Source organism: Meles meles, chromosome 15 (genome assembly GCF_922984935.1).
Source record: "Meles meles chromosome 15, mMelMel3.1 paternal haplotype, whole genome shotgun sequence".
NCBI lineage: Eukaryota > Metazoa > Chordata > Mammalia > Carnivora > Mustelidae > Meles > Meles meles.
The window spans coordinates 31,131,612-31,203,700 of record NC_060080.1 but is presented as its reverse complement, the minus strand read 5'-3'; the positions used below and the strand labels follow the sequence as shown (position 1 = coordinate 31,203,700).

The window sequence follows — 72,089 nt, the reverse complement described above, 5'->3', positions numbered from 1 at the left end:
TAAAACAGATGCCGACTTCCCCGTTGTACTTCACTGGGTGAGTTTTTTCTTCTATCATCCATTTAGCGGGTTATCTTAGAGCATTCTAGTGCCGAGGGTTTCTGTTCTGATCTCCCATCTTGTGAAAGACTCCAGCTTTTCTCTTGCAGCCCTTACACTCAATCTTAAAAAACAAAACAAAAATCTCAAGTATTAGGTCACCAGGGATCAGCAGACTCCTCAGGGTGAAAACTCACCACTTAACTTCTCTGGTTGTCTCTGGCTCCCATGGATTTCTTTTATATTCCAGCCAGCTCAACTATACTTGTAAAAAACTATATTTATTTATAAAGCTTTTATTTATTTATTTGACAGAGACAGAGACACAGCAAGAGAGGGAACACAAGCAGGGGAAGTGGGAGAGGGAGAAGCAGGCTTCCCATGGGGCAGGGAGCCCGGTGTGGGGCTTGATGCCAGGACCCTGAGATCATGACCTAAGCCCAAGGCAGAGGCTTTAACCCACTGAACCACCCAGGCGCCCCTACCCCTCTGTTCTTAAATCTCCTTTTTGTGTAGGAGGATGGAGCTGAATTTAGCTCAAGTAGGTTTCTATTGCTCACCAGGCAAGGAAACCTGATTCTAACCATTATTTACTAGCTGTGTAACTTTATGTGAGTTCCTTAACCTCTTAGCCTCACTTTTCTTGTTGATAAAATGGGATAGTAAGAGTCTTTATTTGCCAGGATTGCTGTAAGGATTATGTGAGTTAACAAACGTAAACAGAGTGCTTGGCATGGGGTACGTGCTGCATACATTAGATGCTATTTTTATTACTGATTGTTTTTCCATTCAGGCTGCAGCCTATACTGCAGCCTATACTGAGTACAGGACACTTTGTGAAGCCATGAAGGATTATACGACACCACTATAACATGACTTGCCACCAAGATTCAAATACGCTCCTGGGCTTGTCACCCACTAACACAGAGATCTCTACCTTCTAAGTCAGCACTTCCCTGAAAGCCTCAGGTCACCGAGAGACCCGAGTGGGGGCTGAGAACTGTTGGGGAGGATGTCAATGAGAGGAGGTGGTGTAAGTGTTTCTTGAGAGAGGCCCTCAGGCTACAGCAGAGAAAAAGCTACTGCCGGCCCTTTGCCTTTTAGGGGGGCTGGGGATCTGTGAAGGTTGTAAGGGAAGTTGTTAATAGGGGTGGCTTGATGGCAGCCAAAGGCTCAGATGCATGTTTCCTAGGCTTAGCAGTCTCAGTTCCCATTTGAGGACCCTTGGTTTGGACTACTAATTGTTAAATACAGGTAATCAAGATAATGATCATTGGTGAATTAGCAGATGGTGTTGCTGCTGACACTGTTTCCCTAAGGAAACTTTCTGTCTAGTTAACTGGCTGTTCGTGTGTCCGTGTGGGGCTGTTCATGAGCAGCATCAAAAAAATGTAAAATGGGGGGCGCCTGGGTGGCTCAGTGGGTTAAGCCTCTGCCTTCGGCTCAGGTCATGATCTCAGGGTCCTGGGATCGAGCCCCGCATCGGGCTCCCTGCATAGCAGGGAGCCTGCATTCTCCTCTCTCTCTGCCTGCCTCTCTGCCTACTTGTGATCTCTCTGTCAAATAAATAAATAAAATCTTTAAAAAAAAAAAATTAGGGGCGCCTGGGTGGCTCAGTGGGTTAAAGCCTCAGGTCATGATCCCAGCTTCCTGCGATCGAGCCCCGCATCGGGCTCTCTGCTTGGCAGGGAGCCTGCTTCCTCCTCTCTCTTTCTCTGCCTGCCTCTCTCCCTACTTGTGATCTCTATCTGTCAAATACATAAATAAAATCTTAAAAAAAAAAAAATTAAAAAAAAAATAAATAAATAAATAAATAAATGTAAAATGGGGGGCGCCTGGGTGGCTCAGTGGTTTAAGCTTCTGCCTTCGGCTCGGGTCATGATTTCAGGGTCCTGGGATCGAGCCCCGCATCGGGCTCTCTGCTCAGTGGGGAGCCTGTTTCTCCCTCTCTCTCTGCCTGCCTCTCTGCCTACTTGTGACCTCTCTCTCTGTCAAATAAATAAATTAAATATTTTTTTAAAAAAAAGTAAAATGGGTCTTGAGAAAGGAGTTCTGCAAGCACATCCTGTTTCTCCCCCACCCCCCAACTTTATTGAGATGTTACTGAAATATAACATTGTATAAGTTTAGAGCATACAGAGTGAGGGTGTGATACATGTATATATTGTAAAATCATGACTACAATAAAGTTAGTCAACAGATCCGTTATCATCTTACAAAGTTACCTTGTGTGTGTGTGTGGTGAGGACACTTAAGATCTCCTCTTTCAGCAACTTTCAAGTATACAATACTGTGTCATTAACTATAGTCATCATACTGTACATTAGGTCCTCAGAATTTATTCATCTTATCACTGGACGTGTGTACCTTCTGAGCCACAGCTCCCTATTTCCCCCATATCCCCCAGCAATCACCACTCTTTCTAGGAGTCAGGCTTCTTTAGATTCCATGTATCAGAGAAATCATACAGGATCTATCTGTCTGATTTACTTCACTTAGCAAAATGCCCCCAAGGTCCTTCCATGTTGTGGCAAATGGCAGGATTTCCTTTCTCATGGCTGAATAATTGTGTGTGTGTGTGTGTTTTCTTTATCCACTCATGTGTGCACAGATACTTAGGTCGTTTCCATGTCTTGGATATTATTAATACTTCAGGGGCACCTGGGTGCCTCAGTGGGTTAAGCCTCTGCCTTCAGCTCAGGTCATGATCTCAGGGCCCTGGGATCAAGCCCCACATCCAGCTCTCTGCTCAGCGGGGAGCCTGCTTCCTCCTCTCTCTCTGCCTGCTGCTCTGCCTACTTGTGATCTCTCTCTGAGAAATAAATAAATAAAATCTTTTAAAAAATAATACTTCAGTGAACATGGAAGTACAGATGACTCTTAAGACAAGTGATTTTATTTCCTTCGGATGCATACCCAGAAGTGGGTTACTAGATCATATGGTTAGATCTAATTTTTTGATCCAACTGCTTTTCCATATCGGCTGTACCAATTTGCATTCCAGCCAACAGTGTATAAGGGTTCCCTCCTTTTCTCCAAACTCTCCCTAGAACTTGACTCTTGTCTTTTTGAAAATAGCCTTTCTAACAAATGTGAAGTGAGAGCTCATTGTGGTTTTGATTTGATTCCCTTGATTAGTGATGTTGAGCGTCTTTTCATGTACCTGTTGGTCATTTGTATGTGTTCTTTGGAACATGTCTCTTCAGGTCCAGTACCCATTTTGCAAATGATTATTACTATTTTTGCTATTGCATTATAGGAGTTCTTTATACATTTTGGATTTTAACCCCTTATTAGATAGATGGTTTGCAAATATTTGCTCTCATTTCCATAGATTGCTTTTTCATTTTGTCGATTGTTTCTTTTGCTGTGCAGAAGCTTTTTGGTTTGTTGTAGTCCCACTTAGTTTTACTTTTGTGGCTTGTGCTCTTGGTATCATATCCAAAAAGTCATTGCCAAGACCAATGTCCAGGAACTTTCCCCCTATGTTTTATTCTAAGAGTTTTATAGTTCCAGGCCATTTCAAGTTAATTTTTGTGAGTGGTGTAAGGGATCTAATTTCATTCTTTTTCATGATTGGTTATCCAGTTTCCCAGCACCATTTATTAAAGAGACCGTCTATTCCCCCGTGAATATTCTTGGCTCCTTTGTCAAATATTAGTGGGCCATAGATACATGTTTTGTTTTGTTTTCCTGGGCTCTTGATTCTATTCCATTGGTTTATGTGTTTATTTTTATGTCTATACTATATTGTTGTGATTACTAGAGCTTTGTAATATAATTTGAAATAAGGCAGGATGATACCTAAAGCTTTGTTCTTCTTTCCCAGGATTGCTTTGGCTATTTGATGTCTTTTGTGGTTCCACACAAATATTGGGATTTAAAAAAAATTTCTGTGACAAATGTCAAATGCCATTGGAATTTTGATAGGGATTGTACTGAATCTATAGGTGGTTTGGGATAGTATGAACTTTTTTTTTTCATTTTTAATTTTAAAAAAGATTTTATTTATTTATATGACAGACAGAGATCACAAGGAAGCAAAGAGGCAGGCAGAGGGTCGGGGGTGGGAAGCAGGCTCCCTGCTGAGCAGAGAGCCCATACAGGGCTCAATCCCAGGACCCTGGGATCATGACCTGAGCCAAAGGCATAGGCTTTAACACACAGAGCCACCCAGGCACCCCAGTATGACCATTTTAATAATATTAATTCTTCCAATCCATTAACCCAGGACGTCTTTCTACTTATTTGTGTTTTCTCAGTTTCTTTCGTCAAAGTCTACAGTTTTCAGTGTACAGATCTTTTACCTCCTTGGTTATATTTATTTCTAAGTATTTTATTATTTTTGATGCTATTATAAATGGGACTGTTTTCTGTATTTCTTTTTCAGATATTTCATTGTTGGTGCATAGAGACACAACTGAGTTCTGATGATTTTGTTTCTGAGCACATCACTTTTTAAAGGTCTAACACTTGTCATTTTAAAACTGTAGTTCATGTTATGATACATAAGACATCCTCAAATGGTTTAAAACTATGTTGCTATGACCATGTAAAGCTGGCAGTGTTCTGTCCTACAGAGTTCTCAGATCCTCAGGAGATTAATTCAGAGATGAACTAGGCTAACTTGGGAATCAGTCTCTGGAGCTAGGTTGTGGGTGACAACAAGTTTTAGCCTTTTTTCTTAAAGCATAAGAAATTCGTAAACATCATTATGTAAGAGTGATATAAATCAAAACTATTGAGGGAAAATCCCCCCTAATTCCATCACTGTCACAAATTAACCATTTTTACTTTTCCATGTTTAGTCTATATATCTTTTTTTTTAAGATTTTATTTATTTATGATAGAGAGAGAGATCACAAGTAAGCAGAGAGGCAGACAGAAGCAGGGGTGGGGGGAAGCAGGCTCCCCGCTGAGCAGAGAGCCCAACGTGGGGCTCAATCCTAGGACCCTGGGATCATGACCTGAATAGAAGGCAGAGGCTTAACCCACTGAGCCACCCAGGCACCCCATCTATATATCTTTTCATGCTGACTGACATATCTCTTTGAATTATAAATTATTAATCCAAATGCAAGCTGCATGAGCTATGGAAGATGCTTACAAAGCACTTGAAGGATAGGACCACACGAGAAGTTTGAGTTATCTGTTTTTAAAAACTCTTCTGATGGGGTGCCTGGGTGGTACAGTTGGCTAAGCATCTGACTCTTGGTTTTGGCTCAGGTCATGACCTCAGGGCCTGAGATGGAGCCCTGCATTGGGCTCTGCTCTCAGTGTGGAATCTGCTTGGGATTCTCTCTCCCTCTTCCTCTACCCATCCCACTGGTGCTCTCTCTCTCAAATATATAATAAAATAACTCTTTAAAAGATACTTCTGACACTTACAAGGTAGCAATAGTAAAAAAATCATAATTTGTATACATATCTCCTGTTCTAGATCATAATCTCAGAGAACAAATGAGGATCATGGTTTGTTCACTCTTGCGTTCCCTGAAATACATAGTGTGCATTTTGTACATGAGGGACAATAGTAAACATTTGTTGAAAAGTGAATGGGGCCTATCAAGATAGATGGGCAGCTACTGGAGACTCAGACCAAGACAGGGAAGCAAAGTTTCCTGTTCTCTCAGCTTCTCTCCTCCTTGGCCTATGACAATCTGTGTAAGAAGAGGGCCCAAGGGGTGGGTGTGGAACATCACCAGGAATCTACTCAGTGTAACTCTCCGAGTCCCTGTCCACCCATGGCTACCCCTGGCTCCTATCTTCATTTAGTTAGAGACCAGAGAAAAACACAGTGAGATCTTTGAGAAGCTCTCCTCTTCTGTAGTAGCCAGAGACTCAAGAGGATTCATGAGGGCATCTCCAGAGGAACATGGCGTCCCGGAAGTGGCTCCCTAGGGAGTGTCCTGTGCCGTTAGCGGCCCGAGGGCATGTTGTGAGCTGGACATAGACATTGTTCAACATGTAGCAGCACACCACTGAATAGATGCCTGTGCTGGGACAAAGAGCCACATGCGCAGAAATTTGATGACTCAAAAGAAATGGACAAACCCAGCCACTCCATCAGTGATGGCAGCACAACACCCCAGTGGCTAGAGAGGAAGGAACATTTGCACTCAGGATCCATCATGCAGGGAGAAGAGTTATCCCAGAGACGGCTCAAAGGCTGGCTTTTGATTGCCTAGCTAAAGAAATTTCATATTGTAGCTAAAGAAAGTCAAGTTTTGACAAAGTCTCCATGGGCGACAGGAAATGAATTTCTGTAGGAGCTGAGATTCTTGTATTTACTGAAAGAAGGGAAGGATTTTTTTTTTTTTTAATGGTGAGAAATACTGTTCTAGACTAGAGGATAGATACTTCTACTTCCTGTAGATCTTGTGATTATGTTGTCTTTGATCTTAATCTGGTATACTTTAGACTGGTTATCTATCTATCTATCTATCTATCTATCTGTATTTATCTATCTCAAACAGGACCCAATTATTGCCAGTTCCCAAAATCATCAAGTTTGAAAATAACATCTTAATAATAGTGCTACGGTCAAGAATGTCTGCTCCATCCATTACTCAGTGCATTTTTAAAATAGTAATTTTACATTTATACAGACAATTTGGACCTGGCTACATCAAAACCGCTGTTTAAATATGTCCTGCTTCGGACCTGTGTCCTATGTGTTCTTCTAACCACAGTCTATCGTAACCACTCTACTTCCTTCTCCTTGAAACTTCAGCCTAAAGAACACAGGAGCATTTGCTGGTGGGAGAGGTGATTAAGGATCTATTTCTATACAATGAGCAACAGTGGCAGAAGTAAAGGCTGTCCACACTCTCTTCATCACATTTTTGGGCATAATTCTTCAAAGTCTGGTCATTCAGATAGTTGTGTAGGATTAATAATACCTTTTGCTGGCTGGACAATAGTATAACATAGACTGGAAACTAGGGGACGATTCTATCTTTTGCAAAAACGTCCCTCACATGACTGAAATGTTGTGGTTTTCTTCTGCAAGAGGTGAGAGATGGAGTAGGAGAGCAAGGAGAAAAGAGGAAGAGATTCATTCATTCAATTAACTATATTTAAGTCCTACTCTATTCTCGGTTCTGGTCTAGGCACTCTTGATAGAAACAAAGATCCCTGAACTTGGAGCTTGAGTTCTAGCAGGATATTGCTGAACACCTTCAATTTCCTGTTATGTGAGAATAAAACTGCTATTTAATCAACTGTGGTCTGGTTTTCTGTTATTTGCAACTGAATGTAATCCAGGCAACTTTGTAGGCCTGGTAATGTTAACTCTTCTGGTCAAACATCCTCAGAAAGCAGTGATTGTAACTAGACTTTACTCTTTCCAGGGTCAAGGACTCTCTGGCTTCCATTTTTCTGTTTGCTTTGGGATACTTCTTTCATGCTTTTTTCTCAAATGTTTGGCTTCATTGCCTGGCCACTAATTCTTAAGATTGACTCATGAAAAAGCTGTTTGGAGACTCTGGGTGCATTGACAAGGTCTATGGCTTTGAAGGGCCTTGCTGTAGGATCACTGGGTTCTGAACCAGCCTTATTATTTGAGGACTGTCTAATGTCAGTGTCTGTAGGTCTTTCCTCTGGGATTGTCTAGTTTCTTCAGAGGAGAAGCTCTAATTGATTGGGTGTGAGCAGGGGAGAGGGACATGCCTGAGGCTCCCCATTGGTCAGTATTAGCTTCTTACATGATACTCCCATTTTCAACTTGATGACTTGTCCTTACCCTGCATGTGGCTTAGTTTTCAAGTCCAGAGCCTCTTGGGTTAATTTCTCCAGAATATGAACCTCCATTCTCCTGTAAAGTGGTACTTTTCAGGTGCCTTAGAATTGAGAAGGGGGTTGGGCACTAGAGGCCCAACCATTTTCCACATACAGTCCACCAGTCATATTACTTTTGGAGTCACACCTTCACTTCTATCTTGTGTGGTCCAAGCACTTAGACTCTCAGTTTCTAGCTCATTATTCATTGGAAATCCCCCTCTGAGATGCTTGAATTTCAACTTCCTCTGTTCTGTTAGGTTGGTTATGACTTCTCCATTTACTTTTCAATCTTCCATAAGTTTGTGGAATAGTCTTTGTTTCTGTTTCCTCTCCAATTTTTTTTTGGGGGGGGAGTTAATACCTTTTTACTGTATTCTTTCACTGTTATATTTCTAGTGCTTGGGAGGAGGCACAAGTGTGTGCTCACGCTACCATGCTTTCCTTCATCTCCAGAATTGTAATAGGGAACATCATGATAACTGGCTATAGCTATGAAAACCCCTGAGAAGGGTTGAATGGTTCAGCACATTGTGGCAGGAGGTAGAATCACTTTTTAGTGAAAGAAACCCTCCCTTAAATGGGCTTATGGAAAAGAAGACTTTATTGGCTCGTGGAAGCTGGGAAGTTCACGGGGTTAAATGAACAATTTTGGTCTAAAAGAGAACTTCAGATGGAATGTGTTACGCAGGAGGAAGAAAAGCTAGCCATATTAGTTAGTAAAGATAAAATAAGTTAAATAGCAAATTCAGGGCAAAATGAATGCGTCAGCCAGAAGTTTTGGAAGAGACAAAACAAGGAAGAGAGATGGGCAGGGACTGCAGAAAGTTTGTTTTTGTGACTACAAAGGCAAGAGGAGACAAGAATCCTGGGTTCACCCCAGGATTAAACATGGGGTGGTTCAAGCTTCATTAAAATTGTGATGTGGTCTTTCCCCACGGGTATTCTTTTTTTTGTTGTTGTTTTTGTTTTTTAGATTTTATTTTTGAGTAATCTCTACTCCCAATGTGGGGCTCAAACTCACAACCCCAAGATTAAAAGTTGTATGCTCTACCCACTGAGCTAGCCAGGTGCCCCTCCCTACAGGTGTTCTGATGACAGAACACCTTCTTTCTTCAGAAAGGGATTCTCTAATATCTTCCATGCTTTTTTCAAGTCCAGGTAGCACCTTGATAATCATCATTCTGAACTCTAGTTCTTAGATATTACTAATGTCCATACTGATTAGGTCCCTAGCCATTGGTACTGCCTCTTGTTCTTTTTTTTTGTGGTGAGTTTTTCTGCCTTGTCATTTTATCCAGATAAGAATAGATGAGAGGGGGCGCCTGGGTGGCTCAGTGGGTTAAAGCTTCTGCCTTCGGCTTGGGTCATGGTCTCAGGGTCCTGGGATTGAGCCCCGAGTCGGGCTCTCCGCTCAGTGGGGAGCCTGCTTCCTCCTCTCTGCCTACTTGCGATCTCTCTCTGTGCCAAATAAATAAATAAAAACTTTAAAAAATTTAAAAAAAAGAATAGATGAGAGAACAAAATACTAAAAGGGTAGCAACGACCCCAGAAAAATATACACTAACCAAATTAGAAGAGACCTGAAACCAGGGGGAGAAAAAAGGGGGGAAAAAGAAAAATATATATATATTAACTGGTGAATAGAGCAGAGCCACACCCTTGATTTTGGGTGTATTTTGGTCTGTTAGAAGAAACTACCTCCCAAAATTTTAAAGAAAGAAAAACTTATATATATACAAAAATAAGGGTAAACATGATGAAGGGAGGGAATATAACTGTAAAGATGAAAATTAAAAAAAGATTCTAAAAAAGGAATAGATAAGGTATGAAGTTGGTTGAAAAAAGAAAAAAAAAGAGGAAAGAATGTGATCAGGCTGGAGATTAAAACAAAGCCATGTGCTAGATTTAGGGTATATTTTGATCTGTTAGAAGAGATTGTATCCAAAATTTTAAAGAACAAAAAAAACCCTAATTGTATCCAAAAAATAAGGTTAAATACAATGAAGGGATAAAAAATGACTATAACAGGGGCACCTGGGTGGCTCAGTGGGTTAAAACCTCTGTCTTCAGCTTAGGTCATGATCCCAGGGTTCTGGGATGGAGCCCTGTATCTTGGGCTCCCTGCTCAGCAGGGAGCCTGCTTCCTCTTCTCTCTCTCTCTCTCTGCCTGCCTCTCCACCTACTTGTGATCTCTGTCTGTCAAATAAATAAAAACAATCTTTAAAAAAGAATGTGGGGGTGCCTGGGTGGCTCAGTGGGTTAAATCCTCTGCCTTCGGGCTCAGGTCACGATCCCAGGGTCCTGGGATCGAGCCCTGCATCAGGCTTTCTGCTCAGCAGGGAGCCTGCTTCCTCCTCTCTGCCTGCCTCTCTGCCTACTTGACATCTCTGTCTATCTGATTAGACATCTCTGTCTATCTCTGTCAAATAAATAAATAAAATCTTAGAAAAAAAAGAATGCGACTGTAACAATGAAAAATTTAAAAAGAGTTTTTAAAGGTATTGATAAGATAAAATAGTTAAAAATGATAAAATAGGAAAGAGGAAAAATTTAAAAATAGAATAAGAAAAACATAAAATTAAAAAAATTTAACTTCGAAAGACTAAATGATTATGGGGAAAAAGCCATTCTATGTTGCTTTCTCCTAGCTGTGGAAGAACACCTTCTTTATGATAATGGCAAAGACCACATGCAAAAAAGTAAACAAATTAAACCTTGGAGGACGATCTGGAGAGGCATTTTGGAAGTGATCTGACCACAGGTAAGACTTGTGTCATAAGGAAAACGATCCCTGTTTATAAAAAGGATTATCTAGATCCTGTGGCCTTGAAAGAACTTCTGGGTGCTTCTAAACTGTTGTCTTACTCCCTGACTTTGACCTAAGTTAATGAAGATGAAGAATCATGTGCTTGTATGTTGCTATTGTCTCGCCAGTTTCATTTGACACCACTGCCTGGAAGCAAACCCCCGGAACCCAGGACTGGGAAATGGTGGGAGTTTTCCTCCTGGTGAGCCAAGTATATTGATTTGGGATTGGAATAGTTGAGCCTACTGCTCCAGAGTAGATGGTAGGAGGTGAAAGGGGAATCAACATGAAGTTGGCTTCAGACATAACTGAATCCAGGGGTTCAAATGAGGTCATTAGGTCTGTTTCCCTATCTCCTGGCTCTCCTTATCTCCTGTAGCTTCATTTGGGCTTCTCCAGTCCCAGATGCCTAAACTTCCCACTTAGCAAATCCAACACAAAGGACAATCTATCCCAATAGTTCCGACCAAAAACTCCTGGAAGCAATTCTGATGTGTTCTGCTTGGGTCACACATACATCTCTGAAAGAAGCAAAGACACTGAGGCAACAGGGAACTCTGGTTGGCCTGCCCTGGTCACTTGCATACTTGTCATGTTGGCCGTGTGAGAGCTCAGCCCCACCTGAGACACTGGGACTGGGTTCCTTACAGGAGAGAAGAGGGGAGAAACTGGACTGTTAAAAACAAGAGAGGTCCATTATAGGTTCATTTCCCACTGATGGATTTGAATCTTGTCCTTGCATGCTAATCAGCATGGTCCGTAAGAGGGATTCCAACATGCGATATAAAACATTCTAAACTTTTGGAATGAACATGGAACTGATTTGTTCTGCATAATTTTTTAAAAGATTCTTTTAAGTAATCTCTACACCCATATGGGGCTTGAACTCGCAACTCCCAAGATCAAGAGCTGCGTGCTCCATGGACTGAGCCAGCCAGGTGCTCCTGTTCTATGTAACTTTAAGTAAAGTTTAACTTGGTGTGATAGTACCAAAGGAAATGTTGCTATTACAGTCTCATTCTTTAGGCCCCACAAATACGAGCTTAAAAATCTGGTCTTTGTGAACACGGCGACTATGGCAGAGACTAATAGTGGAGGGATAATTTCAGAGTAGGGCATGTGGCTCCATTGGCTTTTCAGTGCCCAGCCTGCTCTAACCTAGTATTCATCTCAACTCCCCCATTATCAAAAGTTCTAAACCCAATTTATTGGATTTTTTCCTCCATTAGAAAATAATTTAATTTTATTTGTAGTCAACTGTTCTGAAATACTCATTTTATAAAATGAGGAATACCTATGGAATATAAAATTGGGAATGAATGGAGTATTTTTGGGTAAACCAGATGTAGTTGGAATACATGCCTACCTAAAAGACTTTGGTAACTTTCCTTCATATAAGCTTCACAGGGCAGGGGGGTTGGGGTGTGCTCCTGGGTGGCTCAGTGGGCTAAAGCCTCTGCCTTTAGTTCGGGTCATGATCCCAGGGTCTTGGGATTGAGCCCCACATTGAGCTCTTTTACTCTCTGGGGAGCCTGTTTCCTCCTTGCTCTCTGCCTGCCTCTCTGCCTACTTGTGATCTCTGTCAAATGGATAGATAAAATCTTAAAAAAAAAAAAAATCTTCACCGGGGCATCTGAGTGGCTCAGTTGTTAAGTGTCTGCCTTTGGCCCAGGTCATGATCCCAGGGTCCTGGGATCAAGTCCTGCATCGGGCTCCCTGCTCAGTGGGAAGCCTCCTTCTCCCTCTGCTTGTGTTCCCTCTCTGTCTCTCTCTCTCTGTGTCAAATAAATAAAATCTTAAAAAAAAAAAACACCTTAAAAAAAAACAACAACACCTTGATCAATTCATTTGGAGGTTGTGAATAAAATTTCTTACATTGAGCTGAGGCTCAAATGTGCTCATGTTCTTGGGATGCTGGGAGTCCCTTATTCAAAATCTGTTTGAAGGAGGCTCCCACCCTGTTGCTAGGGCCTGCTGCTACATCCCACGAGGCACATGGAGGCGTGATTAGCTCCACCAACCCAGCAATTAAGACAACGACCGATCTCACTCTGTCCTTTTTTTTTTTTTTTAAGATTTTATTTATTTATCTGACAGACAGAGGCCCATCTCACTCTGTTCTTTTTTAAAGATTTTATTTATTTATTTGAGAGGCAGAGACCACCAGTAGGCAGAGAGGCAGGCAGAGAGAGGGGAAGCAGGCTCCCTCCTGAGCAGAGAGCCCAATGCGGGGCTCGATCCCAGGACCCTGGGATCATGACCTGAGCTGAAGGCAGAAGCTTTAACCCAATGAGCCACCCAGGTGTCCCACTCTGTCCTTTCTTACCTGGGTCTCAAGACAGCACCATATGTGTGCCTAGTCCAACAAAATATCATGTGAAAGTTTCAGCTTCTGGTTCTAACACTTCTTTTTGCAAGGATCTAATGAGTTCAGAGGCCGGAATGTCGGGGTGGAGTAGAAGTGGAGTGGTGAGAAGCCATGCCTTCCATTCTGCTTTCCCAGATTCTTGCTCCCAATCTTCTCTTCCTTTCTTTCTCAGCCTCCAAATTCATCAAGATTCTGAATATAGCTCACTAAGTCAAGAGCCGAACACCCCTGTATTTGTTTACAGATTCAAATATATGCCCCAGAACAGGAGAAGGTGTGTGTCAATCATTCACATTCCCCTCTCTGCCAAGGCTTAGGCCCACCAATCATCTGCCTCTCAGGTGATTGCTTTTCGGAACAATTTCATTGAGCGGTTCAAAAACCATTTTTAATCATTTGTACTAAAGGAGCAAGGAACAGAATGGCTATATAAATGTTGACAATGATTTTATTCTTTTCCTACACTTTGTCCTATATTATATACTTGCCATATTACTCAGCACATGTTCCTAAGTGAGGTTCTATTTCTTGTGCTCACATCCATTATGTAAGAGAAGGAGGGCTGTAAAAGTATTCCGCAAATGTTAGATGTTGTAATCCGTAATATATATTTTTTTATAACATTGGGCATTGCCAAAATATTTTCAGTAACTTTCCCATTGAAGCCAAACATAACATTAAGTTCTAACTCAAATCACAGGGATCACTGATGAAATAATTCTGAATTCATTTTTTTTTCTTGTATGAAGTTTCCTGCGAAATCAGTGGCAATTCTGAATGTGGTCTAGCTCCAGGAAGCGTTCTGCAGAATGAGAGTCACGTCCACTGTTAATGGGGTCATTATGTCCTTCTTCCCCATCTGAATCATATATCAATTTTGGCTTCCTTAAAAATGATTTTGCAATCATCTAAATAAAGTTTCCTTTGATGATATGATGATAGGGGGAAGGTAAAAATTATCTCTTGCTTTTTGTAATGGCGTAGATGGAGCTCGGGAATATAATGCTAAGTGAAATCAGTCAGAGCAAGACAAATACTGTTATGACTTCACTGTTATGTAATTAAGAAGCAAATGAGCAGAGGGGGAATAAAAGGAGAAGACAGCACAGAAAGTACTGTGTCTCATTAGCACTCATGAGCATTTGGTTCTTAGTTATCATATTTGGTGATGTAGATTGCTGCTCCTGCTACCACATTCTTCTAGGAATATCTGCTAAATTGGTGGTAGAAGCCAAGATATTGAAGATCTAGGGACAAAAAATATGCCTCTTTCTGCCAGGACAAAAAAACACTCTCTAGTAAGAGAAATTAGTTTTTGTTTGATTTAACCAGGATACAAAGGCACTAACAAAGTAACGAATTGATTGACGAATTTTTAATAACTAGGGAATATGCATATATAGCACAAAATTGAAAAGTATAAGAGAATATGTATTCTTTCAAGCTGTGGTTTCCAGCAACCTTGTTTCCCTCCCTGGAGGGTCTGATGTAGATATGCTAGGTATAGGGTAGAAACTACCATTCCAAGAGATCCCAAAATAAGGCATTCAAGCAAAGTGGAAGTTTGCCTTTCTCATGGAACAGTCTGGAAGTCTGTGGTTCAGGCTGTGGAGTTGTTCTGCTCCATAAAAATTACCCAGGGACCTCGTGCCTTTGACCTTGGTGCTCTGCCATCTTTTACTGTGCTCTGCACGGCGGAAGCTGATTCAGTTCCACATGTGTACTCCAGCACGTGGGAAGGGAAAGAGAGAACACTGAGGGCAAACGATTTCTTTTTAAGTAATGATGTAGCAATTCCACCATCCTTTCTGCTCCTATTCCATTGACAAGAACTTTGTCACATGGCCACACCTCGCAGCAAGGGGTGGGAGTGGGGGTGGGTGGGTGGTGGTGGTTGGCAATGTAGTTTTTAGTCAGGGGACTGTTAGACCCACTGAAAATGCAGAAGAGAGTTGATGTTCTAGCTAGGGGTGTCTAGAAGTAAGGATTGAACACCAGGGTAGCTCAGTCAGTTAAGTGTCCAACTCTTGGTTTCGGCTCAGGTCGTGATCTCAGGATTGTGGGATCCAACCCTGCATTGGGCTCCACGCTTAGTGCAGAGTCTGCTTGGGATTCTCTCCCTCCGCCCCTCCCCCTGTTTACGTGTTCTCTCTCTCAAATAAAATCTTTAAAAAACAGTAAGAATCAATTCTTTCACAATGTGGCAATGATGTCAACTGGATTGTGAATTGCTGAATCTATCTTAGTATTGAATTGTAATGTCTGGCATGTTACAACTAGATCCCTTCAAAGTACCAGGAATAAAGTAAACAGCAGTCAATACTGATGCTCCAACCCATGTCATTTCTAGATCATGTCTTTTTTTTTTTTTTTTTTTAAAGTAGGCTTTGTGCCCAGTGCAGGGCTTGAACTCATGACCCTGAGATCAAGAGTCATGTGCTCTACTGGCTGAGCCAGCCAGGTACTCCCAAGTTCTTTTGTCTTCTTTAACCCATTCTTCTCCTTCTCTTATTTGAATCTCTAAGGCTGGAGTTTGGTAATCTGGAGGTGATTGGCAATCGAACTTCCCCACAACAACACTGGGCAGACTTAATCTTTTAAAGTTGTGAAGAGGGTGAAATCTTTGCTGATCTCAGTTCTTTACCCTCCTTCCCTAAGCATACAACAGCCATGGTGCCATTGACCATTCAAAACACCACACCATAGGGGCCGCAGGGTTGCTCTCCACGTGAGGCCATGGCTGCAAAATTCACAAATAACATCCTTAGTGTTCCAGCTGGTTGATAAGGAAGGGGAAGCTGGGGGCAGAGCAGGGATTTAAGGAGTGGTTGAAATGTTGCTGCTTGTGATAAGAACTCAGTTTGACTAGGTAGAGCTATTGCCTCACCTAGATTGAAAGGACTAGAGTTCATCTTACTGTCCGCAGGACACCCCCCCAATCTGTTCAACTGCAGATGTACACATCGGTATTCACGAGACATAATTCCAAATATCATTTTTGTAAATTTCCACTTCTTTTCTGCAAAAAAGTACTGCACCCTATAGAAACAATCAAGCAGGGGTGCCTGGGTGGCTCAGTGAGTTAAAGCCTCTGCCTTCGGCTCAGGTCATGATCCCAGGGTCCTGGGGTCGAGCTCCGCATCGGGCTCTTTGCTCAGCTGGGAGCCTGCTTCCTTCCTCCCTCCCTCTGCCTGCCTCTCTGCCTACTTGTGATCTCTGCCTGTCAAATAAATAAAATCTTTAAAGAGAAAAAAAGAAACAATCAAGCAGATGAACTTTCTCTCTTCTCCCTTCCTATGGTCATTTTGATGTCATTGACAGAAGAGCTGAAGCCATCTTAAAAAAAAATTTTTTTTTTTGAGACAGTGAGTATGTACATGTGCACTGGTGGAGTTGGGGGGGGGCAGGATGGAGGCAGGGCAGGGTGAGAGGAAGAGAGCATCTTAAGCAAGCTCTGCCCAGCTCAGAGCCTGATGTAGGGCTCCATCTCATGACCCTGAGATCATGACCTGAGCTGAAATCAACAGTCGGACTGCTAACCAACTGAGCCACCCAGGTGCCCCACTACTATCTTTTCTCACTGTAAATCTTTTTAAGAGTTGACTTGATGATACACAGGTCGATTATAGCTATCTTACTACTTGCTTTTTTTTTTTTTTTTAAAGATTTATTTACTTGTTTTTAGAGGGAGAGTGAACAGGGAGAGGGGCCAAAGGAGAAAGAGAGGGAATCTCGAGTAGATTCCATGCTGAGTGCAGACCCTGATGTGGGGCTTTATCCCACCACCCTGAGATCATGACCTGAGCCAAAATCAAGAGTTGGATGCTCAACCAATTCAGCCACCCAGGCGCCCAGAGCTATCTTGAGTTCTCTACATTTGTTGTCAGAATAGCTCACATTTTTAAAAAAAATTCTGCTACCAATAAAAGAGTCCAAAAAAGTGCATATATTGGCCAATACTTGACAAAGACTTAATAACAGACAGATATATTCAAAGAGGGCAATGCTTCCCACATCACAGCACAGGTGGAAAATATTAGTGCTTCTATGGCACACCGATGGAAGCTGGGGCCAACTGGCCTGGAGGCTCTGCCTGCCCCTTGCCTCACCTAACTGTCCCAAGGGTTGAAGGGAATCATTGCCTTGGCACACTCCATTCATTCGGCAGCCTGATTGAAGAAGACTTATCTAAAATGCTGGTATTCAAAATGTAGTTCTCACATCAGCAGCACTAACATCACTTAGGGCTTGTTAGAAATGCAAAATTGGGGGTCTCTGGGTGGCTCAGTCAGTTAAGCATTCAACTCTTGATTTCAGCTCAGGTCATGATCTCAGGGTCATGAGATCAAGCTTTGCATTGGGCTCCACACTGGACATGGAGCCTGCTTAAGATTCTCCCTTCTGCCCCTTCCCCACAACTTGTGTGGTCCTCTTAAAAAAAAAGAGAGAGAAAGAAAGAGAATCATTCCATTAATACTCTCAATTATTCTTTAAGTATTTAATACTTCTGGCTTAAACTAACTGGGATGAATTCTGTTCTCTGCAACTGAACTTTGATATAGTCAGCTCTGTTTCCAGGACCATGCATGGATACACTGATTTATTTAACAAATATTTATTGAGGGTCTTCTCTGAACAGGTGTTTATATGTATTACAATTTATATACTATATCTAATGAAAAATTATATTCCTAAGAAAGTAGTTCCATCCAAATAGGGCATAAAAATGAAAAGTTCCCATTCCAATCTAATCAGTACAAATAGTAGTTCATATGTCTTCACTGGTATAATGGAAAGAAGATGGGAATTTAGAGGAAAATATTAGCTTTTCTGAACATTACCAAATGGAGACAGTAAGGACTTGTCCTGTCTACCCATAAAGTTTCTGTGAAAATCAAATAAGGCAATGTATGTGAAACTGCTTTGTACATAGTGAAGTTCTATGCAGTGCTGGTTATTTATAATCAGTAATAGTAGTAAATTTATCTTACAAACTTTTAACATTGGATGCTTATGATAGCACCTTTAATGGATACCATTTTTGTTTGCCTAATTCTCAATTCAGTGCAAATTCTGACATTCATGTGATGCCATTCTTAAAGATAAATCAGAGAGTGACTTCATTGTGAAAGGAATTGTCACTTTTTTTTTTAATTTTTTTTTTAATTTATTTGTCAGAGAGAAGGAGAGAGAGAGAGAGCACACAGGCAGGCAGAGGTGGAGAGAGAAGCAGGCTCCCTGCCGAGCAAGGAGACCATGCGGGTCTCGATCCCAGGACCCTGGGATCATGACCCGAGCCGAAGGCAGCGGCTTAACCCACTGAGCCACCCAGGCGTCCCGGAATTGTCACTTTTGAAAAATATTCACAATTGGAAATCTTTCAATAGATGTGCCTCATTGAATACTATTGGTTGACAGACAGATTTAAATCATACACATTTTGGTACACCCAGCGTACAAAATGAGCTTAGTTGGTTGAAAAATGTAATGACATCTTTTAAATGATCTCATTTCAAATATGAGTGAGGAGCAAATCAAATTAGAGATCAATCTTTGAGACACATACGTAGACATAACTTGCAAAGCTTACATGTGCTATTTTATGTGCTTCTTTTTCTTGAGCTGTGAGAACGAGGAGCTTAATTCAACCAACAAATGTCTAGACAGTGGCTACTATGTACAATGTTGTAGGTGATGAAGACACAAAGATGAATGTATCTCTAGTCATTCTCTAGGCTACACTCCGGTCCAGCATGTCCAAAGCAGCAGCCTTTTGTACATGTGGCTCTTGGTCACTTAAAATATGACTAGTGTGACTCAGAAATAGAATTTTGCGTTTTCTTTAATTTTAACTAATTTGCATGTAAATAGCCATGTGTGTCTAGTGGCCACTGCATTGAAGGTACAGGTGTAGCCAGACTCAATAGCTGACATGTGGTTAGGATGCATGGGTCAAACACTCTTCTTATCTTAAAATAAAGGTGGTCTATTGATGCTCTGGTTTTAGGTGTGGTGGTGGGGAAAGTGTCACAATGGTTTGGGAACTTAAACTGTATCAAGGGAAACAACTATACAGTTTTGTTAAAAATCCACTCCTTTTGGGGGCACCTGGGTGGCTCATTGGGTTAAAGCCTCTGCCTTTGGCTCAGGTCATGATCCAAGGGTTCTGGGATCGAGCCCAACATTGGACTCTCTGCTCAGCAGGGAGCCTGCTTTCTCCTCTCTCTCTGCCTGCCTCTCTGCCTACTTGTGATCTCTGTCTGTCAAATAAACAAAATCTTCAAAGAAAAAAAAAATCCACTCCTTTTGACTTAAATGTCCCCTAACATATTCAGAATGCAAAGACATTGCCAGGCCAAGAAAGCTAAAGATAGGAAAGGTTAAAAAAAAAAAAAAAATGGAGGTCTAGAAAACCTAGTTTATGTGTTATCTTAGTGTTCCTTGTCATTTTCATAGTGGTTCCCAGCATCAAAGATTGGGAAAGAAGAATGGGTTAACTTGCTTACCAAGGAAACTTCCCTGATGGGGTAAAATTTTTATTTTCTCAAATTAAAAAGACAGAAAAGAAGAACTGAGAGATCATACTTAACAACAAAAAGGTATTAAGTAGCACTGATTATTCCCCATTATTTCACATTCTATACAATTGGGAATGATCAGTAGCACTTAGTACCATTTTGTTAAGTGTGAGCAACTACTTAATGATTGTTAATTTTTACTGTATTTTCATATGTAAGGAGAATTTACTTTGATAAATTCTATTTACTCTTACCTGGGGATAGAAATGCTATGATTTTACTCTTTTTGCTTATTACAATTATTTTTAAAGATGTCTAAAGTACTCTCAATTCACAGGAGTTAGAAGTGGAAATAATTTAAGTGTTATTTCTAAGACTAAGTGGCTATCAGTGATAATAGGAATCTGAATTTTACCTGTCATTATTTGGTAGATGAGCTAGTCCTCTAAGGTAAATCTATTTTATTTTTGCTGATTTATCACAAATTGTTATCATTATTTATTTTTTTAAAGAGGCCAAACATGATGGCAGTTGTAGCCCCAAAGCAAGGTGTAGGACAGTCATGCCTGAAAGAGAATACCGCTGTGGTTACACTTGACTACACAGCGAACAAATAGTGCTCAGGGCACTTCCTACACCGTGCATCCTCTCGGAACCGTGGCTTCTTTGCACCACAACAAACCCAACGCAGATTAAATTAAAAGGGCTAGCTTGGGTACAGCACCATGGTGCCCTTTCTTGGGGATCTCTGTCGAACATGGAAGTGGTATCATCACAGATATCCTCTGGATTTGACAAAGTTTCATAGGAACTAATTGATTTGTCTCTAAAAGGACTTTGTTCACATTAAACGGGTCTTAATTAAAATACCTCTACGGTTCCAGTCCTTTGGAAATGTGGCTCACAATCATGGTGTGTGTAAGGGTTTTATTCATCTGATTTTGTAAGAGCTAGGGCAGGAAACGGAGTTTTGTATATTCAGTGAAGAAGCCACAATATTGGGAATTGAGTCTGGGTGTGAAAAGTTCATAATCTGCATCTCCAGTTGTTCAAATTATGCATCCATCACAAAAAGAGACACTTTTCTCATGATTGCTGAGCCTTTTTACAGAAATTAAATTTAAAAATGAACATGAAAACAGCTTAATTTATAATTTCTTACAAAGCTAATTAAATTTCCTTATACCAATGAAAATGGTGAAAACTATATTCACCCCTTTCTGCATAAGCCCTGGTAGAAATTAGCGAATAAATTGCTATCATGATAAGTGACTATAAGATCTGTGTTTGTGGCAGTAAAAATAAAACAATAATTAAATCATTCTTCTTAATGAAGAGTACTAGCTCTGGAATCAGATGGCCTGGATTCTGATTCTGACTCTGGTTTACTTTGTCTCTAGGGCAGGTCCTTAATCCTTTCTGGATTGTTTTTTAATTTTACAGTGGGCGCAGTAACAATAATGCCTGTTAGAGGGCTTCTGTCAGAATTTGCTGACATGACCCATACAGCGGTTAGCACAGTGCCTGGCACAGTGTGAATTGCTTTTATCACATGTATATTTATACGTGCCTTGTTTCCTCAATTAAAAAAAAAATTTGACAGACAGAGATCACAAGTAGGCAGAGAGACAGGCAGAGAGAGAGGAGGAAGCAAGCTCCCTGCTGAGCAGACAGCCTGATGTGGGGCTCTATCCCAGGACCTTGGGATCATGACCTGAGCTGAGGGCAGAGGCTTTAACCTACTGAGCCACCCAGGTGCCCTTGTTTCCCCAATTTGACTGCAAACTTTGAGAACCTAGGGACCATCTCATACAGTTTTCTGGTCCCTTCATCACCTAGCACACTATGTTATAAATTACAGAGTCAGCCCTGAGATTTAAAACTAAAGGGCATCTCAGGGTTACATTATAAAGGACCTTGACATTTCCCTAGGGCTGCTCTGGACCTATATCCCACTCTAATAGAGCCCCTGAATCCACTTTGAGTTTATGGCAATGCGAGTTCTTGGCCATTTCTTACCCTAATCAAGAGCAGCCAAACCAATCAAGCATTTAGACAATCAGCCAGAGGCCTGAGGCTATATGTAGTGCAACAGAAATTCCAGATGGTCGTGACATTTAGGAGCTGTTTCTGGGTTTCTTAGGCATTTCTGGCTACTGGGTGGTATATAATTTCTTAATCTCATCTAAGTTAAACCATGCAGAGTCTAAAGAAGGGCATCTAAATGCCCTTCTTCTCTAGCTCTTCTCATGGTAGAGTGATGAGCTAGCTAACATTTTTCTTATCAAAAGACTTAATGTCTCTGAACAACTTATCAGCAACAAGCTCACAGATAACCGGTGGTCAGTGTACCGATCTATCTCCTTTAAACATGCTTTCCACATTTTACTTCTTCAGTTTTTTTATTGAACAATTTGGTTAAGCTATTCCAAAAAAGAACTAAGTTTCATTCTTTGATAAACAGAATAAGCTTTATCAAAGTTACCTACCTTCTGTTTGTAAACACTGGGTATAGCAACAAGGTTCAGCTAGGCTGAGTTTCCTTATGGAGTAATGTGAGAATCACATATTAATCTGGTATAATCTAGGAGTTGGAGGTAGGCTTTGAGAATTTAATATTTTCACTATCACTCTGAAACATTTGGAAAGTTTGAATAAGGCCTTCCTTCTGGCTCTTCTCCTTCTTCCCAAGGCTCTGCCAGTAATGTTTCCTCATGTAGCTGGCACTGCAGCTTCCTCGTTGATACTTCTTTTGTCCACTTCCATTCTATCTTAATTTAAAAAATAAATTTCCAAATTTTTTTTAGTTCTATTTTGTCAGCGTACGCTTGCAGCTGCACACAAATTTGATTATAAGTTGTACGGCACCGTGAAAAGCTTGCAATTTTTTCCCCCCAAATGACAGGCAGTGTAAATTATGAAGTACAAAATAGTTATGTTAAAGTACTGCCAGCAATAAATAAAAATTGCTTTTTTGGAAGAAATAACTTTGGAAATGAGGAAGAACGAGGGGGGAGGAGGAAACAGTCCACACAGGAAAGGAAAGAGCCACATTTAGAGGAGCGTCTGAGGGATAAAGACGAAGGACATACTTAAGGCTTTTTGATCCCTGGAAACACTTAAGGCATCTAGATCCTAGGCAATCCTCCAAGGGTTAAGTCACAGAGGGTAGTTAGGTTGGGTTAGATTTGCTAGTTTCTTTCCTAATAAGATACTGGACCTTTACTTCCCAAGAACCGATCCTTCAGCATTGTTGAGTACCTAACTTGTGCCAGGGATCTGCACAGGAACTGGATTTGCAAAGGTGAAAAAGAGCACAGTTCGTCTTCAAGCGTTTCTGGTCTTTAAAACTGAACACGCTTAAGAGGTAAGCGGTAAAGGGACCTGCTGGAAAAAGAGAAAGCAACTAGAAGCTAGGAAGAGTCCTCAGGGCACCACGGAGGAAGTGGGTTGTGGTCTGAAGGGCAAACTGAATTTCGATAAGCTTTTGTATCTTCCGAAAATAAATGATACTGTGAAATGAACAGAACCTCCCGAAAGGAAAGGGTTGGGATGAAGGATGACGTATTATATGGATGATTTAAAACACATTTAACTGGAGCAAAAACTTACACAAACCAGTCCCCTGTAACTGGCGGGAAATAGGGGTCTAGATGGCCAATGAGTGCTGACTGATCAAACTGACATTCCCCCGCGTGCAGCGTCTGCTTCAGACTTGCCCCTTGCTAAATGGAAATCTTGACTGCTATTTTCGAAAATCCAGCTGGGGGGAGGGGGGAGAAGGCACCCACTTTCGTTAGATTTTGCACACAGCATAGGGAGAACCCTACTTGCATGGTTCCAAGACCTTTTCTCCCCTCAACCTCTGTAGTTTTAAGGGTTGTGCGAGGTCTGTCTGCAGGGATTTTAGAGGTTTTCCTCATCCTCTTGAAGAGAAGTAATAAAAGCATTTAAATTAGCGGGAGGGCGGTTAACACCCACAGCCCTGGCTCCACTGCACGCCTCATCGCCCGCTGGGGTTCACTCGGCGCCTGCCTTCGACTGAGTCCCAACAGCGCTAACTGCCGCCAGGCAGCAACGGCTCCCGGGCAGCGCGCGGCGAGCGTTGCGCGCTCGGGACTCGCAGGCCAGCGGCGAGTTCACCAGGCGCAGGGAGGGGGGGCGAGGCCGAGCCGTGGGCGGCTCTTGACGAACAGCCCTTCCGGCCAATTGGAAGCCCGGTCGACTTTTCCCCCTGCCAATAGGGAGCAGGACCCAGGCTGAGGGGCGCTTCCCGCGGGCTGCGGCTGGATTCGATCCTCCGCGGCGGCGGCTAAGGCGGGGGCGGAGGCTCGGCCTGGGCGGCGGGGAGCGGATTAGGGGAGGAGGGAAGACCGGAAGCCACGGTCGCGTCCCCATCCTTAGATTCGCTCCCCCGGGTTGGGAGCGGAGACGGAGGAGGAGGGAGAGGCTGAATGTTGGCTCCGTAATAAAGGGGAGCGGTTGCTCCGGAGCTTCCTCCCGGGGCGCCCCGCTCATCCCGGCCCGCTCCCTACACCCACCCGGCGCCTGGGCGCCCGGCCCCCGAGGCCGGCCCGGCAGCGCAGACCTTCGCTGAAGACACTCGGCCAGTGGCGGGGACTGACCGGCGGCGTCCGAGGCCCGCGCCCCGCCGCCACCCCCACCCGCTTGCCCGCCGGTCCCTCCGGCCGCCGCCATGTCCTCCTCCTCATCCTCTCCCAGGGAGACGTACGAGGAGGATCGCGAATACGAGAGCCAGGCCAAGCGCCTCAAGACCGAGGAAGGGGAGATCGACTACTCAGCCGAGGAAGGCGAGAACCGCCGGGAACCGACGCCTCGGGGCGGGGGCGATGGCGGCGGCGGCGGTCGGAGCTTCTCACAGCCGGTAACAAAGCGCGGCGCCCAGTCCCCTGTGCCTGGCGGCTCCCGGGGAAGCAGGGCCCGGCGGCGGGGACTCGGCCCCGGGCCTGCCGCGCTCCCAGTTTCCCTCCGCTGCTGCGCTGACCCAGTCGGGAAGCGCCGGCTCCTTTAGGGCTTTTATTCTTTGCCCTACCTGTTTCCCGCATCCCGACCGCGAACCCGGCTCCGGCCTGGCTGCAGGCCCCGCGTGCGAGTCGTCTGCCGGCCCTGAACTTGGGGAGGGTATCCGGGCGGGGGCGGCGGGGCGGCGTTGCTTCCGCTTCGGGTGGGCTTTGGGGCGCGATTAGCTCTTTGTTACTTTAACTCCTCCGGCGTCTGGCCGGCGTCGGGACGACCCTTTCTCTCCCTTCTACCCCTGTGCCCGCAGCATCCGCGCGCTTGTCTCGGTCACAGGACGGTTGCGTGTGTTTCGCCGGGGTCTCTCTCTCCATCTGGGTCCCGGGCAGAGCTGTAACCGAATGACATATTGGGCTCTGCGCTTACACCCTAGTTGCCCTGAAGGTTTAATTTCAAAATTTTTACTCTTGGCAGGCATGGCATACATACTTTGCTACCCAGGTTTAAGATTGTTGCTCAATACAGATTTTAGGTCTTCGATCAAAAAAAAAAAAAGTGTTGGTAGATGTGAGCACCATCCTTATTTTCAGGTAAAACAGATCTTACCAGATTTGCCCCCACGAAAGGAGGAACTGAACTCGGAGCTGCATTAAACACACATTCTTACATTCTTGTTGCTCTTATCAGAAATGTTAGGTGGAGGCAGAAGGAATGTGAAAAAAAAGTGCGTGGAGACTTTAAGGAAACAAAGCAAAGCAAAAGTTTTTGCCCTTTTTTGGTGCACTTAAGATGTCTTAATGGCTTAGATGTCGTTTAAACATTTATCACATTTTAATTGTGATTTTTTTTTGAAAAGAAGCTTTATCTGAAGTTTGAGAAATTATACACATATATTCTACTCAGAATGTTTTTCACCATTTTGTAAGAGGCACATTAGAAGCCTTTTAGCTGTTGTTTGAATTTTTATGTGAAAAATTCTGGTCAGTAGTCCCCAGTGTTAGAGTTTCCAAATATGAAACAGTGACACACAGGTTTCAACACATTAGAAAAAAGGAACTTTTTCTTCCTCAAAATAAGTGTTTTTTTATGGCTAGATATGGCTTTTGATTTTTTGTGCATAGGTATTTGGAATATTCAGAATGTAACTTGAACATGTGAATGAAGGAAATGCATGTTAAAGTTTCAGTTCAAAACCAATTTCACTGTGGAATTTGGAAGCAGGAATATAGTAACTGATATTTTAGATGGAGCCGATGGATCAGTGTATTTGTTTTGCCAGAAGTCTTGAGTTTTTTTGTGTAGTAGCATGAAACGTTTTAAGTGTCTTGAAAAGATACTTTAATTTTTTTAGAAATTTTTTTTCTTTGAAAAATAGATTTGGTATTAAGGCAGTGGTATTATTTTGGATGTTGGGAAGAAAATAATACCTAATTAATATATCTAGAGTGAATTGTATCTGGCAGTGGAAATAGCACTGGGCAGGGCTTAGAGAGGGTCAGAAGTCTTAGCTAGCATATGATCTGTGTGCCTTTGGGAAAGTTTGTTAATTATATTCTTGAGTTTGTTTAGTCTGTAAAATATAAAAGTTGAACCTTTCCATACCTGAAGTTGTAGTTTGGTGATTAATGTAATACAGCTTTTAAATTACCTAGGCAGAAACTAATACCTGCAGATCGAGTTATAAATTCTAATTCTTGTTTATCTTACTGTTGTTTTGTTTCTTAGGAGAGAGTGAATTGCTTTTATTTAACTGTAGAACCAATACTGCACTGTCAATTTTAATGAAGTTTTATTTTTACCATTTTTAAGCCTTTTTATTCATGTAAATTGTGGTGCTATTTTGAAATTATTGCAGCTGTGGAAACCTGCACGTAATAAAATTTTATTAGGATAGGCATTCCCTGGATGGAAGTTTAATGTCTAGTACGTCATCAGCCAGAAACATGGTAATTAATCTAACTGAAATGGGTTTGGCTCAACCTCAGTTGTCCTCCAGTCCAGCCAGGGAAGAAAATACCTTGTGGTCAAACTGTTAAACAACAGTAAATGCAGGTTAGGTACAATGATAAGCAATCTTTTCAATTCCAGTTGGAGGTTTGTAAGGTGCAAAGTAAGACTTCAAAGATTTACATTATTTAGCTTCAGATAATTAAGTTCCCACTAGTGCTTTAATAATACATTAATTAGATTTGAAGAGAAAAGTGAGTATTTAGGAAAAGCAGTGTTGGGGTGCCTGAGTGGGCTCAGTCAGTTAAGCATCTGAGCTATTGATTTCTGCCCAGGTCCTGATCTCAGGGTCGTGAGATCGAGCCCCACCTTGGCCTCTGAGCTGGTAGTCTACTTGTCCCTCTCTCTTTGCTCCTGCCCTCTTCCGTGCTCTCTGTCAAATCTTTTTTTTTTTTTTTTTAAGATTTTATTTACTTATTTGACAGACAGAGATCACAAGTAGGCAGAGAGGCAGGCAGAGAGAGAGGAGGAAGCAGGTTCCCTGCTGAGCAGAGAGCCCGATGTGGGGCTCGGATCCCAGGACTCTGGGATCATGACCTGAGCCAAAGGCAGAGGCTTTAACCCACTGAGCCACTCAGGCGCCCTCTCTGTCAAATCTTAAAAAAAAAACAAAACAACAACAAAAAAATCAGTGTTTTTACAAATGCTCCTATTTAAAAATGAGTTGATGATTGTGAATGGTCATGATGTGTTAAGGTGCATGGAGAAATGAGTTAGGAAGAAAAGAAATGAGGTCGTAGGTTGGATATGAGAAATAAAACAGTCTTCAAATTTATGGCTTCTGGCACTTAATTTGAAGATCAAAAATTCCTAGAATGGGGCGCCTGGGTGGCTCAGTGGATTAAGCCGCTGCCTTCTGCTCGGGTCGTGATCTCAGGGTCCTGGGATCCAGCCCCGCATCGGGTTCTCTGCTCCGCGGGGAGCCTGCTTCCTCCTCTCTCTCTGCCTGCCTCTCTGCCTGCCTCTCTGCCTACTTGTGATCTCTCTCTCTGTCAAATAAATAAATAAAATCTTTAAAAAAAAAAAATTCCTAGAGTGTTTTAGATTCACTGGGCTGCTTGTTGAACAAAGCTGGATTATGGAGGTTTGTGATGTATTATACATTTACTTATTCTTAGAGTGAGTGGTTGTCTTCAACTTAGCAGTCAGGACCTTCAGGATCATATTAATGGTAAATTTTGTATCTACTTATTTTTTAAAAAGCAGCTTGACTCCCAAATATTGGAGTTTTACTTGGCAAAACCAATTGAGGAATAAAATGGGGAGGTTATATAGAAAAGATCTGCTTTTTTAAAGACTGGTATCAATAAAGATTTTTGGAGTGCTAATTCATTTTGGAGACTTTCAAGTTTTTCTTTTATTCTTTTCTGCCAGTGACTCAAGAGGCAAATCAGATTGTTAAAATGGTTTGTTTGCTGATGTGGTGAAAATTAAGTTTCTCAACTTTTAATAAATAGACTTACAAAATGGCAAAATACCAAGATAAAAAGGTAGATCCTAGGATTTCCTAATGATATATATTAGGTAGAGAATCTAGTTTGAATTTAAGATATACTCCTATACTTTAAGGATCTGAATTACAGAGATGTATAGGAATTTTTTTTTTTTAAAGATTTTATTTATTTGACAGAGATAACAAGTAGGCAGAGAGGCAGGCAGAGAGAGAGGGAGGAAGCAGGCTCCCTGCTGAGCAGAGAGCCCAATGCGGGGCTCCATCCCAGGACTCTTGGATCATGACCTGAGCTGAAGGCAGAGGCTTTAACCCACGGAGCCTCCCAGGCGCCCCAAGATGTATGGGAATATTATGATGGCTTATTGGATGAATATGGGATAGGAGATGAGATGAGGTCACTTTGTTAGCTAGCTCCCATAGGAAAAGTTTAGAGGCTGACAGTGAGCATAGTAACTACACTCTGGGCAATAAAAAAGTTAAAGGGTGTGTTCCCTGGAGGTAATGCCAGTGTCTTAAGGCTTCTGTAGCAGTAATGTTCTCTGTCTCCTTTAGCTAAGCTATTCCAATAGAGTGAGGTGAGGATTTTCTGGCTTGGTATTAGGGGAAAAATGAAAAATATTAGGTTTTACTATCTTTTGGTTTTAATAATTTGACTATATTTCTTTGTGTTAGTACATACAGTTAAAAGAACTCTTTGTAGAGCCATAAGCCCAACCAAGGCAGGTGTCTTGGATCTGCTACCAGTATGCTTTGTGATTTAACATCTTTGGAAGCCAACCATCTCGTGAGGAGGTTGGATTAGATGAACACTGTGATCGCGTAACTGATCAAAAAACAATACTTGAGGCCCTTTTATGTGCTGGCTGCTGTTCTCAGTGATGGAGATATAAAAGTTAAAAATTCCATATCTAAGAATCTGTGATTCTTTAGTGCTTTTTTTGCCTCTATGAATTGAAAACAAGTTTGAAAGCTTGTAGTTGCAGCCACAGCAACAATTCAGGTGAGCTTAAGCAATACAAAAAGTGGCAGACAGAGGTAGGGAATTTATTGGCCCATGTCACTGAGAAAGCCAAGTTGTGGCAGTAGTAGGCATGGCCGGATCTAGGGATTTAGATGATGTCGCTGAGACTTGATTCTGTATGCTGTTTCCTCTGTGTATTTATAAAGCTAGACTTACATTCTTACAGCTAGCAAATAGGGAACGCTCTTCTTCCCAGTGTCCATATATATCCCTTCTGATCAACACTTTTTATCTTCTCTCTCCCTGCAACTATATCACTGGGCTACTTCTGTGTGCATGACTGTGTGATTGAGAATACCAGTGGGACAACAGTGTTCAAGACGCACAAGCGTGCATGTATGTGTCCGTGCGTTCGTGCATGTGTGTTTAACCAGAAGAAGGGGAAAGGGGTTCTGGGTGACCAAAACCAAATAATTTCTATTACGTGAGCAAAAAAGCAAAGATTTTTTTAGAAAGTTATTTGAAGCATATGGCTGTTCTTTTTAATTTTTGTTATGTGATCAGATGTACCTAAAAATGTTAAATAAGAAAATGAAAGGGTTTCCCATATTTTGGATTTGCTCTGTTATTTCTTAAAAAAAAAAAAAAAAAAAAAAAGGAAAAGAGAAATGGGTGCCTGGGTGGCTCAGTTGGTTAAGTGTCCAACTTTTGATTTTGGCTCAGGTTGTCATCTCAGGGTGGTGGGATCAAGCCCATGTTGGGCTCCATGTGGGTCATGTAGCCTGCTTAAGATCCCCCCTCCCCGCTTGTCTCCCACGTTTCCCCATCTCTAAAAAAAGAAAGAAAAAAAGAGCAAGTAAAGAGATGTGATTGTTTAATAAGAATAATCATATAGTGCAGCTGCCCCCTTAAAACTCCTTTGTCCTTGGTTTGTATGAACTATCCAAATAAAAAGGATAACTTAATATCTAGAAATACTGTATTCATTTCTTGGTATAATGTTGATAAATTCTTTCTTTTTTTTTCCTTAAAATTTTATTTATTTATTTATTTGACAGAGAGAGAGAGATAGATATCACAAGTAGGCAGAGAGGCAGGCAGAGAGAGGGGGAAGAAGGCTCACCGCTAAGCAGAGAGCCTGATGCGGGACTTGATCCCAGGACCCTGAGATCACGACCTGAGCTGAAGGCAGAGGCTTAACCCACTGAGTCACCCAGGTGTCCCCTTCTTTTTTTTTTTTAAAGATTTATTTATTTGACAGAGAGAGAGAATTCTTTTTTTAACTTAATTTAATTTTATTTTAAAGATTTTATTTGTCAGAGAGAGAGAGAGAGAGAGAGTGCGTGTGCACACCGACATACAGAGTAGCAGAGGGAGAAGCAGGCTCCCTGCGGAGCAAGGACCTGATGTGGGACTCCATCCTAGGACGCTGGGATCATGACCTGAGCCGAAGGCAGCCGCTTAACCAACTGAGCCACCCAGGCGTCCCTCTTTCTTTTTTTAATGTTGATAAATTCTAATGCATCCAGAGAATGATTACCAGAATGGAAAAGACACTTTAAATCTCATCATAAGAGGAATGACAGAAGAATCTGGGGCTGTTCAGCCTGATGGGTATATTTAGGTGTAGTTTAAACAATCATTACAAATAATTGGAAGGTTATCATGTAGAAGAAGGAAATGTAGATAAGGGTAGGTGGCACCATTTAATATTTCTTGAAGCATTGCTAAATAACTACATCTCTCACTGTGCTAGACATTTTATATTAGTAGAGTGTATATTTACAGTAATCTTATGTGATATGGATTTTTTTTAAATAGTGAAACTGAGGCTCGGCAAAGGTATTAGCCTAAGATCAATGAGCCAGTAAGTGTCCAGATTCAAACGCTGGTCTAACTTCAAAGGCCATTTTGGATACAAAACTACAGAGAGGGTGATTTGGATGCATATTATGAAGAATTTTCTAAAAATATAATGGATTGTCTCATGAGTAGTATGTTTCCTGTCATTGAAGGTATGTAAGGAGAAGCTGGATAATCACTTGACAGTGGTTCTGTGTCTGGTGTTGGTAAATGAATTACTGAGTTTGAGGTTGGACTTTTTTTTTTTTTTAAGATTTTATTTGTTTATTTGACACAGAGAGAGATCACAAGTAGTTAGAGCGGCAGGCAGAGGGAGAGGGACAAGCAGGCTCTCTGTGAAGTAGGAAGCCGATGTGGGACTCGATCCCAGAACCCTGGGATCATGACCTGAGCAGAAGGCAGCCACTTAACCAACTGAACCACCCAGGCACCCGAGGTTGGACTTTTTTAATCCTGTAATTATAAGAGGGCAGAAGAAGGTTGTTCAGTTGCTGTTGAGCATGTGTTGGGCATGGAGATGTTGGGAAAACAAGCCTAGTAAGGACATTGTGCCTAGCTTTACTGGTTTACAGTTGTTGCTTTACTATGTGAAGAGGCATTAATGGGCCTTTCTTACTTCTCTCAGATAGAAGCTTCATTTATACTCTACTGAGCTTCCCTTCTCTTCAGAAGAGCATGCTCTTTAATCAACAATAGTCAAAATTCGCACTTAAAGTTGTTATTATTAGAGTTGGTCCTTCAGATAGCCTTTAAGGGCCTGGGAGTTTGGAATGGTTATAACTAGACTGGTCTATAGCCGGCAAAGGGGACCAGAGTATGCCTCCATTATAGTTGACAAAGTTTGCCTAAGGAAGGGATAGAGTAATTAAAAAAGAAAAAAAAGTGTATGTAAAGTGAAGGCATGCTTTCATTTGCTGAGTGCTCACTTGGAATACTGTTTTTAGTCTGAAAGAGATCAGGATGGAGCCTAAATAACTAAATAATTAGAAATGGAAGGAATTTGGGCTTCTGTCTGAGAAAGGATTTAAAAAAGAAACTTTTGAACTGGAGAAGACAAAGTGTTAATACATTCATGGGATAAATAATACTGATTTATTCACCAATTAGGAGGTAGATGTATAGTATGATACTTCAAAAGAGGTAATTTTAGAGTAAATGAAAGAAGTTGTACAGCTAATTTCAGATTTCTCACCCCCGGTATATAGGATAGGTAGAGATAAGAAAATACTGATTTGAGAAAAGTTTTAGGGGGCGTCAGGTGGCTCATTTAAGCATCTGACTCTTGATTTGCCTCGGGTCAAGATTGAGCCCCAGTGTTGGGCTCTGCGCTGGGCGTGGAGCCTGCTTGAGAATCTTGCACTGTCTTCCCCTGCCCCCCTTCCCCTGCTTGTGCACACTTGCTCTCTCTTTCTCCAAACCAAAAAACCCAACGCCGCCCCCCCAAACTTTTAATATTTGGGGCGAGGGGGGTGGTAAAAATACTGTTTGAAAAGATATCATTAGTATATCAGTTTTATATTTGGAAACAACCCTGGGGTTTTTTCTTTTTTTTTATTTTAACAGAAAGGATGAAAAAAATTTAAGTTCAAGAAAAGGGGCCATAATACAAAGATGAGAGAAATATCAAGGTAGATAAACTCATGAATGGCAGATTCACCCAGTGGGTATTAGGGAAATAACAAGGGAGACAGAATATGTTTTCTGCCTTGAAGTTGAGATAATTGTATCTTCCCCTAAGTAGCATAGTGTTTACGTTTAATAGCTTTTAGCTTCTGAAGAATGACTTACATTTTGAACTGTTCCATTTAGAAAATAAAATTAAATAATAACATATTAACATTTTTGAGGGATTTAAAAAAATTGATTCTGTAATCCATTTCTTTGTGAGAAGACCAGTTTGAAAAATGGTCATTTTTTTAAGCATTGTATTCGAGATAATGGATATCCACGATGGGAAGGGAGGTAGATATATTCAGCTGTCTAGTGGTGTTTTATTTATTAAACTGAGCAGTGAGTTAATGACTATTTATATTATTTTTCATACCTTATTGTAGGCCTTAAGTATTACATAATAAAATGATTTCCCAAGTTTTTATTATGTGAAATACTCAATTACATATGTCCTTCACCTAGATTAATCAGTTTTTAACATTTTGCCATTTGGGATTTTATCTCCATATGTGTATATCTATATTTATATACATTTTCGCCCCTAAACTGTGGAAGTAAGTTGCATATATCATATGACAATCCATCCCTAAATATCCCAGCTTTCCTAAAAATAAGGATATTCTTGGGGTGCCTGGGTGGCTCAGTGGTTAAGCCTCTGCCTTTGGCTCAGGTCATGATCTCAGTGTCCTGGGATCAAGCCCCACACCAGGCTCTCTGCTCAGCAGGGAGCCTGCTTCCCCCTCTCTCTCTGCCTGCCTCTCTGCCTACTTGTGATTTCTGTCTCTGTCAAATAAATAAAATCTTTAGGGGGAAAAAAAGAATAAGGATATTCTTTTCACTTAAACATTACCATTATAATGGTATACCTAAGACAGTAGTTCAATTGCATAATATAATATCTTGTCTGTATTTAAATTTCTCCAGTTATCCCTAAGATGTCTTTTATACCAGTTTTACTATCTTTTTTTTTTTTTAAAGATTTTATTTATTTATTTGACAGACCAAGATCACAAGTAGGCAGAGAGAGGGGAGGAAGCAGGCTCCCCGCTGAGCAGGGAGACAGATGCGGGGCTTGATCCCAGGACCCTGAGAGCATGACCTGAGCTGAAGGCAGAGGCTTAACTCACTGAGCCACCCAGGCGCCCAGTTTTTACTATTGTAAAGACTTAAGTATTGCCTTTGGTTGTTGTCTCTCTTTAGTCTTAATCTAAAATCCTCCACTATTTTTTTATACTAACTTTTTGAAGAGTATTGGCCAATGTAGTTTTCTTCTGAAAGTTTACCTTCATCAGCTGATTTCTAAGGATAGCAAAGATGACTGTCTTATTTCTTGAAGTTAATTGTTGTCTCATTATTTTTAGAGTAAAACTTATTTAAACTTTAAATACATGTTCCAAATTAAGTTTTCAGGTATGATTTAGAGCTCTTTTCCTGCATTGCTGTTCAGTTATATTTAGTAGCTTAATGATGATAATGCACATTTGGTTGTGGAGTTTTACTTAGGCAGAGTCTCATTTGTTAAGGTTGTTAATGGAGTGTTTGGTTACATAGTGTACAATCAGAATGATTCATTTCAAACTTAGTGGCATGTAATGAATATCTGCTTGACCATAGAAAAGACTTAGCATAAGCAATTCAAATGAAATTCCAAGTATTGAATTAGTATTTGTAGAGGACTGAATTTATTTGTTGAATTTGACAATAGTGTAAGAGAATAGTCACATGGTTACTTTATATATTTAAATTAGCTCTTTTCTTTAAGCCATGATGTAATTTTTAAGTTATAAAGTAAACAGTAAAAAGACGCTTTTAAAATAGCCATAAAGAGATTTAATTTTCTTAAAATGATTCTTAAGTTTTAAAGGTAAAACATTTGTGCTTTTAGATTAGTCTACTTGTAGTAGGAAAAAAAACTTTAATAGATTTTTTGGTGTGTGTATATGGGTCATATATGGAAGTCATTTCTGAAGTGAAATAAATAGAGGTGTCCAGTGGCTAGTTGTTTATACAGATTTTTGTCTTAATAGAACTTGAATACGTAAATGAGAGCTATTTTCATTTGCAAAGTAATTCTCGTACATAGACCATATACTTATATTAAAACTGCCTCCTAGGTGTACTTGAAGATTCACAGTACCCCTTAGAAGCCCTGGAAAGCTTGCATTTTTGAGGGCTACTTGTTCATCAGTGGAGATGGTAAAAATTTAAGTATACTGCTTAAATTTGTATAAATTTAACATTTATACATTTGTATAAATTTGTTAAGTATAATGCTTAAGGGACTAGATAATCAATTAGGCAAGGATAAAAGATGAGATTAAGTTTACACTCTTTATTTTAAATTGGGACTTTTTGTTCATTTGGACTACTTGAGATTTTTATTTTATGGAGGTGAAACTATGAGATCATGAATATAAAATATAGTCAGTCATAGCATACATATTCCATGTATCTGCTGAAACTTTCTCTGAGATTTTATCGAAGTTGAAATAAGTTATTAACTTATGTTGTACTTCTTATTAAGAGAGAATGTTCCCTTTTAAGAAATCAAAATTTTCGGGGCACCTGGGTGACTCAGTCAGTTGAACATCTGCCTTCGGTCCAGGTCATGATCCCAGGTCCCGGGATCGAGCCCCACATCAGGCGGGCTCTCCACTCGGCGAGGATCCTTTTTCTCTCTCTCCCTTGCCTGCTGCTCCGCCTGCCTGTGTTCTCTCTGTCAAATAAATAAATAAAATCTGAAAAAAAGAAAAAAATCAAAATTTTCATGCCGGACATTTAATTGATGATTTTTTTCTCGGGTCCTTTTGCTAACTTGTGAATGCAATTTGGTTTGGGGTTTTGTTTGTTTGTTTGCTTTTTAATTTAGAATTGAGTTTACTAAAGATGCAATTTAGACTTTTTAAGTTTTTAACTATAAATTATTTTCTTTTGCTAGGAGGCAGGTGGAAGTCATCATAAAGTTTCTGTTTCACCTGTTGTCCATGTTCGAGGACTCTGTGAATCTGTGGTGGAAGCAGACCTTGTAGAGGCTCTGGAGAAATTTGGGACAATATGGTAAGGCTCATAGGGACTTCATGCAGATTGAAAACAGTATGGTAAAAGCCTTTATGCTTACGTATATATTGATGTCATAGTATATATTGTTTGCCTGTGACTGTATTTCTTTAAAACCTTTGTATTTCTTTTAAACCTCTTAGTTTTAACCTTCTGGGATGATGCATGGATATATTTTTGTGGATCCATGATCACCTTTCACTCCTCAGCCAGGTTGTATGTAAAATAGATAACGGAACCTTTCATCTGATTTTCAGATGAGTCCATGATTCCTTGTTAAACACTGCTTTAATGTTTAAATGATTTGATTACACCCGTCGTCTTTAGAATTTTAAGTAGTGGTACTTAAAAACTGATTTTTTTTTGGTTTATTTTGAAATGTTTAAGAATTAATTGGTAAGTAAAAGGCAGGGGTAGTTTAAGGGAAGGCATTATTTGTGTAGGTTTGTGTTGTTGAGTTCTTACGCAGACCATGAGCAATCAGTGTTTTATCCTAGTTTGTTTTATTTTGTGTTTTATATTCACTCAGGCTCCTCCTTTCACTTCCCACAGCTGCTGTATGCTTAAGAATATTGACTTAAGTGAAAACATAATCAGAAAAATGAATTTGCTGCCAAAAATTGACACTCAAAAATACTAATTATTTTTGGAGTATGCCCGGCTGTTGTTCTCTTCTTAGTATGGGTAGTCTGGAGTTGATTTTATTATTTTTTCCTTGGTGACTATGTTTGGGGTTTTGGTTATAGGCATCAGACACAGACTAACTTAAAATATACAAACAGCAAAGAAATTTCAGTATATTTGCTGAGATTGTTTGATTGCTTGATTGCTTCAAACTTATAAAAATTTATGTGGCGTTCTGAGTGTTGAAAGGATGCATAAATAGATGGTGAGAGAGTGATCAGAGATGTCCAACAGGAATCGTTGCTTCAAAGTAGCAGTAGTAGTAGTGTTAAGTGACACCTTCCATCATGGCATCTTTTTTATTAATTTTCTTGATGACCTTATAGAGAGGTGGATGACATGGCGAACCTGTTATCCTCCACTTACGAACCTCAGAAACCACAGTTACATATTGTTTATTCTTGGAGGTATGAATTGGCGATCTACACAGCAGAAGAAAGCCCATTTCTTAAAGTGTCATTAAGATGACTATCATTTGTTAGTCATTTGAAGTGGGTATTGGAAGTTAAGTTTTTGTCTGGAGCTTCATTTATTGAAGCAGACCTTTAGCCTTATTTAGACCTTGCATGTTAGTGCTAAGCTAGCCCTATGGGTTGCATTGTCTCATGAATTTAGAAAGAGATGGCTATTTCTGGTTTATTCCCCCCCCCCTTTTTTTTTTAATATTGGGCTTTTAAAGTTATTTCCTTAAAGTGAAGAAATACTGAAGCAATATTAGAAAACCAGTTGTTGAGCAAATACTGGTGGAAACTTTAGAGAAATAATAACTGTATTGATACTTTGATGTTAATTATGACCATGACCTGAATGTTGGGCATTAAAGAAATAGGACTGTTTGTTGAAGTTGAATTATTTGAATCACTTTGAGTGGCCTGTCCACTTTTAGCCTGTATACTTTTTGATATTTAGTCCATGGTAAAGTGTTTTATATGTGAATATAATTCAGTGAATTTGCATAGTGCATCATTCTGCCCTCAGGATTGGTAGTTTTGTGGATAAAAAAGTGAAATAATTGGAACAAATTGGTGTATAATTAGGAGTTTGATTGGCATAAATATGTGCCATAGGAGTTTTAACTATATGAAGTGATCTTGAGTAAGAGGTGGCTGCTTTTAAAGCTGAAAGAACCTTGAATAGCCTCCAATGAGGAATAGGTGTTTTGCTTCAGAATGTTGCATTTTAGAACCTTTTTCTGTTTCTTTAGTGGTGTGTGTGGGATTATGAAGATTATATAGAAATTGCTCATATTAAAAATATGTGTCACTAAATTCAACATGTAGTAAGTTTATACCTAAAAACTAGATGTGTAGGAAAGAAGTTTAGGAGCAATTACAATATGATGTTGGTTGTGTCAGTTTAATGAAATTCTATATATTTTTTGCCTTTATTCTGTAGTGTATCCATGTATTAGGATCAAAAGAATGTTTAAAAATCTTCACTGATGTGCAAAAAGAATGAATACTGTTACGCTGAAAAAATAAATAAAATGGAAAAAAAAAAAATCTTTACTGAGTCTCTCTTCCTAACTTTCCCCCTCCTGTTAAGGAGAGGATGCTAGGTATAATTAGCTGTATTGGTTTAAATTTTTATTTTATTTACTTTTTAAGACTTTATTTATCCATTTGACAGACAGAGACACAGCAGGAGAGGGAACACAAGCAGGGGGAGTAAGAGAGGGGAGAAGCAGGCTTCCTGCAGAGCAGGGAGCCTGGGACTACAACTGGAGCTGAAGGCTGACACCCAACCAAGCCACCCAGGCGCCCTGGTTTAAAATTAAAACAAAACTTTTGGGACCTAATTTTCTTTTCTTTAAAAGATTTTATTTATTTGACAGACAGAGGTCACAAGTAGGCAGAGCAGCAGGCAGAGAGAGAGGGGGAAGCAGGCTCCCCGCTGAACAGAGAGCCCGATGTGGGGCTCTATCCCAGGACCCTGGGATCATGACCTGAGCTGAAGGCAGAGGCTTAACCCACTGAGCCACCCAGGCACCCCCGGACCTAATTTTCATTTAAAAATTGGTAAATGTGTTTTGAGTTATAAGTTGAAAGTACTGACCCTACTATGTCCCTTAGTCCCGTTGTCTATTTTTTTCTTTTCTTTGGTCTTCCAGTCTCCCTCATATTAGTGCTTTTAAAGATTTCTTATAAATTATGTGCCAGACAGTTTAGATGGATTCTGAAACGTCTGAAACATTCTAATTTCCCCTTTATCTTCATGTAATGACACTTTCTAACTTTGAACTGTGCTTCTAGTTCACTTACTATAGTTACAGAAGGCAGTTTTACTGTGACCAAGTCTATAATAGGCCAATAAAGAATTTATTTTTGAACCTTTATAAGTTTCTGTGTGCCAAAGGATCAAAGGGCATTATTAACTTATTTACTTGGTAGTACCTTTTAGCTATTCAACCAACATATATATTTGAGAGGAGAATGTTTGTTCTTCCTTAATTTCTTTAGCATAGTCCTAATTCCAGGGTTTTCTATTTTTCATGCAAGACATCAGAATGTTAGCAAGAAATTTCTAAAAGGAATGCTTTTCTCTCCTGGCATTTATATTTTGCATTCATAATTGGTAAATCTTAAATTCAAGGTCTATTGTTATTTTCTTTGATTTTGAACAATGTGGGTGGGAGAGCTAACAAGCCTTATAGACGAACGAATACTGATTGAATGCCTGTTACGCAACAGCTGTTTTCTTGATTCTAAAGATATGAAAATGAGGCAAAGCAAGCAGTTTGTATGCAGTAACATAATCTTGACAACAGTCCTTCAATTTTATAAATGCAGAAGCTGAAATTCATAAGAAATTACATAATTTGCCAGGTTACAAAATGGTCTGTTTCTTATTAAGAAACCATTTGCCACTTTCTAAAGGGTAGCGGTAGGTCCGGATGCTTATTGAGAAACAGTGCTGTCACTGAGTACCTGACGTGATGATTTTTCTACAGCCTTCTACTGTTAAAAACCATGATGATTGTATTTTAAAACATTTTTAAGGGGCTTGTTCTTATGAACAGAGAAGATTATTGTTTCCCCTGGTGTGATCCACATGCTTTGATTTCTTTCTTCCCTTCCTCCCTTCATTGCTGTATTATTTCATATATTTATTTAAAATATGTTCTTCCCCAAGAGTATACAGTGAAATGTGAATAACTTCACCCTCTTACTCATAGGCAACCATGATTACCATAATCCAGTGAATATTTTTTCATGGATTCTTTAATATTTAAAAATATTTTGGAGGAGATTATTTGTACGAAATTGGTTGGTTTGGAGTTGCTTCTCTGTATCTTTTGATTCTTTTGTTTTTAGTAAGATAAATGAAAGTGTATAGTCAGTTCAGTGTGGGCACTTATTTATTTGGAAAAATCGATAGAGGTAGTAGTTTCTGTTGTTAGAGTTCCCATCTGCTAATCTTCTGTTCAGTTTTATTTCCATTGGTTTCTATATCTAGATACTTTATAATATTGCTCGGGAGTGGCAACCTGAAGAGTAAATGGGGCAGTGTCATCAGTAACTAACAGAGACTTGTGCTTGAGGAGGGCAAAAGGTGGAAAACCTCTCAGTCACAGGAGGATAAGCTTGCAAATATGCATCATCTACCTGATGTACCACGGCTTATTTGGATGATTTAAGAATTAACTAACATTAGATATGTGTAGTGAAGAATACTAATCTGTATAATTTGACATATTTTTTTTTAAAGTCTGCTTTCCTTGATTGAGATAAAATAATGTTAACTGAATTTATTATATTTGGGTATTCCTTCCCAATCTCCCTTTCAGCTATGTTATGATGATGCCATTTAAACGGCAGGCTTTAGTGGAATTTGAAAACATAGATAGTGCCAAAGAATGTGTGACGTTTGCTGCGGATGAACCTGTGTACATTGCTGGTCAACAGGCTTTTTTCAACTATTCTACAAGCAAAAGGATCACTCGGCCAGGAAATACTGATGATCCATCAGGAGGCAACAAAGTTCTTCTCCTGTCAATTCAGAATCCTCTTTATCCAATTACAGTGGTATGCATTTTGTATAATAAACTAAATTAAAAGTGATTTTGAAAATTGCCTCTAGAGTGACTTACCTGTAGTTTTCTTCACTGCTATCTAGATATTTGAAAATAGTGTTTTTTAAAGAATTATTAAAATGAATATATCATGCTTGACAAAGAAATGGTGAGCACTGAAGTTAAAATGTCAGAAGTGCAGTTGTAACAAATGAGCACTTTTCAAAATTTGTATTATTTAGCATCAGTGTTAACTATTTCTGATAAGGAATTAGACAGACTTGATAGAAATAATCCAAGAAATTTCTCTCACTCATGTGCCAGCACATGTCTTAAGACCATCTATTAGGTAAGGACAGAATCGCAAAGATACATATATTATTGTAAGTGCTTTTGAGATAACTTATTAAAAACTGGTCTGATGTACTTAAATTTTCCTGTTTCACCCTTTAAAACAGTGATATTAGCAGAATTTTTACAAAGGATTCATGTTCTGAACCAGTTAAGTTTTTTACTTCATAATCACATGCTGTTTCATAATAAGCCAGTGACAAGGGCACTTTACTTCTGTGATGAAGAGAATATCACAGTAAGGGAAGCTTCAATTAGTATGATATCTAGTAAGGATATTGGGACATAAAGCATAAGATACAGATATTTACCTCTATAATATCCCTAGACTTATTAATAAGCAGTATTAATAAGTATTAATTACAGTATTTTGTGTTCAGGGAGAAAGAATGTACCGAATCTAGTACAAGTAGTCTGATTTGTTTATGGTTGTAACCCTAGAACCTAATGGTGCCGCTGTGTAATTGTAGGTGCTCAAGAAATTTCTTGATAGTTGAAGAATTGTTCTTAAGTAGGTGTTCAAGTTCTCTCTTATTTAATTCAGGGATTTTGTTTGCTGACATCTAACATTGTATAAATAATCTTTCTGGAATCTTTACATAGTCATTGTCCCTTGAAAAATAAATACCAAGTTTATCTGTTACTACTTCTTAATAAATACTTATTTCTATAATTCAGGGAGTTCTAAAATATTCCTAAGTCACTTTGGAAAACAAAACAAATTAATTGAATATAGTTTCCGTTTACTTACTGTGTGTTGTCAGACATTATTTTAGGTACCTGTTAAAGTAAGAATCGAGGATTTTGGGGGGAGATAAAGGTAACAGTCCTTTTGAAATGTTTCATTGTAACTTCTCCGATGTTTGTTAAACTGTATGGGTGAGGAAATAACTTTAGAAGTATAACAGTTTTTAAAAGTTTAATGAGTAATGGATAAAAATGACATCTTGAGGGTTTTTTTTTTTAAGTTAAAAAAAGCAGGGTATAATTTTCTTGTTTTTCCAAATGTTAAAATGTGAAGAAATCTTGTTTTCTTTCCTTCGTAGGATGTTTTATATACTGTATGCAACCCAGTTGGAAAAGTACAACGTATTGTTATATTCAAGAGAAATGGGATACAAGCAATGGTTGAATATCCTTTACTTAGAAATTTTTTTTATTGATGTAGAAGATTGCTATGTATTATGGTCTAATTTTCTCCTGTTTAATCATATCTTGACAAGTGGTATTTATTCTCTGCTCTTCACCAAAAACTTGTTTTAGATTTAAAAAATGAAACTGCAGTACCCGCAGATAAGAATAACTTGCTACCTAAAAGTATTCCCATACTTCATCTCATAGTGTTCTTTGTCTTTTAAATAGGGAAAAAAAATAACATTTTTTGATCATGTATTCATTTGTACCTTTTAATTTTATTTTTTAAAATTTTTTGTTGTGGGGCGCCTAAGTGGCTCAGTGGGTTAAGCTTCTGCCTTCGGCTTAGGTCATGGTCTCAGGTTCCTGGGATCGAGCCCCCACATCGAGCTCTCTGCTCAGCGGGGAGCGTGCTTCCCCCTCTCTCTGCCTACTTGTGATCTCTCTCTCTATCAAATAAATAAATAAAACCTTTAAAAAAATAAATTTTTTTTGTTCACTTAGCTAGCATATAGTACATCATTAGTTTTTGTTGTACTGTCCAATGATTCATTAGTTGCGTATAACACCCAGTGCTCATTTGTACCTTTTTAAAATGTATCCCAAATGGACTTTTCTGACTCTCTTCTTAAAATAGGTAGTTTGGAAGTACCAAAACTTTAGAGAGTTAGTAATATAAAACTCTTCTTACCTTTTTTGGTTTTTCAAATGGGTCATAGTTTATATAAGAACTTTTTTTGTTGTTTGTTGAGTAAAAAGAGCAAGTTGCAAATATATAGGCAATACATACAAAGTATGTAATACATACAAAGTATCCATTGTATAATTCCATGTAAAAAAATAACTATTACCCCAACCTATGTGTACATGTGTATGCATAGAGAAAGGTGGGGGTATACAGCAAACTCTTAATGGTGTTGACTTCAAGCAAGGTGTTTTTGCCCCCCCCTTTTTTTTAACCATTTTGGTGGTTTGATTTTTTTTTTCCTTAAAGAACTATAGGCTGATGTAATTATTTAAAACCAATAAAATGAAGATAGTTAAATGATTATAAAACTCTGCCTTCTCAGAAATACATAAAAATCAAAAATATTTGCTTTATATAGTTTGTTTTTTTGGTAATGTTTTTCCTCCTTTAAGAGTAAAATATTTCCTGTTTCAAGATAATAGACTGTCATCATTGGCCAGGGAATTGGATCATACTCCATTTCCCCTTTTCAGTTTATAAAGTTCTTTTAATGATTTAGAAGGATTAATGTAGATAGTTTGGTTTACTATGTTTTCTTTGGTTTTACTATGTTTTCTTTACTATGTTTTCTTTGGATCTTAAAAATAAATTCTCCTAAAATTCATCTAGAAATTTTATTGGTAAAACATTTCTGGAAGTGAGAGTTATAGTTGATTATTTTTTGGTCCTTTTCTTAGGCAGTGAATAATGGTTAAATATTGGACACTTTAAACCAAATTTCCTTAATAGAGCTTATGTTTGAATCAGTCCTTTGTGCCCAGAAAGCTAAAGCAGCACTCAATGGAGCAGATATTTATGCTGGATGTTGCACACTAAAAATCGAATATGCAAGGGTAAATATATTTTCAACACTTTGCCAAAGAAATATTTATGCTTTGGATATACAGTTTGAGCTTATTTTCTTTTTGATCTTAACAGCCAACTCGTCTAAATGTTATTAGGAATGACAATGACAGTTGGGACTACACTAAACCATATTTGGGAAGGCGAGGTAAGTATTTTATGCATTTTAGAATGTACTTACATCTGCTGACAAATTTTTACATGCAGTTAGAGTCCTTTTTCCTGAGGTGAGCTAGTGCATTTAACTGAAAACCTTGTTGGTGAATGCTTTTGTTGCGAAAGGCATGTAATGCTGGAAAATAACCTTGAAATTAGTGCCCCCTACTGGTATGTGCTGAGTTATTTATATTTAGTTCAACAAGGAGCCCATACATACAGGCACGCCCGCAGTTCAAGGACTTGCATTTCTCCAAGCAGCTCTCTCTCTTTGGAGGAGAGGAAACTGATTCAGAATATTCCTTACAAACTGCAAACTTGCACACTGCTTCTCTATGGAAAGGACTTTTCCCCCAAGCTGGACGAGGCATTAAGAAGGATAGAGGACTCCAACAGGCTGACTCTACACTTCATCATGCACAACATCGGCATCAGCAAAAAGCCCTCTGAAAAACTCAGACTTGCAATTCACCTTGACTGCATACTGCATGCACCATCACCCCAAGTTTTTAAAGGAGGACACTTAACAGTACTTCAGACTTGCATGGGATGAACACCATGATAGACTGTGCCCATTTATTCAAGTTGTATGTGTATATTGGTCTGATTTCCCTTAAGGTTCCAGTTGTAGAATTTAAGACTTTTCACTAACTACTAGACTTTATTTACAATGTTGTAAATCTTAATGCCCATTAATGTAACTGTTTTCAGCTGAGATTCAAATTGTTAATTGGCAGATAACCAGGGCCAGTTGATCTATAGGTCTTGAGAATTGCTAATGCTCAACCAGTCCACACAGATATTAAAGATAAAAGGTTTAGAAAGGTGCACATTTGCTGCACTCCAATTTACTCTTTTGGGTTTTTTTTCCTTAACTGTGGACATTGAGCACATTAACATAATGATGAAAAGTTGGATTCTATGTAAAAGATGGTTTCTGTGTGGTTTGATTTTTTTTTTTTTTGTAAAGTGGCTGTTTATAAGTTGTCACTTTTTGTAACAATTTAAGGTTATCATTCATGTTAACTTGTGTAACTAGAAATTTTGACATTTCAAATGTAGGTGAAAGTAACATGTCTGTTCAAGGTAGACTATATTTAAACTTGATAAATCTTAAAATAAGAGCATTTCACTTGAAATGCATTTCCACCTATAACTTATAAATTTCTTGAGCATAGGTTTGACTGATAAAATTGTTCAACTAACTGTGTGGCAATTCTGGAATATACAAGTTAAAATGTGGATCTTGTAAAAACAAGGGGGCTGCAGTATTGGCTACACCTCAACTACAATATCAGTGTTTGAACCACATGTTGAAAAAACTCACCAAGATGAGCATATCTGTAAAAGTCCATAAAGTAGGAAAAACTTTTATGGCACCCAGAATATCTTGGGCAGTAGGGACTCCATAGTGCATGTGTTCTTAACAAAAGAAAACATCACAAAAGACAATATGATGATCCTTTGCATGTTGCAATATTTAGAACTTTGGATGATTGGCTCCTTCAATTCTCAGTTCTTAGGAAACCATCTTGCCTTATGCATGGGGTTACAAACAGGTTTGTATTGTGATGCAGCTTTCGCTGGACCCCACATTTTTCCCTACTTACAAATCTGCTTGGCATAGGCTTGGTACAGTTGAACACAGTATTGGAAAACAAAACCTTAGTACTCAAACAACAGAACAAGTGGTTGATGAGAAATCTCTCACTTCTGTGAAATTACAATCTGTTATTGAATACTTTTTTTTTTTAAACTCGAAACCGTTTTGGTTACATTTCTCTTAATATCTTTTAGAACATTTGTAGATGTGCTTGTTATTGTAATAGTGTTTACATCTTTTTTTTTTTTTTAAGAAGGTCTAAAGTTTACGCAGAACCAGCTTAGATTAGTTTTTCATACAAGGAATTATAATCAGAAAAGGTTAGAAACGTGTGAGGTACATATTTAAATAGTGAAATATAAAGAAGTAAAACAGAAGTTCAGTTCGTTTTCAAGGGGAAAATATTCTTGCTTTCTAAGTCTAGCAGTTTCTGTTCTTGTTTTTGTAGTGACTTCATCTTCCACTCAAGTTGATACTGAATTGCAAGTTTTTCTACCAAAAGGAACTCTGTAATAAATACAACCTCATTTTTAAAAGTCCTTTTCAGCCCAAATTACACTTAGTATAAAAAGTTCTTAGCCTGGACTCCAGAGAATCATTCCAGAAATGTTAAACAAAACTTGTGTATGTGTGCATTTTTGGGGGAGAAGGTATATAGCTTCCATCAGATTTCAGATGAATTCATGAAAAGTCACAAACCACTATTTATAGACTGATGTAATCAGCATTTGACTCTTCCGCACACTTTTTGTTTCATGTGACCTTATATTAGGTAGTGAATGCTTCAAATGAAGAGAACTGTTAATAATGAGAATGTTTGGCTGAAAGATACCTTGGGAGACCATCCACTCTAGCTCCTTCATTTTATGAATGAAGATTGTCAGTTTCTGTGATTGTACAGCAAATTAGTGGTTAAATTGGAATCCTCTGATTCCCAGTCTCGTGCTCTTTCCTTTATATAGCACACTGTTAATTGTATCAGTAAAACTGAGCCATGAAGACATTATGGTGTTTTTGGTTGAAGATTCCTTAGATTAGATAAGGAATTGCATTTAGTGTTTGGTGGCATGCTTAAGTAGGGGAATATTAACAGAAGGGATTAGCAGACTGGATTAATTCCGGAGGAGTGGGACTTAAATGATGATGCTGGAACCCATGTAATGGAAAGAAGGAACTGTGAATGACTGGAGAAGAAATGACTTTGGAGAAATGGAGGGAGGATCTTAGTAACTTGGAAGCATCTGAGAGGGTTTTTGGAGAGAGACTAAGTCTGTGAGTCCCAAACGGGATAGAAAATGGGTTGAGGACCAATTTATATACAATACAAAAATTATCTCATTATTTAGGACCAACTGAAAATGTTAAGGAAGGTAATGAAGGTAATAAGTACATTGTTATTGGTATTGGGTAAGCAGAGGGCTAGATGGTTCCAGTTGATAGGGATGGTGAAAGAATTTATACACTGAATAAAAGGTGAATTAGATGACCTCTTAGGTCCCTTTTAATGCTATGCTAACTTGGAATAGGTACTTAAAATGGTACTTCTCTAGACTGAAGTGAAAATTATTTCTCATCTCCCATAAATCTCATTTGTTTAGGTGACTAAGGATTTATAGAAAGCCTCTCTGAATTTTCAAAGATTAGAATGACCAGATTCATAAGATATATTTTTTTTAAAAAATCTTATTTGGTACTATAATTTGATCAGCAAACTTTATAAAAGTATTGTACAGTAATTTCTAAAAATTTACCAACCAACATAGGAAGTACTATTTTAGACACTTACAAGTAATTTTTTTTTTTGATGTTTCAAATTAACTTTAGGAAAATTGGCATGCCTTTCCTGAAAACATAGCTAGCATAAAAATTATTTTTTAGGAGTATTGTAGTATTCTCATCCAATAATGTAGCCCCCTTGGTTAGCTTTATCTTGGCATATTTAAACTTCGGGGGGGTGCTCATAGTCCTGCCTGGTGTTAAGGTCTATAGACAATGACCAATCCATGATATAAAATGGGCCAGTGATGTGCACATTTCCAGCTCTCAAGTCAGTAGGTGTTTGTAAATATGTGTATATACATACAAAATACTCTGTGTTTACTGATTGTGAAACCATGTAATACAGGTTGTTGTTGGCTTATGCTGAACTTCTTGAAAGAAGCCCACTTTGAAAATGTGTTGCTGTTGAAGCTAATAGTATGATTCAGGTACTGTCTTTCAAAAGTACTGCACTTAAAGCTTGTTTTAAAGACATGTATTGGTAAAAACTTCTGTACAGTGTCAAACTCTAGCATTGTGTATGTTCACTTCCTGAAAAGTATCCATTCTTTCCTTAAATTTGAAAGTGTGATTGTATTTGGCACTTGCCAAAAAGATATTTTCAAGCTAAGTGGAATTTGTTAGATAGAATTACTTCCTTAAACTCTTGGTGTTTGTATTTAAATTGGATATGAATGGATGTTTAAAGTTAACCAGGAATCCTATTTCTTTCATGAATTGTAATGGATGTTTTGAATGGGTGTTTCCCATGTGAGTACTCTGTTAAGTACTTGGGTCAAAATTGTTAAAACCATGTTTCTACTTTTGTGTCAGATAGAGGAAAGGGTCGCCAGAGACAAGCCATTTTGGGAGAACACCCTTCTTCGTTTAGACATGATGGCTATGGTAAGTTTGTCAAGGCAGAAGGAAGGTAGTATAGACGAACTATTAGAATTTTTGCATTTCTGATGAAGAATGGCACATTTCTTGTCTCTATTTTTCCTGCTCACCTGTCTTGGTTTATAGGGGATCAGTCCCTTATAATGTACTCCCAAAGAGTTGTCCAGAATCCTTTGTTTTCTTAGGATATTGATTTATCATATAATCCTTGAGATGAATGAGAGCTATTGGTTGGGGGTTGAAAGCTTTTTTTACCATTTTGGTTTGGTTTGGTTTGGTTTTGATTAGTAATGGGCACAGGTCTGTTAGAGGACCAAAAGGAAATATTACTGCTTAGTAAATAGATTTTTCTTCCATTCTAACAAGTAGGAACAAAGAGGAACTTTGAGTAATTAAGGCAGAAAGAATGGGGCATTTGTCAAAAAGAAACATGTTTCTGGTTAGAGTCTAATTCTTTAGTTCTACAGTTGGTATTTTGGCTTTGGCTAAATTTGTTTGTACTTAATTCCTCTTTTAAAACTTCTCAGTTTTAATGTTAGCTCTGTTGGTAAGGTTAAATAATACTCTTCCCCAGGAAAAAGTTAGGCATCAGACTATTGTTCTAGTAGGGGTAGGTGTTGAGAATTGTTATTGATAAGACTTGCAACTGGTTATAAGTTCTGTGTTTTTAGATCCTCTTTAGTTTTTAGTAGTGGTTATTGACCCCCCCACCTATTCTGTGGTTTAAGGCTGAAGTACAATGCTATTAGAAGCTGTAGAAGATAGAAATTGTTATATTATACTCTTGGGATTTATCTTCTAAAATCTTCCGGTGTTGCCTATTGTCCATAATGTTTTCAGATTGCCTGCATGTTGGATGACTGTTCTTAGCCGTGAGTTTTAGCTTATTCCTTAGTATCTTTTCTTGAACTCTGGGATTTATTACCTGTGTGTTTGTGTGTATGTGTGTGTGTGTATTCAGGTTGCTATGGTAGTCTGTCTGGAAGAAGTGATTGAAACAATCTCTTTGTTGTCAAAATAGTAAGTGTGGTATATAATGAAAATTTTCCTCCAGTGGTTTCAGTGAGTTCCTTGATCATTTTTCTTAGCTGTTTCTTTAACACCATAAATATGAAATCTGGTCATGTAGATAGTTCTGCTCCTGTAGCAAAGAAACACTTATTAGGAGCCGACTGTGCTTTCCATAATGGGAGGTTACAAAGAATTGCTTATCACAAGTTTGTAGTGTAGTTGTGGAGTATATGTGTCATGGCAGTCGGCGGAAGGCTAAAAATTGTTTAACTATTTAGCCAAGGGGTCTAGAAAAGTCTGTGAAAGAATAAGTGAAGGACAAAGATTCCTAATGTGGTATTGTTGACACAGACTATTTTCTCATTCTGGGTTTTCAGGTTTACCTTTCTTCATAAAATACATCTTACTGAAAATTGGTATAAATAAAAGTATATTATATGCATGCGTAGAAGAACTCTATTTTTAAAAAGCCTATTGTGAAATTCTTTGTCAGTTTCATACCCTAATTAATTGTGTGTGTGTGTGTGTGTGTGTGTGTGTGTGTGTGAATTTTAAAATGTAAGCTTACTAAAGAAAGGTACAAAATTCTTTGCATTGGCAGTTAAGTAGGGTCCTGCTGAGGAGTACTGGTTGTGGGGTTGTGTAGGGACAGCCATTCTGAGCTATATCCATTGAAATGTTAACTCTGAGGATAACTTGTTTTACTTTCCTAGGGGAGTAAGCAGAACAGAGTATAGGAAGAGAGATGAATACAAAGAGGTAGAGAAAAAGAAGTAAGGTGAGGAAATTGGGGGAAAAGCAAAGAAGATGGGAGTAGATGCTAGTGATATATTGAGCCTTTTTAAAAACTGCAGATCATATCTGTATCCCTTCAGATCAGCAGTTCAGCAAAATAGGTGTTTTTGCATTTTGGTGTCATATCATAGGTGGCTTTTCCTTTATGGTGGAATATGAGAATGAGGGAATAGAAAAGGTTTAATGACTTAATTAGATTAGATTTATTCATTGGTTTATTATAGTAGTATAAATCTGTGCTCTCAGAATTCTTTAAATCTTTTACTTTGGAAAGCACTATGCTCTAAGGTGAACTGGTAGATGCTCTCATACTTGAAAACTATTATTTTTACCACTTCTATACAGATTTGTTTTCTGTGGTTCTAAGAAAATTTTGTATATTAATTGCTAGCATCTTTGGATATGGCTCCTGGACCAGAGATTTTAAAGTATAAGGATGAGAAATGCCTTCCAGATGATAATGCATTTATGTAGCATTTTCCATGTAATCGAATTTTTTTAATACCTGAAGTATTAGCTTTTTAAGCATCAAAACATTTTGTATGAACTTTTTATGTATAGGAACCTTTAAAAAGATTTCTACTTTTTCTTCTTAAACAATATAGGCAACAATTTAAATAGTATAGATAACATAATTTAATCCTGAGGGCTGAGGTCATAATTACAAACATCAGTTACATTGTCTAGCACTGAATTAATTTGTTACCTATGGTAGGAGATCTCAACATTTTTGGGCATTGACCAACTTAAGCAGAGTGGAAGTTTCCATTGTCCATCCACTACACATCTTTCTACTTTCTGTGAAAAAGAAAATTTAGTGATAATAGTGAAGTGTATTTTTTTTTAAGATTTTATTTATTTGGCAGAGAGAGATCACAACCACTGAGCAGAGAGCCCGATGCGGGGTTCGATCCCAGGACCCTGGGATCATGACCTGAGCTGAAGGCAAAGGCTTTAACCCACTGAGCCACCCAGGCGCCCCAGTAGTGAAGTGTCTTTAAAGCAAACGGTGGTAGCGAAGCGATGATGTAGTATGGATATGTACTTCTGTAGTAGGGATAAGAATGATTGATATTTTGACCCCAACGTATGTATAAAGTTTAAATTAGAGTTCAAAATATGTGTTGCTACTAACAAATAAGTCACCATGAGCTCTATTGTTTTGATAAACTACTAATCATCAGCAAGAAGGGCAGTTGAAGGTTTAAGGCAACACTGATGATGCATTAATGAAGTGTTTCTTCCTCCATGATATCATAGGAACTCACACTGTGTGTATGCTCACTGGTAGTATTGCTGTGTTATGAATGACAGCTATATTAAGAATACTAAATACTGAATTGGAGTCTGCATAAGCTCTAATAGCATGCTATGAACACCAAAATGTAGTTCTTGGTAACTTACTTAGTGGATAACAGGTGTCCCTTACTTTTACATAAAAATGAGGGTCAGTAGCATTACATATTCTTCTTGAGAAATGAAGAAAAGACTTGGGTCTTTGGATTGGTTTCTTGAATATCAGGAGGACCTTTCTGTGTTATAAGAGTATGCTTCTGTAATCACTAACTCAGGAGTATCTAGTATGTATGGGTTTATATTTCTGAGCTATGCCTCCATTTTAGTTGCTGCTTTTAAGTCGAAGTATAGTTGACATACACTGTGACATTAGTTGAGTGTACAACAGAGAGATCGATGATTCTGTGCCGGGTGCGGTGCTCACCATGATAAGTGTGGTACCATACAGCGTTATTACAGTATTACTGACCATATTCCCTTTGCAGTACTTTTCATCCCGGAGACTTATTTTTTTGTACTGAGAGTTGATCCTTGATCCTCTTTACCTATTTCACCCCCCTTTTCTCTCTTCCGGCAACCACCAGTTTATGAATTGGTGTCTTAGTTGCTTCTCATTTTTTAGGACTCTTCTCTTCTTGCTGTTGTGAATGTGCTCTATGCCTGCTTTTAGTATCAGTTTCTCCAGACTCCCCCATTCGTGTCTGTTCCGTTGACTTTTTAGCTTTATTTTTCTTGTTACTTCCAATCTGTTACAGATGGGAAAACTGGATAAATCAAAGTTGTTTAGAACTACTCTAAAATTAGAAAGTTAGTTCTTAATAAGGATTCTCAGTATGAGACATAGATTTGTGTGTGTGTTGTGATAATAGTTTCAGCTGTTCAGGCATTATTCTGGGTTCTTGATGTTGTTTCAGATAATGCAGGGTGCTGAATAAATGATATCTTTGAGTCGATAAGATATTAATGAAATTAGGGGTTTTGTTTCCTAAATTAGAATTAGGGTAATAAAATACTGGAGAGCATGTTACAGTAAAATATATTCAAGGAGATAGCTTTTCAGTGGAACTAAAGAGGTGTTCTTTTTTTAATGTCTATATGGAGATAGTTTCTGAGATTTCACTGTATATTTTATTGTATTATCCTCCAAAAGATGTTGGCAGAAGGTTTTTTGTTTTTGTTTTTTTTAATTTGAGATATAAGTTATACACAGCGGCCCAAAGTTTTACACTGATTCTCCCCATCCCTGCTATCTGTGGCTTGATCTTACATACTTTTTTGTTAAACAGTATTTTTAAAAATACAAACTTTAAGCCTGAAGTATATGCAGAGGTGTGCAGGTCAGTGTATTTTGGATCTGGTACACAGATTTTATTAATCCCCACAGGTTATATTTGAATATTAATACATTTGAGTTTTCCTTGGACATACATCAAACTAGCTAATACTAAGAGTTTACTTTTAGTGGTGAAGTGTATCTGCTAAGTTGTGTTTTGTTTTGTTTATCATTTTTATAGGATCCCATGGTCCATTATTGCCTTTACCAAGTCGTTACAGAATGGGCTCTCGAGATACACCTGAGCTTGTTGCATATCCATTACCACAGGCTTCTTCCTCTTACATGCATGGAGGAAACCCCTCTGGGTCAGTTGTAATGGTTAGTGGATTACATCAGCTAAAAATGAATTGTTCAAGAGTGTTCAACCTATTCTGCTTATACGGAAATATTGAAAAGGTAAGTTTCGTTTTATATTAATTTCTTTTACTAGGATACCTAGTAGGAAAGTTTGAAAAGGCAGCAAATATATGTGTCTTCTCCTTGCACTAGGAACATAAAAGTTCTTTTAGTAGTAACCCACATAAGCTAAAAATTTATTACGTAGGAACTTCAGAAATTGTTTTTTGTTGGTAAGTGATTAAAAATAGCTAATGTAAATGGAAGTCCAAAACAATAGTTTAGTCAGTTACTAGCCTGTATTTTTTTTTTTATCATTACCAGTGTTTCTAACACTTAACATTTGAACTATAGAATTTGAAAGAGCAAATGGAGCTTGGCCACAAGTCCTGAATTTTAGGAGAGTTCTAGATTTAAATACTTGCCTCCCAAATGCTAGAGTTCCAGTATCTTCGGAGGAACAATGTACTTTTAGCTCTATCAGTATTTGAAACTGACCCCCTTTGAAAGAATGTGTCCAAAACTATATCTGGAGGCTTATACTCAAAAAGTAGCAAAGCATTTAAATTTTACGTATTTTAAAGATCTTTAAAGCTATGATCTTATTTTTATTAGACAACCATTTCCCCAGATCTGTGATGTTTTGTTCATTGATATCTCATAAATATTTAAAATAGTTCCTATCATAAAGTAGATACTTAAACTATTTTCTAAAGAATCATGGAAAATTTAACTGGGGAAGTTTTGCCAGTGAGTTTCAGTACTGAGATAATGTTATTTTTCTCTATTGTTTAAAGTGATTTTAATGTTCTTTTCACAACAATAAAAAGGTAGAAGCATGTGAGTCATAAATGTGTGGGTGCAGGAGCATGGCTTGAAAAGTTGGTACTCTGAGTTCTTGGTTCATTAATTCCAAAATAAAGGCTCCTTGAACTGAGAAAGCAACTCAGAAACTCTCTGAAACAAGAATTTCCTCAACATAACCATTTGACTACATTTAGAAAAGAAAAAGAAAATCCCACATTTGGTCTAGGGATAACATATGGGGTATTTCTTCTTATATAACTTACCAGGAATACATGAACAAATTTAGCAACACTGGGAGAAGTAGTTCAGATTTTTTCACACAGACATTTATCTTAGATGCCTAGGTGTTAGTTAAGGTTCAGGAACTGCATGTTTGTTAACTAAGTGGGCTTTAATGTGTATTTTAATCTTACCATGTAATGTTACTTTTCTGTTCATGCTTTTCACATTTGTAGACAATCAGAACCAGTTTAATCAACATCTTTAGGATATCTTTGTCTTTTCTGTTATGAACTAGTTGTCTCTTGATTTAGAAACCTAAATCACTTTGTTTAATAAACTTGAACAACTCCAGTCTCATGTGTCAAAAATTTTTATGTATTTTAAACAATTATGATACATGAAACTTAAGCGGTAATCCTTTAAAAGATCTGTATAGGGGTGCCTGGGTGGCTCAGTGGGTTAAAGCCTCTGCCTGCGGCTTGGGTCATGATCCCAGGGTGCTGGGATCGAGCCCCACTTCGGGCTCTGATTTCAAGTAAAGCTGAAAAGTCCTGCTACCACCAAGTTTTGTTCAAGTACAGGTATGGTATGAAAACATTGGGAGAGCCCATTAAAATTGGTAGTTGCAAGGGTGGATATAAATGCTATGTGGCATTGTGTTATGTAAATACATTTGTAGTTTTCTTTTAAGGCTAACAAGTATGTTCAAGGTGTTATGAATGTTAGTGGTACAGAATAGCTATTTAAGGAGTTTCTAAGGAGTAGGTACCAGCTGAATTTTATCATATTTTACCCATTTAACCCTTATTACGATTGTGTTATCTACTAAAATTAGAATAGTATAAGAGGATAAGTATGACCTCTGCCCAAGATGTCATGAAATATTGTGAAGTATGCCTGTTTTTAAAACTGCCCCTACCTTGCACAAGCCTTCCTGTTGGCAGTGCTGTCTCAAGGCCATCATGCATTATTTCTTATAGCATCTTGTTTATTGCTTTAACAGCATTCTGAGTAGTTGGGAATTATTATTTACTTTAAAATTTTTGACCTATCTACCAGAATATAAGTTTCAAGAAGACCGTGTCTGTTATGTTCACCATTAATCCCTAGTACCCAGCACAATGTTTATCAAAACATTTTAGGCACCTAATAAATATTTGTTGAATGAATAAATATTGATGAGCCCTATCAGATACTATTATTATGTCTATGAGAAGAAAGTTGCCCCAAATCACACAATAAATAGCAGAGCCAGGATAAACCTGTGCTCGTCTTCATTGTGCTACACAATGGAATTATAGTCTTCCTTTTTAACTTTGTTGAATTACAAGGGTCTAATAGCACAGCAGAGTAAAGTAAGATTCCAGGTGATCTTCTGTATTTGACTTCAGCCCCTTAAATCATACTCTCTTTAAGAAATTCTGTTATTGTAGAAGGGAAATAAATAGTCACCTTTTTGGGATTTTTGTATTTACAGGTAAAATTTATGAAGACCATTCCTGGCACAGCACTGGTAGAAATGGGTGATGAGTATGCTGTAGAAAGAGCTGTCACACATCTTAACAATGTCAAATTATTTGGGAAAAGACTTAATGTTTGGTAATTATCTTAAGTGGTAAATTTAAAAAGTATTAAAAAATCATTTTTATTAGATATTAATTTCAGTTTCAGAATATTTTAATGCATTTGAGAGCACATTTGAAACTAGCACCTATAATGTTACCATTTTAGACAAAATATGTTAGGGTCATACAATTCAGGTTTTGCCCACCTATACCTAGTTTTTAGTGTTATGATAAAACAGCATGTTAAAAATGGGCAAGTTTTGTGTAAAGTTTCCCAATTTGAGAATATACCTAAACTATAAGTGATGGATTATAACTTAAACATTCACGTAAATGTTTAAAATATTAAATAATTAAATCATATTTAAATGTCTACGTTTGTCTTATTTGTCAAAATTGATGCAGGCATAGATATTAATATTTTGACACTGCCTACTTTTTGCTTTTTGTCTAACAAGGTATGTTCTGTACCTTTTTCCTTCCCAATCCTTAGTGTGTCTAAACAACATTCGGTTGTTCCCAGTCAAATATTTGAGCTGGAGGATGGTACAAGTAGCTACAAAGATTTTGCAATGAGCAAAAATAATCGCTTTACAAGTGCTGGTCAAGCATCTAAGAATATAATCCAACCACCCTCATGTGTGTTGCATTATTATAATGTTCCATTGTGTGTCACAGAGGAGACTTTCACAAAGGTAAAGAAATCCTATTTCTTATTTTAAAATTTATAATATTTTTGCTTCATTTTAAAGTCTTGCTTTATTCATCATCTGCATTTGATGTTATCAGTATTCTGTTATTTATTTCGGTCTTTATAGTTACTCTTTGACCATTGGACTTTTCTGGTCCCCAATCTGCATTAGTCTTTTTAGTCTTTTGTTGGTTTGTGGCTCTTTTTTTGTTTGTTTGTTTGTTCTAATTTTATTTATTTGACACAGAGAGAGGGAATACAAGCAGGTGGAGTGGGAGAGGGAAAAGCAGGCTGCCCACCAAGCAGAGAGCCTGATGCAGGACTCAATCCCAGGACCCCGGGATCATGACCTGAACCGAAGGCATATGCTTAACGACTGAGCCACTCAGGCGCCCTGTGGCTTGGTCATTTTGAGAGCCGGAATTAGAATGAGATACCTGACTTCTCCATTCAGAAAGCTCTTTTATGGGGCACCTGGGTGGCTCAGTGGGTTAAAGCCTTTGCCTTCAGCCCGGGTCATGGTCCCAGGGTCCTGGGATCAAGCCCCGAATCGGGCTCTTTGCTCTGCGGGGAACTTGCTTCCCCCTCTCTCTCTCTGCCTGCCTCTCTGCCTGCTTGTGATCTCTGTCTGTCAAATAAATAAAAATAAAATCTTTTTTTAAAAAAAAGCTCTTTTATTATGCCCTTAAGTCTTCCCCATAACAGGGGTCGTCTGGGCGGCTCAGTTAGTTAAGCGTGGGCCTTCAGCTCAGGTCATGATCCCAGGGTCATTTTTTCGAGTCCTGCATCAGGCTCTCTGCTCAGAGAGTCTGCTTCTCGCTCTTCCATTGACCCTTCTCTCCCCCCACTCATGCTCATGCTCTCTGTCTTGTGAAAACAAATAAAATCTTTAAGAAACAAAATCTTGCCCATAGCAAAATTTTATGTATCCCTGCTTTTTTGCCAAACTGTAGGAAATGCTTCAGAAAAGAACTGATTTTTCTGGAACTCTACTCCCTACCTTAGAAACTAGATAAATTCTGACAACTCTGAGAATACATATTTTAGTTATAAATCTATAAATCTGTGGTTTTATTGTATAGCACAAAATTATTTACATAGTTTATTGAACATCCCTTTTTATTTATTTATTTTTTTAATATTTTATTTATTTATTTGACAGAGGTCACAAGTAGGCAGAGAGGCAGGCAGAGAGAGAGGAGGAAGCAGGCTCCCGGCGGAGCAGAGAGCCTGATGCGGGGCTAGATCCCAGGACCCTGAATGAGATCATGACCTGAGCCGAAGGCAGAGGCTTAACCCTCTGAGCCACCCAGGCGCCCCTGAACATCCCTTTTTAAAGTTGATTTTCTCATAGAACTTAACAATCTAAAACATGTTTGATTTCATTCATTCATGCCAGACTTAAATGCTGCCATAAGGATTACTTTTTCTTTTTTCTAGAGAGTGAGAACATGAGCACATGTGTGCACACAGGGGTGAGGCAGAGGGGCAAAGGGAGAGGCAGAATCTTTTTTTTAAAGATTTATTTACTCACTTAAAAGAGTGTGTGTGCGCGCCTCAGTAGGGGAGGGGAAGGGCAGGAGGAGAGAGAGAATCCCAAGCAGACTCCCACTGAACATGCAGCCTGAGGCAGGGCTAGATCCCACAACCCTGAGATCTTGATCTGAGCAGAAATCATGAGTCGGATGCTTTTTTTTTTTTTTTTTAATTAACTTACTTTTATTAATAGTGTATTTTTGTTTTAGGGGTACAGGTTTGTGATTCATCAGTCTTACACGGTTGACAGCACTCACATAGCACATACCCTCCCCAGTGTCCATCACCCAGCCACCCCGTCACTCTCACCCCCTCTCCACTCCAGCAATCCTCAGTTTGTTTCCTGAGATTAAAAGTCTCCTATGGTTTGTCTCCCTCTGGTTTTGTCTTACTTCATTTTTTCCTCTCTTCTCCTAAGGCCCTCTGCCTTGTTTCTCAAATTCCACATATCAGTGAGATCATATGATAATTGTGTTTCTTAACATAATACCTTCTAGCTCCATCCATCTCATAGCAAATGGCAAGATTCCAGTTTTTTGATGGCCGAGTAATATTCCATTGTATATATGTACCACATCTTCTTTATCAGTTCATCTGTTGATGGACAGATAGGCTCTTTCCATAGTTTGGCTATTGTGGACATTGCTGCTATAAACATTCAGGTCCCCGTGCCCCTTCGGGATCACTACATTTGTATCTTTGGGATAAATACCCAGTAGGGCAATTGCTGGGTCATAGGGTAGCTCTATTTTCAACTTTTTGAGGAACCTCCATACTGTTTTCCAGAGTGGTTGCACCAGCTTGCATTCCCACCAACAGTGTAGGAGAGTTCCCCTTTTTCCACATCCTCACCAACATTTGTCATTTCCTGACTGGTTAATTTTAGCCATTTTGACCGGTGTGAAGTGGTATCTCATTGTGTTTTTTTTGATTTGTATTTCCTTGATGCTGAGTGATGTTGAGCACTTTTCTTGTGTCTCTTGGCAATTTGGACAAAGAGAGAATGTTAAGCAGGCTTCCTGCTGGGGTCCAGTGCTCACAACCCTGAGATCATGACCTGAGCTAAAATTACGAGTCAGACACTTAACCGACTGAGCTACCCAGGTGCCCCCATAAAGTTTGCTTTCTAAAAGAAAAAAGGCAGGAATGTTATTTTGGCCATATTTTTAATGGAGTTTCACATTTCTTTGACAGTTATGTAATGACCATGAAGTTCTTACATTCATCAAATATAAAGTGTTTGATGCAAAACGTAAGTGCACATTCCTCTTTTTAAGGTTTCTGGTTAAGCTGATGACAAACAAATAACTGGACTTGTGTTTGTTTTGTTTTAGCTTCTGCCAAAACGCTTTCTGGGTTGTTAGAATGGGAGTGCAAAACTGATGCCGTAGAAGCCCTTACAGCACTTAATCACTACCAGATAAGAGTTCCAAGTGAGTAAACTGTGCCATAATTATTCAGTAGACGTTACTTCAGAAACATCGACAGTAATTTTAAAATAACATTTACGGGTTTTTTGGGTTTTTTTTTTTTCGTTTTTTTAATATAGGGAAGTATGTAGAAAAAAGGCATATAAATCCCACAACCCACACAATCCTTACAGTAGTTAACCTTTTATTACTACGTAACAAATTACCACATTTAGCAGCTCTAAACAGCAAACTGAGGGTCAGTATTCTGTGTGCAGTTGAGCTGGGTGTTTCTAACTTAGGGTCTCTTGAGGTTGCAGCCAGGCTGTTGTCTGGGTGTACAGTTATTTCAAGTCATGATTGGGGATTGAGAAATCATTTCCAAATTAATTTATGTGGTTTGCAAGTCCAGTGAAGCTACATGGGCCATTTCGTCATGGTAGCTGGCTTCCTTCAGAGTGAGTGATCCAAGAGGGATGAGAGCAAAAGATGAGAGCAGACCAACTATGGTACAGTGAGGGAGGGGGTTGTACAGAGCTGTGAATACCAGGAAGATAGGGATCAGTGGGGCCATCTTGGATGTTGGCTCCCACAGTCCTGTTCATCTTTCTAGAAGAAAATCATACATACATTTATATGGTTAAAAAACTCAACACATGGGGCGCCTGGGTGGCTCAGTGGGTTTAAAGCCTCTGCCTTCAGCTCAGGTCATGATCCCAGGGTCTTGGGATCTCGAGCCCCACATCCGGCTCTCTGCTCAGCAAGAAGCCTGTTCCCCTGGCGTTCTCTCTGCCTGCCTCTCTGCCTGCTTGTGATCTCTGTGTGTCAAATAAATAAATAAAATATTAAAAAAAAAAAACCCAAACTTAAAACCGCACATGAGGGTACAAAATGAAAGTTAAAGCTTTCTACAACTCCTAACCTATTTGTCTTCCTTTCATTCCTCCTCCTCAGTGTATGTATATCTACATTTTCAAAAGTTATACAGAATGGTTCCTCTATACATACTCTTCAGTGCCTTGTTGTTTTCACTTAATACGTCTTTGAGCTATTTCTATATCAGCACATGCAAAGCTACTACTTTTTTTTTTAAAGCACCCCAGAGTAGCTATATACCACAGTTTATTTGATTTACCCATTTCCCCACTGATGAATACAGTTTTTCCAGTTGTTTTTTCTACTACTGTAACATCCTTATCATTGCACATTTTGTGTTCGTAGGGCAATTTCCTAGTAGTGAAGAACATAAAGGTTTATATTCTGATAGGTGTTGCTCGATTGCCCTTTAAAAAGGTTGCACCAGTTTACATTTCTACCTGCGGTGTGTGAAAATGCCCGTTTCCCAGTGCTCTTTACCAACACTGAGTCTTGTCAGATTTTCAGTCCTTGACAAGTATGTTAGAAGAAAAGTGGTATTCCATTGTTTTGATTTGTATTAAATGAAATTGTCACTTTTTATTCTCTCCAGAGTGGTAATGGCCTTTTTCTTTTTTTAAGATTTTATTTATTTATTTGACAGACAGAGATCACAAATAGGCAGAGAAGCAGGCAGAGAGGAGGAAGTAGGCAGAGAGAGAGGAGGAAGCAGGCTCCCCGCAGAGCAGAGAGCCCGATGCGGGGCTCCATCACAGGACCCTGGGATCATGACCTGAGCCGAAGGCAGAGGCTTTAACCCACTGAGCCACCCAGGCGGCCCGTGGCCTCTTTTTCTACCACAAAAAGTACACTCAAGTATTTAACTTTTGAAGCTTTGTGCTGTGTACTTTTTTTTTTTTTTAAAGATGTTATTTATTTGACAGAGATCACAAGTAGGCAGAGAGGCAGGCAGAGAGAGGAGGAAGCACGCTCCCCATGGAGCAGAGATCCCGATGTAGGGCTCAATCCCAGGACCCTGGGACCATGACCTGAGCCGAAGGCAGAGGCTTTAACCCACTGAGCCACCCAGGCGGCCCGTGGCCTCTTTTTCTACCACAAAAAGTACACTCAAGTATTTAACTTTTGAAGCTTTGTGCTGTGTACTTTTTTTTTTTTTAAAGATTTTATTTATTTGACAGAGATCACAAGTAGGCAGAGAGGCAGGCAGAGAGAGGAGGAAGCACGCTCCCCGTGGAGCAGAGATCCCGATGTAGGGCTCAATCCCAGGACCCTGGGACCATGACCTGAGCCGAAGGCAGAGGCTTTAACCCACTGAGCCACCCAGGTGCCCCCTGTGTACTTTATTTTGATCCCGGATCTAAATGGTGCTAGGTGATAGATAAATTGGGGTTTATCATACCATTCTATATATATTTTTTTATGTTTGAAAATTTTAATTAAAGGATAAAACCCAGGAATACCTCCTTTCATTTAACTTTTTGTCACAAAAGTAAATTTTAAGTAGTAAATCAAGCTTAATAAGTGTTAGAAGGTTTTTAAAGGTTTTAAAATTATATGCGTATTTGAGACATACTCAAGATGTATTTTAGACTCCTTGGAGACAGGAACGATTATTTATCTTTTTATCCTCTCCAGTGTCATGCAAGTACTTGTTAATTTATGTGCTTTTTCCTTTATAGGAATTAAGAATTCTTTTAATACATTAAGATACCAGGATTGTTTCTTTGCACAATTAATTGAGGAGGAGTTATCTGCCTGCCTGGTCTGAAAAGTTAAAAATGTGTAAAATGGAAAAATTTTTGTAGAGTAGTTTTTTTTTTAGAAATTTTAAATTTTTTATTTATTTCTTATTTTGTTTTTATAAACATATAATGTATTTTTATTCCCAGGGGTACAGGTCTGTGAATCGCCAGGTTTACACACTTCACAGCACTCACCATAGCACATACCCTCCCCAATGTCCATAATCCCCCGCCCCTCTTTTTTTAGAAATTTTAGAATTTAATACTAGATCTCCTGGAACTTTTTCACCTCATTAATATCTTCCTGTACATTCCATTCTTATGCCATTTTCCAGGCTGTGTTTGAATGGGCTTTTTTTTTTTTTTTTAATTGAAATTGAATTAACTGGGGTGCCTGGGTGGCTCAGTGGGTTAAAAAACCTTTGCCTTCAGCTCAGGTCATGATCCCAGGATCCTGGGATTGAGCCCCACATCAGGCTCTCTGGTTGGCAGGGAGCCTGCTTCCTCCTCTCTCTCTGCCTGCCTCTCTGCTTGTGATCTGTCTATCAAATAAATAAATTAAATCTTTAAAAATAAATTGAATTAGCTGACATAGAGAACATCATTAGTTTCAGATGTAGAGTTCAGTAATTCATCAGTTGCATATAACACCCAGTGCTCATCACATCACGTGCCCTCCTTAATGCCCATACCCCATGCCCTGATCTCCCCACCTCCCCTCCAGCAACCCTCAGTTTGTTTCCTAGAGTTAAGAGTCTCTCATTTTTTGTCTCTCTCTCTGATTACTTCCCTTTCAGTTTGAACTGGCTTTTATAGAGGAATTGCCATTCTGATACATTCTGCAAAGTGAGCTTTGCTGATGGATATAAGCCTAATCCTGTACTGTTCACCTGTAATGATTAATTAATTCACTAAGAAATACTGAGTGTGTCTATGTGTCAGATAAGGTTTAGAGCAGTAGGCATGTAGCAGTGGACAAAGTCCCTGCCTTCATGTAGCTTACCTGCTGGTAGAGATGTACAAATGTATTCTTACCCTTACCTTACCTAGAAAGTTTACTTTTTTATGTTTCTGGTTCTGATTTTATAAAAAGGTGAAATAATTTACTCTGCTAATTCACGATAATCTTGAAAGTTTGGTGAAGTGAACAGTTAACTTTGTTTTTTAATTTTTGCAGATGGTTCCAATCCCTACACATTGAAGCTTTGCTTTTCTACGTCATCCCATTTATAAGAAGAGAAGAGCATGTTAGAATTTATGTTCACCTTTATTACAATTTTAAAGCTACACTTCATTAAAAAAATTCTAAGATGGTTGATCTAATGTTGCCTTGCTTACTTTGACTTAAGATCCTGTTCTGTAATAAATATTTTGCCTTGAGTAAATTTGTTGTAAAGTTAAATATTGAATTGTTTTCATTTTAAAATAGAATGTCATAATGTAGACTATCTACAGGTTCCTTGTAGATTACACAAATATATGATTTCTAATCTTATTATTTTTCTTCCACAGTGAAAATATATTTGCATTCTTAATGCTGATTATCTGCAAGTATTTTTCCATTGTGTATGAGATTAATGCAGGTTAAAGTATTGCATTTTAATATTATAGAATTCCTATAATATGTTTAGATGTTTAAGTATGTTGCAGTTATTCATATTAAACATAACTTGTATTTATTAAGTATTTTAATCAAGTTTGAGAATAACATTGCACATAATGAATTTTAAGTACTAAAGATTTAGCTGATTTTATATTTCTGAAAGGCTAACAGACATGGATACACTTGTACAGTATGCACTCAAACTTATTTAAATTGGTGTAATTTTTTTTTTTTTTTAAGTCATTGTCCATTTGTATTGACATGCCTCTGTTTCTAGTTCCAGTTTGGAGATTTTATAAAGTTACAACAATGAGTTAATGTGTTCATCTTTATTTGTTGCATGTGACTTGATCTTGAAAACACATCTGGAATTTGGCATTAAGATTTTAATAGAAGTTATGATTAACAGTTCCTAACCTGAGATCCATGAATGGGCTTTAGGGAGTCCGTGAACCCCTTAAAATTGTATGTAGAATTTTGGGTACTTGCGTTTTTATTTTATACTCTTGAATCCATGAGTAATATATGTATTTTTCTACATGGTGCAAGGTGTAAGGATCTGATTTTATTTTTATTCCGAACAGATAGCTATTTGTTTCAACACCACTTATTAAACATTTCTCTCTCCCACTGGATCTGTTTTTTTTCCCTTTTTTTGGAAAGTAATATGTAATAAGGAAGGTGTAAGGAAGGTGTAAACATGGTATTAAGAGACTGTAGCATCCTTGAGTGCTTTGGTGGCTCATTTGGTTAAGTGTTTAAGTGTCTGCCTCAGCTCAGGTCGTGATCTCAGGGTCCTGGGATCGAGTACTACCTTGGGCTCCCTGCTCAGTGGGGAGTCCGTCTCTCCCCGCCCCCCCACCGCCTGCCACTCCCCTTGCTTGTGCTCTCTCACTCTCTATCTCGTAAAAATAAATAAAATCTTTTAAAAAGAGAGACTATAGCACACTTGTTATCAAATTCATTTTTTATTAAGATTTATTTATTTATTTGACATAGCACATAAAGCGGGCAGAGAAACAGACTCCTCACTGAGCAGGGAGCCCAATGTAGGACTCGATCCCAGGACTCTGGGATCATGACCTGAGCCAAAGTAGTTGCTTAACCAACTGAGCCACCCAGGTACCCCAAATTCATAGCTTTTTTATAATAAAAATGTGATATAGCCATTTTATATTTATCTTTAAGAAAAAGAACAATGTTTCATCTACCCAAAATAACTGAAGTTTATATTGGCAATAGCAATTTTGTGATCTTGAGACTTTTAAACAAATTTTACAAATAGAAGTTCCATTTAGATCTTTTGTAAAAGTTTTATTTTGAATTTTAACTTTAAGAAGACAGTTTGCCTTAATCCTCTTATAAGTGAGACAGGGGTCTAAAAAGTTTTAGAGCTATTGAATAGAAAGTTAAGATGGAACCTAAACACATGTTAACATTTATTTCCCCTTGAATTTTAGTAGCTGTGGACCAGTGTCCCTTTAGCTCTCTAAAGACCTAGAAAAATTTAAATTCACTCTAGAGGCGTTTTAGACTCTTAATGATGAACACAGTATGTTTTGCCAAGGGTAACTTTGTGAACTGTAAGAGTATGGTACTGGGTTTTGTACATACATTCCTCATTCATTCATGGTCAAATAATACCCAAGTTTACCTAACTCTACAATAAACAAAACTTTTTCCCCCCTTCCCCTATAAATACTTTTCCACATTCGTTGCAAAATTAAGATGTCTTCATTTTAAAAGGTAACTTCTGGGGAAAAAAAAGGTAACTTCTGAGTTTATGTAATAATTGTCTCCTTCTCTTCCCTTCTTCTGAAAAGTAATGGTAATGGTTATAGATTATTTCGTATGTAAGATTTTAGGAAACAAAAATTCGATTGTGACAGGGCTTATTTAATTTTGATTTGGTTTAAGTGGTATTAGCTTTTTTTAAAAAATTTTTTAAAAGATTTGTTTGTTTTAGAGAGAAAGTGCAGAAGGGAGGGGCAGAGGGCAAGGAAGAGCGAGTCATAAGCAGACTCCACAGTGAGCATGGAGCTGATGGGGGACTAGATCTCAGACCCCGAGATCATGACCTGAGCTGAAACAGAGTTGGTAGCTCAACCGACTGTGCCACCCAGGCATCCCTAAGTGATAACTGATTTTTAGTTATGAACTCTCTCTTAATACTCTTTCCCCAACAAAATCATGAGTAAATTCTCAAGGTATAAAGTATTTTTTTAAGAAAATATTTATTTCAGAGAACATGAGCAGGGGAGGGGCAGAGGGAGAAGCTGACTCCCCAATGAGCAGAGAGCCTGATGTGGGACTTGATCCCAGAACTGTGGGATCGTGACCTGAGCCAAAGGCAGACGCTTAACTGACTGAGCCACCCAGGGGCCCCTAAAGTATGTTAAGTTGTACCTTGCTGTTCTGGGCTCTAGTATGCCAGCCCTATACTGTTGCTATCAGTATTGTCTTTGACGCTTACTTGGGCATCACTGCTGTTTATATCCAATATTAGCTGATCCTAGAATGGAATTGGCTTTGGCAGTGTTCTCTTTTTTCTTAGCCTTGACAACAACATATCTTTCTGCTTTTACTAGGAGAACATGAAAGAGCAGATTCTATAGCTAGAAAGAAATAATACTAGCTTCGAGTTTGTTTTTTGAGTATTGAAATCCTATTCCATATCTAAGTTCCATTAAATATTTGATAATATGTCTGTATAACTGAGTTAAGGAATATAAGCTGCTTATTAAGGTCCCCACTTTCCTGCTGAGGGTATTACCCCAAATAAAACAAAACTGCCATTGAAGTTGACATGAGACTTACCAGCATCATAGTGATTTGGTTATCCAGACTGTTTTCTAGGACTGAACTGAGAGAATAAAAATGACCAAACATGATCAGTTTTGTTTCATTTTTTTAAACTCACTATTTGTAGGGATAGGTTGCTAGGTAACTGCTTTGTAGTAGTTACCAGTGATACTGTATTCCTCTCTAGAGCAAAGCAATTTTGGCTGTAGAGCCTTCTTCATAATTAAGAGTCAAAGCTTAAGGAGTTTTACTTCACTTAAAAAGTTCTTCAGGTGACAAAGGTCCTTGTAAGAAAGATAACTGTGTGACTCTTCCTGTCTCCATATGGCCTTTTGGCTCAAGAGACTTTGTCCATTAAGGGGCCATGTAAAGTAGCAAGCCTTCTTGGGGTCCCAGGGTGGCTCAGTTCATTAAGCATCTCCCTTCAGCTCAGGTCGTGATCCTAGCGTTCTGGGACTGAGCCTCTCAGTGACAAGTCTGTCTCCCTCTCCTGCCTCTCTCCCCAATTCATGCTCCCTCCCTCTCTCAACTAAGTAAGATGTTTTTGTTTTTTTGTTTTGTTTTGTTTTTTAAAGTAGCAAGCTTGGGGTGCCTGGGTGGCTCAGTCGTTGAGCATCTGCCTTCGGCTCAGGTCATGATCCCTGGGTCCTGGAATCGAGCCCCACATGGGGCTCCCTTTTCTTGCCTTCTCCCTCTCCTACTTTCCCTACTTGTGTTCCCTCTCTTGCTGAGTGTGTCTCTTTCTCAATAAAATCTTAAAAAAAAAAGTAGTAAGCCTTTTATTCATAGTACCACTTGTTTGCTCATAGAATTAAATCACAAAAAAAGATGGATATAGAGGAAACAAGGTTCATAGGTTCTGTCCCTCAGCATGTTTTATTCCTTCTAAATTATTTCTACTATGATGATTTCCAATGTAAACCAAAAAATAGGTGAATGTGCAAACACGATTCCTGTTTAAAGCCAAGAAAACTATTGGGAATTTGAAATCTAGTGGATATTTAATTTGTAAATAAAAGCAATGTCATTTCCTTTTTCCTAAAACCTAGTATATCTACCAAACAGATTCAAGTGCTAATTCAAAACTGATACATTTTTATTTATTCAGCTAATCATGTTTCTAGCCATCTCAATTTTAACATGCTTTGAACTTGAATACAAGAGACTTTGATTTACTAGTAGAAATTTCTCGAATATAATAGCCCTTTATCTGAGGAAGCGCTTGAAAATCTCTTTGTGTTTTGTTCGTTTGTTTTTAAGCTTTTAGTTTAATCACCTGGTGCTCTTCTTCATGACAAGTGGATTCCTTAATCCCCATCACCTGTTTAACCCATTACCCACCCACCTCACCCTCTGATAAACCATCAGTTTGTTCTCCAACCCCCAACCCCGGTTCATTTGTTTTTTAAATTACACATATAAGGGAAATCATTTTATTTGTTGTCTTTCTCTGCCTGACTTATTTCACTGAGGATTATACTCTAGCTCCATCTGTGTCATTGGAAATGGCAAGATTTCTTTTTCATGATTGAATAATATTCCATTATATATATATAGATTCCTTTATAGATATATCACATCTTTATCCATTAGTTGATGGACACTTGGGCTGTTTCGATAATTTGGCTATTGTAAATACTGCTACATATATCAGGTTGCATATATCCCTTTGAATTAGTGTTTTTGTATTCTTTGGGTAAATACCCCATAGTGGGATTGCTGGGTTGTAGTTCAGTTCTGTTTTTAACTTTTTGAGGAATCTCCATGCCTTTGGCCCAGAGTGCCTGCACCAGTTTCCATTCCCACCAGCAGTGCAAGAGGGCTTCTTTTTCTCCACATGCTCACCAACACCTGTTGTTTCTTGTGTTTTTTATTTTGGCCGTTCTGACAAGTTGCGAAGTAGTTCTGATTCTCATTTTCCTGGTGATAAGTGATAATGAGCATTTTTTCATGTGTCTGTTGGTCATCTGTATGTTTTTGGAGAAATGTCTGTTCATGTCTTATGCCCATTTTTAATTGTTATTTGTTTTTTTGGGGTGAGATTTTTAGTTTTTTGAATTATGAATGTATGAATTTCTTCATTTTGTAGAGTAATTGAGGTTTGAGTGAGCCTTACTTAGTCTGATTCCTGCAGCCCAGTGGCTCTTAATGCCCCCTTGGAGAACATTTTATCAGTTTGTAGGAGTGCTTTTTCACAGTTTGGGAGATAATACTACAAATATTTGATGGGCAGGGACTAGGAAGAATTGTCCCTTGTCCTATATGAATTGCCAGTATCTCATCAGATATTATCTGATCTTAGAATAAACTCTATTTTATAGCTATAAACACTGTCTCTTTATATACAGTACAGTGAATTTCCTGGCAATGCAACTGCCTTGTAAATCAAGGAAAGATGATTGTTTTGTTTGGAATATTTCCAAGAGTTGTTTGCTATTTTTGGATAATCGTCACTACAGTATTTGAGTTGACATTATAGCACATCAGGGTCAGTTTTCATTTGCAACAGTCCTACTCATCTCTTTGTCTTCTATTGTAGTCATTCCTGATCATTTATGTATCACAGTATGCATTTATTATGTTTTATTTCCCTCTGGTAATAGAATTAAGTTTTTATGTTTTTCTTCAAATTGTGTGTGTGTATAGTAGGTAGGTATCAAGGAATTTTACTTCAGCATAATGTAAGGATGTCAGATTGTCTGGGTTGGGAACTGTTGCCTTAAACTAATCTGGTTCTGGGTTGAACAGGTAAACCTAGGTTGATCCAAAGATAGTGAAGCCTCGGATTTGTTGAAGATTGGACGAGGAGATGCTCTCCCAAAGGGGTGTGGCCTGCATCTGTGAAGTAGACCTGAGACTGCTATTGCCAATTTGCTACCTTGAGAGAAACCAGCTGGGGGAGAAAAAGTAACGAGAGAACTAAAGAACCCCTAATTTAGACAGCCTGTGGAAAGCATTGTGAGCATAGGCTAGTTTGATCATGCTCAGTAGACTCCTGTCTTCAGAGTTCCCTTTTCAGTTTGAAGTCTTGACTAGATGTTTTAAGAATGTCTAAGTGCAAAAAAAAAAAAAAAAAAGTCTAAGTGCCTAAATCTCACCTTTAGCTGTTGTAATGTAAAACTGCAAAATCAGGGCGCCTGGGTGGCTCAGTGGGTTAAGCCGCTGCCTTCAGCTCAGGTCATGATCTCAGGGTCCTGGGATCAAGTCCCGCATCGGGCTCTCTGCTCGGCAGGGAGCCTGCTTCCCTCTCTCTCTCTCTCTGCCTGCCTCTCTGCCTACTTGTGATCTCTCTCTCTCTCGCTGTCAGATGAATAAATAAAATCTTGAAAAAAAAAAAAACTGCAAAATCACATGGAAGAACACTGGGAATTGGTTGAGAGGTAGCCCTATTTTTATTTTTTTAAAATTTAATTATTTTTATTAACATATGTATAATTTGCCCCGGGTTTTTTTTTTTTTAAGATTGTTTATTTATTTGACAGCGAGAGAGTGAACACAAGCAGGGGAGCAGCAGGCAGAGGGAGAAACAGGCTCCCCACTGAGCAGGGAGCCCGATGCAGGACTCATCCCAGGATCTTGGGATCATGATCTGAGCCAAAGGCATCCCATTACTGGCAATTTCTGATTTGAAAACATACACAGCTCCTTTTTGTGATACAGTAATCACATAGGCTAGAGCTGCTCAAAAACCCTGAAATGTTTGCTTTGAGTTGGTTTGATAATTTGGTTGGTTATCATCCGACCCCCACCCCAGAAATACCAAGAGAAATTAAGAGCAATATTAATCCTTTCGGGGGAGTAGTTATGCTTATTGAGAGCCTAGAAAGTAAGCCAGTAAATGGCCTGAAATATTGTGATTATTACTATAATTTTGAATGTAGCTGATTAGACAGCTGAATACCAGTGGGATAATTTGGGGACTTGAAACTTGATTACGATTTAGGATCGTGAAACTTAGGTTGTTAAGATGATTATGGATGTGGTTTTGTTTATTTGAAATAACGCTTTTCTTAAGACAGTAGGAGAAAAACACGTGGTACATGATGCTTGTGTTGCCCAGTAATATTTGACAGTGACTTGGAACAGAAAAGAGGATTTTGCAGGGAGGTGGGGTGGTGTTGGTGGGTTGAGGGAGGGAAATGATTCCATTAGTACAAACCAGAATCATACTGTTGTCTTGGTCCATCTGCAGATTTTGACCTAATTGGACTATATATGTGTGTTTCTAATAGTCAAAGTAAATTGTATGATACTCATTGCTTTTCATTTGAAGTTTATGTTACAATTTTATGATGTCACCAGGCATTAGTAAAGTAGTTATAAGATTTTTGTTATTACTTAGAGTCACAAAGGACAAATGACAACAATCTGAGCCAACAAATAACAGTTTCTACAAAAACCATTCCAGAAGTGTCACTTGCAACCATTTGGCTTCTTGAACATTGACCTCATTTATTTATTTTTTTTAACATCTATTAAGTGCACAGAATATGCCAGACATTGAAAGTTCAAGCAGACAGTTACCTTTTAAAAGTCAGTGGGTTGATTTGAGCTTACAAAGGAACCAACAGAAGAATGGCAAAGGTATCTTCCCAGATAGGACACATTATTTCCTAAGAAGGAGGAACTAAAAATTGATTAGCGAATCTCTATTCTTTGAGTAATATAACTTAAATCTGTTCTTTTATGAATTCCGTAAGATGGAAAAATGAGGTCAAGGAGTGATTATTAGCACTGCATGGAGTGTGGAGGAAAACAAATTAATGATGAGAGCCAGATACTGTGATCTGTTAAAGTTTAAAAAAAGCTATAGGGAGGTTGTTATGACCTGAAGTTAAGTTGGACTTAGAATCCAGATGTTAATCCTTAAAATTCTTACATAAACAAAAAAGTCCTTTTGCTTCATTGAATTAATTGGTCCTTCTCAGTGACCGGCAGTATTAGCTATGTTAGCCCCAACTTCATTGCTGTGGCAAATGACAGCAGAGTAAGTGGTTGTTGGGCCGGGGGCTGGGGATGGTGAATGGGGAGTGGTGGCTAATGGACACAGGATTTTTGGAGGGGGTTGATACTGCTGTGGAATGAGATGGCGGTGATGGTTAAGCGAATTGTGAGATACTGCCATGGAATTGTACACTTTTAAAACATGGTTAAAACAGTAATTTTGCGTGTATTTTTTAAAAAAAAAAGATCTGGCCCAGTAGCCCTTCAGTTTAGAACAAGGGTCAGTAGAGTGAGGGGATTCATGTAGCTGGTTAGATAGGTTGAGGAAGGGGGGGTAAGGGGGAATGTGGGTTAATTTCACCCAACACCGGCTAAAGACGTGATTCTAGATCTGGCTTATGGTTATATTGCTCTGATGGCTGGCGGCTGCTGTTCTATCATCCTGGCCTATGGGGCAGGGGAGCAGGAGCCAGGGAAGAGAACCCACTGGGGTCTTGTGAACAGTGAGCAGTTAGGAAAGAGAGTTTGAGAAGGGGAGAGTATGATTCCATAAGTAGAAAATAGAATTTCTCTGCATTCCTAAACCAGAGTAGTACATTAGCTGCTCAGGTCAGGTTCTGCTGGGACTCAGTATACTAAGTTTTGAGCTGCCTCCACTTAATAAGCCCTAGACTATAGGCAGACATAATTATGAATATACCCAATTTCCTTGAAAGTTAATAGACTATCTTTTCTAGTCTACCTGATTTTATTTAGACTGATCCATATGTTACATCCATAGCTGCTTCAGAGTTTTGAGAAATTGAATGAGACTGATTTATGTAGAAAATAATACATAAAACCAAGAATGTTTATGTATATAATATATAAATTCTTGCTTACAGTATGCTCAAGAGGGCTTTAGGAGGCTTTTACAATGAGAATGCTAATGTATTTTGTTTTATGCATTTGTAGGATACATGATAAAACCTGACTTTTTCTACCGAATACAAATTAATCGAGAGGACTGATTCCACTATCAGTGACCTCAATCATGGTAGAGCTTTTCTTGGTAAACTCTTGTAGGGATAAGTAATACCTACAGTACTGTTGCTAGTACAAATTTAGACGTGTTCTAATGAAATCTTGCCATTTGCAATGACATGGATGGAACCAGAGGGTAGTATGCTGAGCGAAATAAGTCAATCAGAAAGACAATTATCATATGATCTCCCTGATATGAGGAATTTGAGAGGCAGAGTGAGGGGCTTGGGGTGTAGGGAAGGAAAAAAATGAAACAAGATGGGATCAGGAGGGAGACAAACCATAAGAGACTCAATGTCACAGAGTTACTGGGGGGGATGAGATAGGGAGAGAGGGTGGTTGGGTTATGGACATTGGGGAGGGTATGTGCTATGGTGAGTGCTGTGAAATGGGTAAGCCTGATG

General features: G+C 38.7%; 1 protein-coding gene across 2 annotated transcripts; it reads left to right on the top strand.

Annotated features, from left to right (window-relative positions):
* The first annotated feature begins 23,835 nt into the window (after positions 1-23,835).
* Positions 23,836-63,551, top strand: HNRNPLL (heterogeneous nuclear ribonucleoprotein L like). 2 transcript variants are annotated; one of them, XM_045979000.1, is made up of 13 exons: positions 23,838-24,398; positions 35,384-35,502; positions 39,974-40,211; positions 41,596-41,681; positions 43,168-43,264; positions 43,350-43,422; positions 47,626-47,697; positions 52,308-52,525; positions 54,972-55,093; positions 55,553-55,754; positions 58,481-58,538; positions 58,621-58,719; positions 62,491-63,551. In XM_045979000.1, exons 1-13 carry the CDS (start codon positions 24,210-24,212, stop codon positions 62,544-62,546), a joined length of 1,629 nt encoding a protein of 542 aa, XP_045834956.1. In that variant the 5' UTR covers positions 23,838-24,209; the 3' UTR covers positions 62,547-63,551. The 2 variants fall into 2 exon arrangements, with proteins under 2 accessions (XP_045834957.1, XP_045834956.1); XM_045979001.1 differs by lacking the exon at positions 47,626-47,697 and having other exon boundaries at positions 23,836-24,398.
* The last annotated feature ends 8,538 nt before the right edge of the window (positions 63,552-72,089 follow it).

What these genes read in the sequence shown, in the direction of transcription:
- HNRNPLL (XM_045979000.1), top strand. Translation starts at nt 24,210, where the DNA reads ATGTCCTCCTCCTCATCCTCTCCCAGGGAGACGTACGAGGAGGATCGC. An exon ending in GGGATACAAGCAATGGTTGA is followed by an intron (nt 41,682 to 43,167) that starts ATATCCTTTACT and finishes AATAGAGCTTAT; the next exon opens with GTTTGAATCAGTCCTTTGTG. An exon ending in GTTTAGACATGATGGCTATG is followed by an intron (nt 47,698 to 52,307) that starts GTAAGTTTGTCA and finishes TCATTTTTATAG; the next exon opens with GATCCCATGGTCCATTATTG.